This window comes from Capsicum annuum, chromosome 11 (assembly GCF_002878395.1).
Source record: "Capsicum annuum cultivar UCD-10X-F1 chromosome 11, UCD10Xv1.1, whole genome shotgun sequence".
Taxonomy (NCBI): domain Eukaryota; kingdom Viridiplantae; phylum Streptophyta; class Magnoliopsida; order Solanales; family Solanaceae; genus Capsicum; species Capsicum annuum.
The window spans coordinates 235,277,991-235,350,079 of NC_061121.1; the positions used below are offsets into that span (position 1 = coordinate 235,277,991).

Below are 72,089 nucleotides of genomic sequence, written 5' to 3' on the forward strand. Positions count from 1 at the left end.
TCTCATTCTGGTTTACAGAATAATAGTTTGGCTGGTTGCACACTTGCACCAAAGAGTGTGACCTAGTGGTCAATGAAGTAGATTGAGAACCATGAGGTCTCAGGTTTAATTTCCAACAGAGATAAAAATACTAGGTGATTTCTTACCGTCTATCCAATCCTTGATGGACAGAGTTACCCAGTATCTGTGCTGGTGGGAGGTTGCAGTACCTGGTGTAACTAGTCAAGGTGCAAGCGGGCCCAAACACGATGGTTATCAAAGAAAGTTTGGTTGGTTGTGAGGGACAAGTATTAAGGGACCAACAAATGGAGCTGTGAGGAAGTTTGAACATTTTTATTCTTTTCTTTCCGAGATAAACAGATTTTTTTTTCGGAGATATTACTTTGTATTCGTCAGCGTTAAGGTTATGCTAGCAGTCCAAAAGAAATGAAAAATAATGAAAATAATGCGAGGAATCGAAGAGATCTACTACCTGTTATGCATCCTGTACACATTGGCCCTTAAACAAAAAACAAAAATCTACAATGCTATTCCATTTTACTTTCTGAATGGAATTATATTTATCTTCAAAATACCTTCAACTTTTCTCGCTCCATACAGTCCACCAAAATACAAGGAAGGATTGTTCTCCCCCACTTCTTCTAACTCTTGCCAATCCCCTTTAATCCAATAGCTCAATAGATTGTTGTGTGTCCTTTGATAGTCCACTTTACTTCCACTCAATAGATCTGGTATGTGTTCTGGTATGGTCCACTTTACTTCTATTAAACTAAAGGTATCAAAAGGGCGGGGTTGGCTGGATTTGGGTGGATCAAAGAGGTCCGAGTTAATAAATGGGCGGGTTATTAACCCGCCCTAAAGCTACTTGGGCTGAAATGGGTTGGGTTGAAATGCTCTAAAATGCGGGTCATAACCCAACCCACCCAATTTGAACTCAGATTTAATTGCTTTATTTGTTATTTTATAAACTTTTAGTACTTGAAAAATTATTTTCTTTTTTTTTAACTTGGTAACTTTGTATTATATCACACAGTACATGGGTTGTACTGAAACCTTTATATGCAAGAGTACTCCTAAATCGACCGTTCTATATCTGAATTTAGTCTAGAACATCAATTATCGAGGCAGTATCATTAGAGTATAGTTGATTACACCAAAAACATAAAAGCAAAATACAGTTGAGTTTAACCTTCTGCACACTATTCTCTATGCTTTCAAAACATCTAGAATTCCTTTCTTTCCATATAGCCTACCATATAGCACCAGGGATAATTCTCCATCCACCTATGTCCTTCGCATGTACATCTGCTTCTACTAGCACATTAAAGTCTCGGATACTTTCCTAGGCATTGTCCTGGAAATTTCTTTTAGTCTTAAGATGATTCTCCAAAGTTGTTGGGTGTACTTACAATGTAGAAATACATGGTTAACCGTCTCTAAAGTTTATCCACAGAGTAAACATCTGGAGTACAAGGTTTTCCCTTTCTTCATGACATTATCTTGTGTAAGAACTACTTCCTTAGTCAGTAACCAGACAAAGACAGAGCACAACACTGTGTGAGGTATCCTACTTTTCCATATTTTCTTCCGTGGCCATCTTGGATCCGGGTGATTTATTTGGTTCATCATCTTGTAGGATGTTTTGACACTAAACATTCCTTTTTCATTTCCCATCTACCATAGTACGTCATTCACTATTTGCAGTCCATTGAATAAGTCCACGGTATTAAAAAATTCAACTACTTTTATTACCTCCCGGTCATTAAGTTGCCTTCTGAAATTGAAGTTCCACTCATGTGGTATCCAAAATTCTGCTATAGTCCTCTATTGAAACAATACCAAGTTGTAGATATCTGGAAAAATCACTTCCATATCCCCATCGTCATGTCAATTATCCTTCTAGAACCCAGTCTTGTTTCCATCCATCACTTTAACCTTTGAGTTGCTTTTAACTTCATTCCACTTGTGTCTAATAGATCTCTAGAGGCTAACCCCGTATGGTTGTGTCACTTCTTTAGTCATCCATCTATCTTCTTTAGGATATTTAGCTCCAATCACTTTCCTCCATAGCAGCTGGTAATTGTTTGCATATTTCCACAACCATTTCATCACGAGGGCCTTACTTTGAATCTTTAGGTTCTTTATCCCCAACCCTCTAGTCTTCTTGTCAATTGTCCACTATAGATAGCACTACCACTTTTTCTCACATATCTTTGTTCCTTATTCTATCTCTTCTAGTATGCCCGTACAACAATCTCAATATTCTCATTTCTGCTATATTTATCTTTTGAACATGCAAGCTCTTGACCAGCCAAACACTCTGCCCCATGCAAGATAGCTAAGTATAACAACCACATTATAAATTTACCTTTAAGTTTATTTTAACAAAATTCTTATACATGGCATGCTAGTTACTAGCTCTTTTGCAAGAGCTAATTGGGACAAAAAACATATGTTCAGAAATTGATTCATCAAAAAAAGCATAACTGTAGTTTATGAGTTTCAAACGTGTCCAAATGGAAAAAAAATTATGGGGGGGCTGTGTTGAGTATGGAACTTAGAACCTCAGTGCAGGATTTGAACACCCTTACTGTCACACTCAATCTTGTTTTTTGTGGGAAGGGTGTTCATTAAAAAATACTCAGAAACCACAGAATTTGACCTATATATATATATATACAAAATGCGATTATCAGGCGAATGTTGTTTAGTTGATCACCCTTGGATAGCTGTAGCTCGGCTGCAGCTTGGCAATGTTTCCACCCTGCTTGTAGTTATATTCTACACAGTACATTCTAGTCCTTTTCCATATGGGACATTATATCATTCATATTCTAACATTTCCATCCAGTATTGTACTGCTGGAAGTTACTGATTTCTACTCTCAGGGTACTGTTTACGTTCTATTTTTTCACTTTACCTTCTTTTATGCTATTTTCATTGGGACAGAGGGCAGATGCATCAACTAGCTAGAGAGAATTTACAATTCTTGAGGGAAGAAAGTGTGTAACTTATATATTTTCTTGGCCTCTTTCCAATTATTCTTCTACAGTGGGTACTTTTGTGTGTTACTTGTGCATAATGCTGATTGCTTTGTTTATTTTCTGTAGGTATTACTACAACAAGGTTACTAGAAAGCCCAAATGGAGAATGCCTGATGAAGTCAAGGTGATGTTAGATTTAAATCCAATATGGGTTTGTTTCGTGCTATAAATAGCATGATAAGAAGGGATTGTTCTGTGCTTTAAATAGCATGATAAGAAGGGACAATATTCTATTTTCTTGGATGCTCTAGTTCTCATAAAGTCTTTATTCATTCACAGTTGCTAGCATGATAAGAAGGGGCAATATTCTATTTTCTTGGATACTTTATTCTCATAAAGTTCAATTATTTATAAATTCACAGTTGGCTCGTGAAAAGGACACCATTTTGCACGCTTTTGATTTTGGATCCATTTCTGTTATGAAAACATCATCCCCAGGTACAGATGGTTCATTAGTATTGGCACACGGTGCTAAATCAAGCCTAATTGCTGTGTCACCAGCTGCTAACTTACCAACTATTGTGGCTTCAGAATCATCAAGTTTATCTGGTAAGGTTTCTTCTCCGATGATTGAAACAGTCAAAATGAAGAATTCTTTAGAACCTACTTCGCTAGCTGTTGCTAATTCTTTGAAAATTGGAATAGCAGTAACCTTGAGAAATTCTGTCGTGCCACCGGTGTATGTTTTCAGATTTATATGTTATAAATTTGCCTCTGGTTTGTGTTGTTTCTTATTTGGAATGCAATTTTTCTATAGTTCTGAGACTACTACAACTCAAGATGCAGTAGTGTATGGTGATGGATTTTCTTCGGAGAATAGAGAGGTACTTTGTCCTTCTAAAATACTTATGCGATTAGTTAATTATTACTGGTTACTGGTTAAAACACCAAGAAAGCTTTTCGTAGCTGTTATGCTGGATGTTGATCCAACAATTTTGTAGTGCTGTTTTTAGTCAACTGCTAACAGGTAAACAATATGCTCCAAATTCCAATGAGGTTTGCTTTTGTCCTTTGTGCTTGATGTCGTGTCTAAAATGCAGAATGTCAAGAAAGATGCTGCATAACTGAAATTGGAGGTGCTACTCCATCAGATGAGAAAACATTCGAGCTGGGACCATTAGTTTATGAGAGCAAAGCAGTATAGTTGACTATTGATTTTTGTCCCGTCTAATGTATGTTCTCGAAATTTCTCTTATTTCTATTTTAAGTATCTGATTTTATTTAGGAGGCAAAGAGTGCATTCAAAACTCTTTTGGAATCTGCAAATATTGGGTCTGATTGCATGTGGGATCAGGTTTATTACTTGACTATTTTGTGAGTACCAAACAATTGAGGGAGATCATTTGACATGAATTGTATTTGTTAGGCCATGAGAGCAGTAATTAATGACCGGAGATATAGTGCTCTAAAACCCCTTTATGAGTAGAAGCAAGATTTTAATGAGGTATCTCTCCAAGTCGGCATTGGAATAGGTTAATTGCTGCTTCAATGTTTTAGCATACCATATTGCAAAAATATTGTGTTTGATATCCAATTGTTTCATGTTTGGTTGACTTAAATATTTTGGGAAATGTTTTCCAAATCAACTTATTTTCCTTAAATTTAAGGAAAATGAATTCCCTTCAAAAAGTAGGAAAAACATTTTCCAAAACTCTCTTTCAATCTCACTCTTAAGTTGAAATGTTTATACAACTCTCAAATGTATTTTCTAAGAAATATTTTTTTATTCACCAACCAAACACTAGAAAACATTTTCTGAAAAATGTTTTCCTTTCATCAACCAAACATAAGAAAACAAGTAAGAAACCAACTTGTTTTCTAGGAAAACATTTTCCTTCATACCAAAAACACCCAAGGTCTATAGTGATCATTTTGAAGTTGTGTGTCTGTTCCAGTATCTGAGCCAAAAAAAAATTGGAAGCTGAAGAGAGGCGTGTTAATTAGAAAAAAGCTCGGGAAGATTTCAGGATAATGTTAGAAGTAAGTGAAATTTTCTTTTGTGGTCATTATTTGTATGTGTTTTGGTACCTTGAAGTTGATCCATTACTTGTGTAAGTTCAATTTGATCCACTAACTATTTGCTATTGATTATTCAGTAAGGCAATCTCCATATTCGAACATGATGAACGTTTTAAAGCTGTTGAGCGAGCTAAAGATCGTGAGGACCTTTTTGAAGATTATGTGGAAGAACTTGAGAAAAAGGTGAAGCTCCTTTTGTAGAACTTTCTTGTAAGCTTCTATATGTTAAAAACTAAGTGTGCGGACTGTAGTTTCCTTATATGGTCTTTGGCTCCTCACAAATTGAGTTAGCCTTTCAGTTGAGATAGAAACAAGGTCCAATTTCTTAAACATTGTATTAGAGGCAGATCTATCTTGATGTTAGAATATTAGATGTTATCCAAACTAGGTTAACTGATGGTACAAATATCTAGTCTTGGTGTGCGATTAATGTATGAGAATCCCACACTAGTAAGGTGTATGTGCTGTAGTTTTCTTCTATGGTCTTGGACAATCTTCACCACCTGACATAGTTTTCAAAGTTGATTTAGGCACTGGTCCACTTGATTAACAACAGTCATTCCATTCCTTTCCTTTGCAGGATGTCTTTTAGTTTCTTCCCTTTTTTCGTTTTGCTTAAAGAGTCGAAAGAAGGAATGTTGTAGATATTCAACTTAAAATCTTGTGTTCTTTGAATACATTTTTAATGTCTTATCAAGGGTACAACATTTAAATTTGTTCACCATTGAATTCCAATTTAAACAGACTTCCATGTATTGTATGTAATTTTTCTTGAAACTTGAAACTATGATATGCATCTTCCTCTCCCCCCTCCATCGTAAAATAGGAAAAGTTTTTCAATACTTTCTTGCAAGTGTAGTTAAAGTCTCTTTGTAAATATTGTCTTCTTTATAGAGAAATTTTATTTTTTGTACTTTGTACTAGATTTTATTAGGAGCATGCGAAGGCATTGAACGAGCAGAAGCGCAATAGAGTGGAGTACTTAGAATTTAATCTTGTGACTTTATTAAGGTATTTGTTCTAGTGGAATTAGCATCAGTTCCTAGATTATGTTTTTGTATTTCCAGGAGATAGAACTTCCATAGTTCCATTGTTGCTGACTTCTTTTGTTCAGGTCAGTAGCTAGTAGCGAAAAATTTAGGATCGCTTGGAAACTGATGAAAGATGCTCCCGCCTTGAGAAAATCAATCGCTTGGAGATTTTCTAGGTACTACTCATTTTTCTAGTACATCATAAATAACTTTTTCCAAACATCTCATTTGTAAGCCTCAGTTTTAAAGTTATGTTGCAACCTTTTCTGTTTTAGGAATATATACGTGATTTAGAGAGCAAAGAGGAGGAGCAAGGGAAACTGTGGATGGTATATTGCTTATTAGACTCAGGGGTTAAAATTAAATTTATGTTTGGAGACTTTGATTTATCTCTTTCTCACTGGGCATACACCATTGATTCAAATAGGAAGAATTGAGGAAAGCTGAACGTAAAAATCGTGATGAGTTCCAAAAACTAATGGAAGAGCATGTTGTTGCAGTAATACTTAATGCAAAAACTAACTGGCGTGATTATTGCATCAAAGTTAGTTTTTCTTCTTATGTTCAGTGAGTGATTACCTTCATGAGTTCCCTTTCTGTCTTTTTGATTTTTTCATCCAATAATTTCCTTCTTTATTTTGTGCTTGCAGATTAAAGATTTTGCTGCATATCTAGCTGTCTCATCAAATACGTCAGGATCAATAGCAAAAGGCTTATTTACAGATGTTATGGATGAGCTGGAGAAATAGGTGAAATAGGTTACTAATAGGAGTACTGAATTGTGTCAACTACATTTGTTACACTAAGCCATATTTATAGAATTTACACTACAATCCCTTTTCATTTTCTTTCACTTAATGAAGGTCTGAATCTGAATAAAATATCAGCCCATTAAGTGCTTTTTTTTTAAAAAAAAAGATTCAACCAGTTAATACATCTTAATGAATCAATGTTAAACAAAGTCTGAAAATCATTTAGATCCTCACTAAAAAGTTCAATTCATTAGGTAAAAAATAAAGTTAGTGTATTACTATGTGGGAATATACTGGGTTTGTTGTTGTTGTCGTTGTTGTAGTGCATTAAAGAATAGAACATACTTGGTTGGATAAAAGCATGAGATTGAGATTTGAGAGTTACCTTTCTGCTTGATTTTTTTTTAAATAACACATATTTTGTTGAGATAAGAACAATGACCGGTTGTTCCTATTAAACATCTGTGTTGTTTCTCTTTATGCCAATTAGTTTCCTCTTTTTGTTACTAGATAGTAGGTATTTAGGCTGATAGGAATGATATTGTCGTAAAATTTTAAGTTAGGGGTTCCATGCTTTTAATGTAGTATAGATATAGATGATTCTTTCAATCTAGCCAAGCTGTATTAAATGCTACTTAACGGACAATCGTAATTGACTTCTCCTCTATTGAATGTTGTTAACGGTTTTATTACCTTAATTGTTATAGTTTCTCGAGCAGAACAAATCTGAGAAGTGATCATCAAACTTTCATGTTTTAACGTAGTTTCTTTGACTTTCGAGGACTCCTTTAAAGTATCACACAACCACACCATTGTGTTTCAACTAAGACTGCATTTGTTTTTATTAATATTCAGATATTTGAATCATTTTGAATGCACATCTGAATGGTTAAGATATTGTCTCTAGACCTGAAAACTAAATGATTAACGTTGGATGTTTCTCAATATCTGAATGTATAAAATTTATTTATTTCTAAATATAATATAATTATATATTAGAAATTTTTTAATTTAATGCAATTAAATTATTATTTGATTAAAAAAAGAAACATTTGTGTTTGTTAGTGATAGTGGAGATGGTTTGTAATGGTGGTGGTGGTTGTAATAAATTAATTGATGTTAGTGATTAGCAATGTTGGTGATAATAGTTGTGATAGTAGAGATAGCTGGCATTGTAGTAACTGTCATGATATTGGTGATTGGTAGTGGTGGTGGTGGTTGTGATGCGAAGTTGGTTAATGTTAGTAGTTGGAGGTGTTGATCGTGGTGACGGAAAACTGTATGCATGATGATTAACAATGTGTTGGTGGTCGTTGGAGATGCTGTTAGCTGTGATGGTGGAATGGCTGTTAGTACAGATACTGTAGCGAGTGTAGCGGATGATGGTGGTAAAGGTGGTGATGCCGGTGACAGTGGGGTGATGGTGTCCAAAGAATGTGTGGAAGTTGATGATGTGTTGGTAGTTATTAGTGGTAGTGCTAATTCTGATAGATGACTTGGTTGGTAGTAGGGATCGACTGGTAGCAGTTGATGGTGGGGGCGTTGGCAGTAGGGGTGTTCATGGGTCGATATAGGTCGGCTATTGGTCAAAACCATAACCAAACCAACTTAATCGGTTTTTAAATTTCTAAAACCAAACCAAACCAAACAAAAAAATAACCATCGGTTTGGTTCTTGTTAGTTTAGATCGGTTTGATTAGGGTATTTTGGTTTATAACTTTAGTTAATGATAAAAGTTGAAAATTTTAAAAAACAAATCCAATCTAACACATGAGATGTCAACCGAGTGTTGTATCTCAATCTTGAAACTATGATGTCAACTGAGTGTTATACGTTGGCAAAACCATGATAACACCATATGAACGCTTTTAAAAAAATATTTAAAAACTATATTTAATAGAATGATATGATAAACCCCCAAAACGTGAACACATAAACTTCTTGCTCAACAAGGTGCAAAAGAAAGTTAAAATTAGTGATTGTGTATAGTCCAATGAATTTCAGTTGTAAATTTCAATATATAATAAGATATTATTTCCACAATTAGTATCATTTGTCATTCAAGATATGAAATTCATTTAGAATCTCATAATGTATTGTCAACTAGATGAAGACATATGACTGAATGTGTTACGACTAAAGTTAAATCATGATTAAAATATAAAATGTAACAAATATTTAGATTACATTTATGAAAAACATATAAATAATTATAATATATATGTATATCGATTCGATTTGGTTATTTTGTTGGTTATTTTAGAGTAAAACCAAACCAAACCAAATTAGTATCGGTTTTTTAAAATTCAAATCCAAACCAAACCTAACCAAATATAGGTTTTTTTAATCGGTTTGGTTTGGATCGCGGTTTAATTTGGTTAAAAACCAAACCGTGAACACCCCTAGTTGGCGGTGGATATAATTAGAATAATAGAAGTGGTAGGTGTGGTAGCGGCTGGCAGTGTAGTTGGTAGTGATGTTGGTTGTGATGGTGGAAGTGGTTGGTGGTGGTGACAGGTGATTGTGGATAGAGTGGTGGTGAATTTTATCCTACACAAGAATATCTGTAAATGATATTTAGACTTGGTTCCACATATGAATGATTAAGACCTACTCAGACCTATTAAGAGCTAAAATCCTAATAAAAACAAATGCACTTAATGGTTTTAGGTCTGAACAAGTTCATAAATCCAATAAGTGCAAACAAATGAGACCTGAAAATAGTTTGTTTGGTCAAGTTTCGACCATGTTTTGTCCATTTGTACCACACCCCAGTTTTGATTTCACTTTGGATGATATCATGCAACTTAAAACCCAATTCAAAATATATTGTGTTGTCAACCATATAAATTGGACTAAATAAACTTAGTGCCAGAATTCGCCTCTGAAGAGGTAGTTGAGATGTAATGAAAGTAAAGGCTTATAAAAGATTAGCCTCGGAAAAAGTGCCTGAGAGCATCTTTGTTTCTCTAAATAAAGTTGCATCTCCCTCACTATGATTTTTTTGACCGTAATACACACTTGCGACTAACTAAATGATATATTGTTTCATCCTCTACCCTTTCTGAAAAGAATTGAAGTTGAATGATCAAATGTTATTAGCATTTATCTCCTTGCTTGATGAAAGAGGGAGTTTACCTGGTATCCTAGCATGGTAATGATCCTTTTCGTACTCTTATTCAATGATTGAATTTGGTAATGTTTTCTTGAGTTAGGCTCTTGATATGGGATGGTGAGAGTTATACATAAACTCAGATGCTGAAAATCTTTTCTTTTATTTATTCACTTTTTTTCTATTATCCAAACAGGGGTGCTTGATTTTTCCTTCAATTTAACCTGATCAGTGCAGTTAAGTTTATGTGTCAAGTGTCTTGTGATATTGTAGATGGCTTTTAACAAGTGGAGAAATGTTGGTATTCATGAAAGAAATTTCATCCCCATCACCCTACTCGTAATTTATAGAATTTATGGTAACTCAAATGCATGGACAAGGCTGCATTTGGTATCCTATTTTTGTTACTGCTAAGCATTTTGAATTTTTGTTACTTGTACGTTGCTTCAGTATCTTGATGAAAAGTCAAAAATTAAAGATGCAGTTAGGATGGCCGAGGTAATCACAAATTCTATTGTGCTTCGGTTAGTACCTAATATTTTGGCTGAGCCGTCTTTTCTTTCAGATTGGATTGACATCAACCTGGACGCTTGATGATTTTAAGGTTGCAATCGCCAAGTATATTAGCTCTCCACAAATGTCAGATACTAACTTAAAGGTCTAATTATGGATAAGCATTGTTTACTGTTTCACATCGACCCATGTTGAATTGAATGTTGTGAAAATTGAAGTACCCCATTCACTAAATGGATTTCTATGTATTTGTCCCTTTTTTTTCCTTGGGACAGGTCCTGCATAAGATAAGTGGATTGAGTGCAAAAGCATTAGTATTACTTCCATGTTATATTTCACTGGAAGTTGGTTAGTTTTTGATTGCTAAATTGGCAACTCGTAGGTAGTCAACTGTGGTTAGTGGCATTTTAATTTAGTATCAACCATAACCTGTCCCACATTAAATTTGGATCTTCTTGTAATGGAGTTAATAGAAGAGTAGTGTGTCAGTTAGCAAGTAAGCTTGAAACCTTCAAAAATAAAGACGAGGACCACACTGATCAAATATTTGGTGTTAGTTTTTGCTTCCAATTCTTCAGTTTTGGTACCATTTTCCTTAGTTTTTATTTCCTGGATGACGGTATTTAATATTACACCTACCGCACATATCTTAAGTTTCTTAAGTCAAAGCAATTTGCCTTGTAGTTTTCTGTTTTTACGGTTAGTGGATAAGAGTTTTACTCTACAAAACTGGTTAAACAGCATAACTGGATGATATCAACGATCATTTGCTATTTTTGTAATTAGGATATTCTTCATATATCATTTGGATTTTGGAGGTTATTTATGGTCATGGCGTATAATCTATGTATGTGGGAAGAGGGAATTCCAAGGGGTATCTTGTCGAAGAATTATTCTTAGATGGTTGGGTTTCTTAAGGCTTTTAGTTTACTTTCAATAGCTCAAAAATTATGTAAACCATTTTATCAAAGATTATAATGTGAGGAGTTACTCCAAAAGATGGTAATAATACTTCTACATTATATCCCCCTTGTCTTAAAACGAAGGAATAAGAGGACATACATGGATTATACTGAATCTTATTTCATACTTCCTTTCTAAACTTTATGTTCTATGCGTTTGGGCTTCCCAGGTCATTGAGTATTGAATGTTCATATTTCATCTGCATAGTTTGTCTTTGAGGAGTTACTGGAAAGGGCTAGGGAGAAAGAAGAAAAAGAAGCTAAAAAGCGTAAACGTCTAGCAGATGAGTTCTATGAACTTCTTCATGCTTCAAAGGTATAGTAAACAATTTACAATCTCTCACATTGCAATGGATGGGATCCCATGATATCTCCTTTAAACAATAATCTATTTCTTTGCTGTGGTTGCAGGAAATTACTGCATCATTGAAATGGGAGGACTGTAAATCCCTCTTCAGAGATAGGCAAGTAGCTTCTTTTGCTTTTATTGATCTAGAATTAGTAACACGATTGCAAGGACCATTGGAGAATGATAATTGATATTATTTTCAAGGACCAACTCCTTCAATATTCTAAACTAAGTAATTCACATAGTTGTAGAATGTACCTTAGAATAATAGTTATGTTGAATGATTTGTTGTTTTATATTCCTCAACATTTAGGTAGGCTATTTCTTTATAGTATTAGCATGAATTACCATTTTGCTAAGTGATTTTTAATGTTGAACTTATCTCTCTCGAAATTGGTTGATGTCAATTATTAGTCAACACTGGGCGTTTAATAGCTCAAGCAGTTAGTTTTTAAATTTCTGACATTTGTGATTGTTTTAGTTTTTTAATTTCTAGCATTTGTTATTGTTTCACGGTTCTGATGAAGTATGCTGCTAAATCTCTAGTTTCAATTTGTCTAGCCTTTTTCGCTATGAAATGAAATGCTCTGGATTTTTAATTTTTTATTCATAATCTCATGATTCTCATTATGTTGTAACATTGAATGTGAATTTCTTTGTTGTTATTATTTTACAAAATAATGGGTGATAAGGGCTTGCTGCTTGAAATATTTAACAAATTTGTTAAAGAACTAAAAGAGAAGGAGCGAAAGAGTCAAGAGGATAAGGTACTTGAATTACTACAAACCCTTATTCTTCTGCTACTTTCGGATGGGGGTAGTAGATGTATGGATGTGATTGTGGTTGATATTTTTTTTGCGGAAATTTAGACTTTTTGAGACTCACCACTTAATTTTGAAAAGGAATTAAGAAACCTTTAGAGAGTTACTGCAAACGATTCAAAATAGAAAAATCATTTTAAGTTAGAGATTCTAGATAAGTGGTTCCTATTAACGTTTTAGAAAGGTATTAGGCACCTAAAATGTCCGCTAACATGCGGTTATCCGGACTGTTTCAAAATCATCTTTTGATTAACTTTGAAAAAGTTTATTTTTTGAAAAGAAAAGCGATTTTAGGAATATTTTGTTGTTTATGCAAAACCAGTTTTTTAGCGACATGACTAAGGATTTTACTAGGTTCGCAAAACACACGTAAAACAAGTAAGCAAATAGAAAAAAGGGAAAGGGGAGAAGTAGTGATTTAGGATTTTAAGCCCAAACCGTCGACCCTGTCCTAATCTAGTTAGGTTTTTGACCCATCTTTCACCTGTCTTAATTTTATGTTTTCGAGCCCTTTTCGGCTCGAGTCTCGCTCCACCTGTTTTAAATTTACAACTTTGGCTTCGAGGCCCAAATGAATAAATAAATAAGTCACTAAATAAAAAATTATAAAAAAGTAAATAAATAAATAATGGAAACAATGGATAAATAAATCAATAAAGAAGAAATAACGAGATTTTCAAGTCCCCTTTGCCGCTTCAAAGATGGAACTTTAACCCATTCTTCTTTCAATTCCTCGTATCCATACGCCATGTGATGGATTCTTGGATTTTCTTTTGGGCTTAACTCGGAAGGATAGGCCTCATTGGCCCATTTATGAAATGCAAAGAGAGAAGGGGCCCATTTGAACTCCAAGAGGGGTGCATGCAAAGAAAGGAATGAAGAAATTAACATACGTCCAATATTTTAACAATTAATAAGCTATAGCATTCCTGTTTCATTCAAATACACTCATACACAGGTAAAAATGACACAGGAGAAAAAGTCTATAATGTTTGAAGAAAATGTTCATAATCAATTATAGAAATTTCAACTACAGGAGGAAATAAAGATTCAACAAGAAATTCTTATGGTCTTTAGCGAAATAAACAAAATAATTTATCATTTTAATGCCACAAGAGGACCCAATTAAGCATGTCACAAAAAAGAGTTACAACTCCTGGATCATACTACATAAACGATGGATCACAAGAAACGTTCAAATTCCAGAATGCCAAACATACAAAATTAAAGACTTAATCACTTTAGGCAAGGAATACGATAGCTGAAACTTCAAGAAAAGCAAGGCTGAAATCTTAATGCCTTCGTTACCACTGGGTTAATAAACAAATGAGATTCAAACACTACATAAACCCAATTTTAGGTAATCTAATCATGAGACAAGATTCCACAACTTATATGCGAACAAGAAAAGCAAGAAAGGAAAGAAACATTAGCCCGTCAAACTTTAATTTGTTCTCATGAGTCAATTATAGCTAATTGAATTAGCCATGAAGAAAACATAATTCAACCCTATGGTCCACTCTCATATTTTAAAATAAACTTTAGAATCAAATGAGACTATTGTACATTGAGAGTGGCAAGTCGGAAGAAAATAACATTCGAGTTCTTATTTATAACAATTTCTTGCGTTTGAGCGAAAAAGATATGCGAAAAGGCTGCCTAATATTTATTCTTTTAACATTTTTTTGAATTTCCAAAATACGTAAAGATTTTATTCCCCTACTCTGTGAACTACAAAGCAACATCGAATATGAGACCAGCAAAATAATTTCTAAAGTCGAAGCATTAAACCTAACTAGTAATATTCAGACAGAATAAAATGAGAGAGATCAAGCATGAACGATAGCCAATCAAACACGAGCAAGAATGATTTTTTTAGTAGAATAATATATCAAACACGAAAATCCTATGCCTTCCAGGCCTCTACAGCAGTCATTCCCAGCAAATAGAAGTGGAACCAAGAAGAAGAAAATGATAACCACAACAAAATTAAAAAGAAGGTGTATTTACCTCTTTCGGGGCAGCAAAATGGGATAACGAGATGACGATAGGATTTCGACCACCAAAAAACTCACAACTTCTTCGACAATTTAGACGCACCTCCTAAGAATGTATGTTTCTTAGGCGTAAAGAAAATATTGTTTCCCTCTGAGGGCCCCCCTTTCTAACCCTTTTTTTTGTGTATTTCTGAATTTTTGAAGATTTTCGCTAACCCTAAATTTTCAACCCAAAACTTTTGAACCCCTTTGCCTCTAAAATTTCGAAATCTAAAGAGAAATATGAGGATAACCCATAAAGGAAAGGAGAGGCTAGTGAAAAAAAATTCCAAAATACCCAAAAAAATCCCTTTTTCTTGCTCTAAAGAGAGCTACTTATAGAAGGAGATTGAGGGTTCATTTTTGAAATACAAAAGATCCGGACCCTAATGAACTGTACCTCTATTCTGATTTTCTTGAACAAAATTCCAAAAAGTGGCCAATAGAAATTGGTGGAAAGGGAATAATCTTCACAAGACAATGAAAATACTCCACCTATGTACGAATTCGTAAACCTCTATCCGAGAATTTTAGGACTTGAACATTGGATGAGACACCTAAGTGTGTTTCTAGAAGATTCTTGGCATCCTCTCATAGGGATTTGCGTGGAACGCGCATGATCATAAAGAGGAAAAAGAAAATGGGTTGGATTCGGGTGCTGTGTCCTATTTCAAGTCATCCGCACCTGTGGTTTTGATTTGAGATTTTCATCCTCTCGGATGCTCTCGACAATGCTTCAAGCAAAAAGTTTTAGTGCTAAACATAATTCACGAAAGAGGTATGTAGTCTTTTACCATATCTCCATGTGAGTTGTGGCCTGAAAAGCGGAGTCATCTCTTCATGTACCGGTTTGGAATAAAATAACTGGCAATACCAAACACAACAACCCTCTTGGTTGTTGATAATTATGACATTTATCGGTTGAATATGTCTTCAAAGTGGGTGGCCCTTTTGGACACCGGTGATACTTTATGCTGAACTGTCTTTCGTCTAATTTGTCTATCGGAGCAAAAAGCTATGGTCGATCTACGTCAGCCTATCAAAAGTGAATTTTTGGGTCAACTTTAAATGATCATAACTCCTCGTATACAATGATCTGGGTGAGATACTATACATCAACAAAAAAATATGAGAGTCGTCTTTCTAATGAAATTGTTTTCATCCAATTTGAATATCGGAGTAAAATGTTATGGTTGATCTAGTTTAGGCTATCAAAACAGTCCACCAAAGGATAGATTTGAGAATTTTTTTTATTTTTAGGGGTGTTTTGGTCATTCTCCCTTACCCAAAATCCATCCAAACCCTATATTAAAGCCTATTAGAAGCATTATATGTTATATTTTATCAAAATCCCTCAGAAAGAAAACCCTAAGCTCCTACATCCAACTTCAAGAACCTCCAAAGTTCACCATTAATTCTGCAAATTTGTTCAAGATTCCAAGTTCCTAGTTCAAGAACTCCAAGAACCATCATTCAAAGGCACGATTAACATCTCAAAAATGAGTATCAATCTAAAGTTCATCATTCAAGGTATGTGGGGTTTTTCAAAAAGAACTCTCTTTCGTTCTTGTGCCCAAAAGTAATTTTCTTTACAAAGGCATGATTTTTGTTTGATTTTTATGAATTTGAAGCATGAACTCATATCTTATGATGATTATTATGAAATCTTGATATTTATGATTTTGAAAGATGAATTTACATGTGTGGTGATATAAAGCATGAATCTTGAACGATATTTATCATGATTTTGATATTTGGGTTGTGAATGCCCATTGGAAATTGTATTTTTTTTTTTGAGAAAGTGTGTGTTATAAGCACGTTGATCTTGAATATTTGAGATATTTTGAATGATTTGACCTTTTGGTCTTAGTGGAGTTGTTTTGAACTCGAGTGTGAAAGAAATCCACAACGTGGTCGATTTTGATAGATAGGAAGCATGATGGCTCCCGATGTATATTTATATATTACTGAAATTATTTTGTTGTGGATTGTCTTTGAAATGATCTGAGCTAAGTCTGGGAGAAATTTTTAGCACCGAGTGGGAGGTATAAAGAGAGCTTACTTCCCTAGAACTACGTTCCCCCATAGGAGTGAGCTTAAGGCTGATTTATATAGTGATCACTAGTTTGTGTGGATTTGATATCGATAGTCCTACTCTGATGGAAAGGATAGGATGGCTCTCCCCAACATGGGTTGTACGTTGGACTCCATGTAGCTCACATGGTTTATGTCGGTTATAGGATCTCCTAGTGTGTGTGTGTTTCTTTGTTTCTATGGTGAATGGTGAAGTGATTTGAAAGTGGAATTGTGAAAGTTATTCTTTCGAAAGATTTAAATGATATTTACATTATGAGAATTGATATTCTTGATGAACTGAAAGTGATTGACAAATTATACGATGACTCACGTGTGTTATTGTACTTATTTCTTCCTCTCATGATTATGATGATTTTCTTCGGGCTATGTGAGTCTTTCATACATCCTGCATATTTCTTATAAATATTTATGATGATGATGTTTATACAACTGCATACACCCCTATATATTCGGTTTCTTTCTATGGTACTGACCCACATCTTTGGATATGGGCTACATTTTCTTGGAATGTAGGTTCAGGTGCTCAGTTTAAGGTTCGACAGTGATTCTTTGGGCACGCTATTCTACATCCTCTGTTGTGGTGATTCCTTATGCTCCGAGGACATGATGTCTGGTGTTGGTTTCACGAAATTATTTACATTTGATAACTGAGTATGAGTCAGTTGGGGCATGTCTCAATGGCTCGCTGGTTTTATTGATTTTCTTAGAGGCTTGTCAGACTAGTATAGATGTTGGGAGTTGACTAATAAGTCGTATTTTGTTATCTTTCTGAAATTCTTTTATTCTTGGATGATGATTACTCTGTTGATATTTGAGGGTTATTTATGGAAACCCCGTTGATTTGTGTTAAACTGAAGGAAAATGGCTCAAAGGGTGAGATTGGGGATACTAGTATCCTCAAGCACCGTGTGACGCTCTGGGACCCGTTTTTGGGGGCGTTACACAGAGTGCAGTGAGTGTACTTCAGTTTAGAGTCTAGTAAGGGATCTCCCAAACTTAATATGATGGCTTGAAGCTAAGGGCGGGATGATAAAGTGAATAAATAAGTCAGACTTTCAGATTCTAGTAGTGATGTCAGTATGACATAGAACATCAAAAGGGAAGAGTGAGAATCAACTCATTCTGGTCTCAGTATTTTTTAGTTACCCTAATACCTACTCATACCTCACGTTTCACTTCCATGATCATAGTTTTGCATTAACAAATGTGCTTCTTTACACACGAAGAAAAGATACTTAGGCCATCAGTAGCTGTTGAAACCAAGACATAAGGTAAAGATTCTTATCATTTTGTCCATGCTCGTGTAATTCTGTGATAGGTCATCTATTTCCTCTCTTTATTCTCGTTTCAAGCTTTCTATTTATTAGATGAAGAAAAGGGTTTCATGTTACTATATGGTTTGGCTTTAAAATTCTTGCCTTGTCCTTCAAATTAATTTAGGGAGTTACGCATGGATACAAGCTTTCAACATTGATTGGAAAATTAACTAAATATGATTGAAAAGTAGCTATATTCTAATTTCATCTGTTCTTCCTTGCATAGATACTGGTTGAGAAGCCTCTTATACCTCCTCTAGCTTATCCTGCTCATGGTGCTATTCCATCCATGTCACTGCAAGTAAAGTTATGGAGGCTTGGGGGAGGGATAAATGACTTTTGAATGTAGAGACATTAGGATAACTATTTTCCCCGCATCTTTAGCATTTCTAGCCTATGCTCCAGCCCAGCAGGCACAGCCTTATGGTTCTGGGTCATCTCAATAATTTCTGCCACTTGGACATGCAAATGTTCCGATGTCTCAACCTTTTCAAATCCAATTTCCTCAACCTATGCAATAGGTTACTGGTAGACCTGTAGTAGTAATGCATAGTATACCTTAGGGACCACCTATTCCCCATGATTTTCAGCAAAATATTTCGATGTCAAATAACCAGATGCCTGGTTCTGGTCGCCCAAATTTACCTCTTTCTTATTCATATAATGTAAGGCATTGGGAAGATCTTTCATGGTTATTATCAATCATTTTCTAATGTTCCATTCCTATATTGATGAAATACATTATGTTATCGTCTTTAACAGCAGGTAAATGCAGATTCTTCTGGCTCCGAGTATCAGACATAGATAAATGATCATAGGTTTCCATCAAGGGTACAACGCTGGATGCCAATAAGTAATCATAATGTGAATTCTACAACAACAATGCAGAAGACTAGCTCCCTTGGTTGTTCCAATGAGAATTCAATGTGTTTTATTGTACCCGTTCTGCATAAATATTGTCAACAAGTAACATGCCTAAGTTAATGGGTTAATGGGTGTGTATTGACTGAGAGAGTTAACATTTGAATTCTATGATAGTATTTTGTAAGCAAATTAAGATTCCAGTGAACAATAAAGGTGTAAAACTGTGGTTTACAAGAAAAGCAGCTCTACAAAAATATCATTTTCATTCAGATCCAATCTTTTTACCACTTTGTGTTCTCCAGACAGAAAAAAGAGCATGCCGATTTAGCTTTTCAGAATTCTTGCTTTTGGATTATACTTACATAGGTTACTCATATGAATATGTTAATGTCTGCATCATAAATACTTAATGTCTTTTCTATGAACAAGTGGTGGATATGTTGGCCCCCATCACTGCCAAGAAATCCCTCAAGTATCCACATCTAGTGCTTTGTACATCATTCTGCTTCCATTAGCATTGGAGATAATAGGCCCCTTTGTTTCAGTCCTCTTTGTCAATGTTATCATATGGGATGCCGTTCATCGCTACCAAATTACCTGACTGTTGATCAGCAGAACTTGATACACCTCTACCGATAAATTCATTGTGACCCCATTTCTCTATTATCATACATATTTTACATGTGGCTAAATGCTAGTAGGTATTGCTATTTTCAGCATCTTTTGATGATCAGTAGGACAATTATGGTTGCTAATGTTGTCATATTTTGCTATGGCTTTATTACTCCAACCAATTAATAACATTTTTACAATTCTTGAATTGATTTTTAGATACTATTGTAATAGAAGGACAAGAATCTCTACCTGGGAGAAACCTCGAGAGCTAATAATAGAAATGGAGGTGAGGTCTCGTGTCATCGAGATTTTTATGGGTAGTTTTATCCAGTTTCTTGTGCTTATCAATAAAAAAAGAAGTACACAATTCTTTTTATATGAAGCTTCGTAGAACCACTTTTTCTTTTCTAAGTATATGTGATTTCTATTGAAAGTTTGTTTAGCGAGCAGATTTCCTCGATCTTACTATACTATGTAGGCTTCATTTGGGATTTGCATTGACCTTTTATATCCAATATAGTTCTAAAAGATTTTATACTTGACACTATTGTTCTAAAAAATGTGTTTAAGCATACACGGCAGGATTATATTTAGTCTATTTTAAACAATTTTATTTACATTCTTATTAATGTAATGTTATTGTAACTCTATGGCAATATGGAGAGAGAAAACTTGATATAATATTGCGGTTCACACTTCTCATTCTGGTTTACAGAATAATAGTTTGGCTGGCTGCACACTTGCACCCAAGAGTGTGACCTAGTGGTCAATGTAGTAGATTGAGAACAATGAGGTCTCAGTTTTAATTTCCAACAGAGATATAAACACTAGGTGATTTCTTACCGTCTTTCCAAGCCTTGATGGCCATGGTTACCCTGTATCTATGTTGGTGGGAGGTAGCAGTACCTAGTGTAACTAGTCAAGGTGCAAGCTGGACCAAACACGACGGTTATCAAAGAAAGTTTGGTTGGTTGTGAGGGACAAGTATTAAGGGACCAACAACTGGAGCTGTAAGGAAGTTTGAACATTTTTATTCTTTTCTTCTTGATATAAACAATTTTTTTTCTAGAGATATTACTTTGTATTCGTCAGTGTTAAGGTTATGATAGTAGTCCAAAAGAAATGAAAAATAATGAAAATAATGCGAGGATTCGAAGAGATCTACTACATGTTATGCATCCTGTACACATTGGCCCTTAAACAAAAAACAAAAATCTACAATGCTATTCCATTTAACTTTCTGAATGGAATTATATTTATCTTCAAAATAACTTCAACTTTTATCGCTCCATACAGTCCACTAAATACATGGAAAGATTGTTCTCCCCTATTTTTTCTAACTCTTGCTAATCCCCTCTAATCCAACAGCTCAATAGATTATTGTGTGTCCTTTGATAGTCCACTTTACTTGATCTCAATAGATCTGGTATATGTTCTGGCATGGTCAACTTTACTTCTATTAAACTAAAGGTGTCAAATGGGTGGGGTTGGCCAGATTTGGGCGGATCAAAGAGGTCTAAGTTAATAAATGGGCGGGTTATAAACCCACCCTAAAGCTGCTTGGGCTGAAATGGGTTGGGTTGAAATGCTCTAAAATGTGGGTCATAACCCAACCCACCCAATTTAAAATCAGATTTAATTGCTTTATTTGTTAATTTATAAACTTTTAGTACTTGAAATTTTTTTTTTTGAACTTGGTAACTTTGTATTATATCACACAGTACATGGGTTGTACTGAAACCTTTATATACAAGAGTACTCCTAAATCGACTGTTCTATATCTAAATTTAGTCTAGAACATCAATTATCGAGGCAGTATCATTAGAGTATAGTTGATTACACCAAAAACATAAAAGCAAAATACAGTTGAGTTTAATCTTTTGTACACTATTCTCTATGCTCCCAAAACGTTTAGAATTCCTTTCTTTCCATATAGCCCACCATATAGAACCAGGGATAATTCTCCATCTATCTCTGTCCTTCACATGTTCACCTGCTTCTCCCAGCACATTAAAGTCTCGGGTACTTTCCTAGGCATTGTCCTTGAAATGTCTTTTAGTCTTAAGACGATTCTCCAAAGTTGTTGGGTGTATTTATAATGTAAAAATACACGGTTAACCATCTCTAAAGTTTCTCTACAGAGGAAACATATGGAGCACAAGATTTTCCCTTTATTCATGACATAATCTTGTGTTAGAACTACTTTCTTGGTCAGTAACCAGACAAAGACAAAGCATGACACTGTGTGAGGTATCCTATTTTTCCATATTTGCTTCCATGGCCATCTTGGATTTGGGTGATTTATTTGGTTCATCATCTTGTAGGCTCTTTTGACACTGAACATTCCTTTTTCATTTCCCATCCACCATAGTACGTCCTTCACTGTCTGCAGTCCATTGAATAAGTCCACGGTATTAAAAAATTCAACTACTCTCATTACCTCCCGGTCATTAAGTTGCCTTCTAAAATTGAAGTTCCACCCATGTGGTGTCCATAATTATGCTATAGTCCTCTATTTAAACAATACCAAGTTGTAGATATCTGGAAAAATCACTTCCATATTCCCATCCTCATGTCAATTATCCTTCCAGAACCTAGTCTTGTTTCCATCCATCACTTTAACCTTTGAGTTGCTTTTAACTTCATTCCACTATTGTCTAATAGATCACTAGAGGCTAACCCTGTATGGTGTGGTCACTTCTTTAGTCATCCATCTATCTTCTTCAGGATATTAGCCCCAATCACTTTCCTCCATAGCAGCTGGTTATTGTTTGCATATTTCCACAACCATTTCATCACGAGAGCCTTACTTTGAATTTTTAGGTTCTTTATCCCCAACCCTCTAGTCTTCATGTTAATTGTCCACCACAGAGAGAACTACCAGTTTTTCTCACATATCTTTGTTCCTTATTCTATCTCTCCTAGTATACCCACACACCAATCTGAACATCCTCATTTCTGCTATGTTTATCTTTTGAACATGCAAGCTCTTGACCAGCCAAACACTCTTTCCCATGCAAGATAGCTAGTATAACAACCACTTTATAAATTTACCTTTAAGTTTATTTTAACAAAATTCTTATACATGATATTCTAGTTACTAGCTCTTTTGCAAGAGCTAATTGGGACAAAAAACACATGTTCAGAAATTGATTCATCAAAAAAAAACATAACTGTAGTTTATGAGTTTCAAACGTGTCCAAATGGAAAAAAAAACTATGGGGGGGGGGGGGGGGGCTGTGTTGAGTATGGAACTTAGAACCTCAATGCAGGATTTGAACACCCTTACTGTCACACTGAGTCTTGTTTTTCGTGGCAAGGGTGTTCATTAAAAAATACTCAGAAACGATAGAATTTGACCTATATATATATATATATACAAAATGAGATTATCAGGCAAATGTTGTTCAGTTAATCACCCTTGGATAGCTGTAGCTCGGCCGCAGCTTGGCAATGTTTCTACCCTGCTTGTAGTTATATTCTACACAGTACATTCTAGTCCTTTTCCATGTGGGACATTATATCATTCATATTCTAACACTTCCATCCAGTATTGTACTGCTGGAAGTTACTGATTTCTCCTCTCAGGGTACTATTTATGTTCTGTTTTTTTTTAATTAACCTACTTTCATGTTATTTTCATTGGGACAGAGGGCAGACGCATCAACTAGCTGGAGAGAATTTACAAGTCCTGAGGGAAGAAAGTATGTAACTTATATATTTTCTTGGCCTCTTTCCAATTGTTCTTCTACAGTGGGTACTTTTGTGTGTTACTTGAGCATAATGTAGATTGCTTTGTTTGTTTTCTGTAGGTATTACTACAACAAGGTTACTAGAACGTCCAAATAAAGAATGCTTGATGAAGTCAAGGTGATGTTAGATTTAAATCCAATATGGGTTTGTTCCGTGCTTTAAATGGCATGATAAGAAGGGATTGTTCTGTGCTTTAAATAGAATGATAAGAAGGGACAGTATTCTATTTCTTAGATGCTCTAGTTCTCATAAAATCTTTATGCATTCACACTTGCTAGCATGATAAGAAGGGGCAATATTCTATTTTTTTGGTTACTCTATTCTCATAAAGTTTAATTATTTATAAATTCACAATTGGCTCATGAAAAGGACACCATTTCGCACGCTTATGATTTTGGATCCATTTCTGTTGTTAAAACATCATCCCTGGGTGCAGATGGTTCATTAGTCTCAGCACACTGTGCTAAATCAAGCCCAATTGTTGTGTCACCAACTGCTAACTTACCAACTATTGTGGCTTCAGAATCATCAAGTTTATCTGGTAAGGTTTCTTCTCCGATGATTAAAACAGTCGAAATGAAGAATTCTATAGAACCTGCTTCGCCAACTGTTGCTAATTCGGAGAAAATTGGAATAGCAGTAACCTTGGGAAATTATGTCGCGCCATCGGTGTATGTTTTCAGATTTATATGTTATAAATTTGCCTCTGGTTTGTGTTGCTTCTTATTTGGAATTCAATTTTTCTATAGTTCTGAGACTACTACAACTCAAGATGTAGTAGTTTATGGTGATGGATTTTCTTCGGAGAATAGAGAGGTACTTTGTCCTTCTGAAATACTTATGTGATTAGTTAATTACTACTAATTACTGGTTAAAACACCAAGAAAGCTTTTCATAGTTGTTATGATGTATGTTAATCCAACAATTTTGTAGTGCAGTTGTTAGTCAACTGCTAACAGGTGAAGAATATGCTCCAAATTCCAATGAGGTTTGCTTTAGTCCTTTATGCTTGATGTTGTGCCTAAAATTCAGAATGTCAAGAAAGATGCTACAATAACTGAAATCGAAGGTGCTACTCCATCAGATGAGAAAATAGTCCAGCTGGGACCATTAGTTTATGAGAGAAAAGCGGTATAGTTGATTATTGCTTTTTGTCCCGTTTAATGTATGTTCTCGAAATTTCTCTTATTTCTATTTTAAGTATCTGATTTTACTTAGGAGGCAAAGAGTACATTCAAAACTCTTTTGGAATCTGCAAATATTGGGTCTGATTGCACGTGGCATCAGGTTTATTACTTGACTGTTTTGTGCGTACCAAATAATTGATGGAGATCATTTGACATGAATTGTATTTGTCAGGCCATGATAGCAGTAATTAATGACCGGAGATATGGTGCTCTAAAATCCCTTTGTGAGTGGAAGCAAGTTTTTAATGAGGTATCTCTCCAACTCGGCATTGGAATAGGTTAATTGTTGCTTCAATGTTTCAGCATACCGTATTGCAAAAAGATAGATTGTGTTTGATATCCAATTGTTTCATGTTTGTTGACTTAAATATTTTGGAAAATGTTTTCCAAATCAACTTATTTTCCTTAAATTTAAGGAAAATGAATTCCCTTCAAAAAGTAGGAAAATTTTTTCCAAAACTCTCTTTCGATCTCACTCTTAAGTTGAAATGTTTATACAACTCTCAAATGTATTTTCTAAAAAATATTTTTTTATTCACCAACCAAACACTAGAAAATATTTTCTGAAAAATGTTTTCCTTTCATCAACCAAACATAAGAAAACAAGTAAGAAACCAACTTGTTTTCTAGGAAAACATTTTCCTTCATACCAAACACACCCAAGGTCTATAGTGATCATTTTGAAGTTGTGTGTCTGTTCCAGTATATGAGCCAAAAGAAAATACTAGAAGCTGAAGAGAGGCGTGTCAAACAGAAAAAAGCTCGGGAAGATTTCAGGATAATGTTAGAAGTAAGTGAAATTTTCTATTATGGGTGTCTTCCATTTGATATATCATGATATTCACATTACCAGTTTCAAAAATAAAAAGATATTATCATAATATTCATGATGTGTTAGAGACTGGTGTTTGACTTGTTCAAAAGAATAAGTGGTATTTTTCACAACAATGTCCGTTGTTCTCAATTTTACAGGATTGCAAGGAGCTGTCACCTTCGTCAAGATGGTGGTTTGTCTTTCACTTGTAATGTTAAGTTGTCTGCTGCTTATTTTCTAATCTTGGTCATTGTTTGTATGTGTTTTGGTACCTTGAAGTTGATCCATTACTTGTGTAAGTTCCATTTGATCCACTAACTATTTGCTATTGATTATTCAGTAAGACAATCTCTATATTCGAACATGATGAATGTTTTAAAGCTGTTGAGCAAGCTAAAGACCGTAAGGACCTTTTTAAAGATTATGTGGAGGAACTTAAGAAAAAGGTGAAGCTCCTTTTGCAGAACTTTCTTTTAAGCTTCTATATGTTAAAAACTAATTATGCGGACTATAGTTTTCTTATATGGTCTTTGGCTCCTCACAAATTAGGTTGGCCTTTCATTTAAGATAGAAAAAAGGTCCAATTTCTTAAACATTGTATTAAGGGCAGATCTATCTTGATGTTAGACCATTAGATGTTAGCCAACCTAGGTTAACTTATGCTACAAATGTCTAGTCTTGGTGTGCGATTAATGTTTGAGAATCCCACACTAGTAAGGTGTATGTGCTGTAGTTTCCTTATATGATCTTGGACAATCTTCACCACCTGACCTAGTTTTCAAAGTTGAGTTAGGCGCTGGTCTACTTGAGTAACAACAGTCATTCCATTTCTTTCCTTTGCAGGATGTCTTTTAGTTTGTTCCTTTTTTTTGTTTTGCTTCAAGAGTAGAAAGAAGAAATGTTGTAGATATTCAACTTAAAATCTTGTGTTCTTTGAATACATTTTAATGGCTTCTCAAGGGTACAACATTTAAATTTGTTCAGCATTGAATTCTAATTGAAACAGACTTCCATGTATTGTATGTAATTTTTCTTAAAACTTGAAACTATGATATGCTTCTTCCTCTCCCCCCTCCGTCGTAAAATAGAAAAAGTTTTTCAATACTTTCATGCAAGTGTATTTAAAGTCTCTTTGTAAATATTTCCTTCTTTATGGAGAAATTTTATTTTTTTTACTTTGTACTGGATCTTATTAGGAGCATGTGAAGGCATTGGAGTAGCAGAAGCGCAATAGAGTAGAGTAATTAGAATTTTTAAAATCCTGTGACTTTATTAAGGTATTTTTTCTAGTGGAATTAGCATCAGTTCCTAGATTATGTTTCTATTTCCAAGAGATAGAACCTCCATAGTTCCATTGTTGCTGACTTCTTTTGTTCAGGTTAGTAGCCAGTGGCGAAAAGTTCAGAATCGCTTGGAAACTGATGAAAGATACTCCCACCTTGAGAAAATCGATCGCTTGGAGATTTTCTAGTTACCACTCATTTTTCTAATACATCATAAATAACATTTTCCAAACATATCATTTGTACACCTCAGTTTTAAAGTTATGTTGAAACCTTTTCTCTTTTAGGAATACATACGTGATTTAGAGAGTGAAGAGGAGGAGCAAAGGAAACTGCGGATGGTATATTGCTTATTAGACTCGGGGGTTAAAATTAAATTATGTTTGGAGACATTGACTTATCTCTTTGTCACTGGGCATACACCGTTGATTCAAATAGGAAAAATTGAGGAAAGTTGCATGTAAAAATTGTGATGAGTTCCAAAAACTGATGGAAGAGCATGTTGCTGCGGGAAAACTTAATGCAAAAATTAACTAGCATGATTATTGCATCAAAGTTAGTTTTTCTTTCTTGTGTTCAGTGAGTGATTACCTTCATGAGTTCCCTTTTCATCTTTTTGAATTTTTCATCCAATAATTTCCTTCTTTATTTTGTGCTTGCAGATTAATGATTTTACTGCATATCTAGCTGTCTCATCAAATACTTCAGGATCAACGGCAAAAGACTTATTTACAGATGTTATGGATGAGCTGGAGAAACAGGTGAAATAGGTTGATACTAGGAGTATTGAATTGTGTCAACTACATTTGTTACACTAAGCCATATTTATAGACTTTACACTATAATCCCTTTTCATTTGCTTCCAATTAATGAAGGTCTGAATCTGAATGGTTAAGATATTAGCCTATTAAGTGCTTTTTTTAAAAAAAGATTCAACCTCTTAATAAATCTTAATGAATCAGATGTTAAAAAAAGTCTGGAAATCATTTAGATCCTCACTAAAAAGTTCAATTCATTAGGTAAAAAAGAAAGTTAGTGCATTACTATGTAGGAATATACTGGGTTTGTTGTTCTTGTTGTTGTAGTGCATGAAAGAATAAAACATACTTGGTAGGATAAAAGTATGCGATTGAGATTTGAGAGCTACCCCTCTGCTTGCTTTTTCTTAAAAAAAACACATATTTTGTTGAGATAAGAATAATGACCTGTTGTTCCTATTAAACATCTGTGTTGTTTCTCTTTATTCCAATTAGTTTCCTTTTTTTTTTCTTTACTAGATAGTAGGTATTTAGGCTGATAGGAATGGTATTGTCATAAACTTTTAAGTTAGGGGTTCCATGCTTTTAATGTAGTACAGATATAGATGATTCTTTCAATCTAGCCAAGCTGTATTAAATGCTACTTCACGGACAATGGTAATTGACTTATCCTCTATTGAATGTTGTTAACGATTTTATTACCTTAATTGTTATAGTTTCTCGAGCAGAACAACTCTGAGAAGTGATCATCAAACTTCCATGTTTTAACGTAGTTTCTTTGACTTTCGAGGACTCCTTTAAAGTATCACACAACCACACCATTGTGTTTCAGCTAAGACTGCATTTGTTTTTATTAATATTCAGACATTTGAATCATTTGTTTTTATTAATATTCTAACATTTGAATCATTTTGAATGCACATCTGAATGGTTAAGATATTGTCTCTAGATCTGAAAACTAAATGATTAACGTTGGGTATTTCTCAATATCTGAATGTGTAAAATTTATTTATAATTTTTTAATTTAATTCTATGAAATTATTAATTGATTAAAAAAAGAAACATTTATGTTTTTTAGTGATAGTGGAGATGGTTTGTAATGGTGGTGGTGGTTGTAATAAATTAATTGATATTAGTGATTAGCAATATTGGAAATAATAGTTGTGATAGTAGAGATAGTTGGCATTGTAGTAACTGTCATGATATTGGCGATTGGTAGTGGTGGTGGTGGTCGTGATGCGAAGTTGGTTAATGTTAGTAGTTGGAGGTGGTGATCGTGGTGACGGAAGACTGTATGCATGATGGTTGACGATGTGTTGGTGGTTGTTGGAGACGCTGTTACCTGTGATTGTGGAATGGTTGTTAGTACAGATACTGTGGCGAGTGTAGTGGATGGTAATGGTAGAGGTGGTGACACCAGTGACAGTGGTGGTGATGGTGTCAGAAGAATGTTTGGAAGTTGATGATGTGTTAGTGGTTGTTAGTGGTGTGTGGAAGTTGATGATGTGTTGGTGGTTATTAGTGGTAGTGCTAATTCTGATAGATGAGTTGGTTGGTAGTAGGGATCGACCGATAGCAGTTGATGGTGGCAGCGTTGGCGTTAGGGGTGTTCATGGGTCGATATGGGTCGGTTATTGGTCAAAACCATAACCAAACCAACTTAATCAGTTTTTAAATTTCTAAAACCAAGCCAAACCAAACAAAAAAATAACCATCGGTTTGGTTCTGGTCAGTTTAGTTCGGTTTGCTTCGGGTATTTTGGTTTATAACTTTAGTTAATGATAAAAGTTGAAAATTTTAAAAAACAAATCCAATCTAACACATGAGATGTCAACTGAGTGTTGTATCTCAATCTTGAAACTATGATGTCAATTGAGTGTTATACTTTGGCAAAGCCATGATAACACCATATGAATGCTTTTGAAAAAATATTTAAAAACTATATTTAATAGAATGATATGATAAACCCCCAAAAGGTGAACACATAAACTTCTTGCTCAACAAGATTCAAAAGAAAGTTAAAATTAGTGATTGTGTATAGTCTAATGAATTTCAGCTGTAAATTTCAATATGTAACAAGATATTATTTTCACAATTAGTATCATTTGTCATTCAAAATATGAAATTTGTTTAGAATCTCATAATGTATTGTCAACTAGATGAAGACATATGACTGAATGTCTTACGACTAAAGTTAAATCATGATTAAAATATAAAATGTAACAAATATTTAGATTACATTTATGAAAAACATATAAATAATGATAATATATATGTATATCAGTTCGGTTTGGTTATTTTGTCGGTTATTTTAGCATAAAACCAAACCAAACCAAATTAGTATTGGTTTTTTAAAATTCAAATACAAACCAAACCTAACCAAATATAGGCTTTTTTAATCAGTTTGGTTTGGATCGCGGTTCAGTTTGGTTAAAAACCAAACCGTGAACACCCCTAGTTGGCGGTGGATATAATTAGAATAATGGAAGTGGTAGGTGTGGTAGCGGCTAGCAGTGTAGTTGGTAGTGATGTTGGTTGTGATGGTGGAAGTGGTTGGTGGTGGTGATAGGTGATTATGGATAGAGTGGTGGTGAATTTTATCCTACACAAAAATATCTGTAAATGATATTTAGACTTGGTTTCACGTATGAATGTTTAGGACCTACTCAGACCTATTAAGAGCTAAAATCCTAATAAAAACAAATGCACTTAACGGTTTGAGGTCTGAATAGGTTCATAAATCCAATAAGTGCAAACAAATGAGACCTGAAAGGAATTTGTCTGGTCAAGTTTCGACCATGTTTTGTCCATTTGTACCACACCCCAGTTTTGATTTCACTTTGGATGATATCATGCAACTTAAAACCCAATTCAAAATATATTGTGTTGTCAACCATACAAATTGGACTAAATAAACTTAGTGCCAGAATTCACCTCTGAAGAGGTAGTTGAGATGTAATGAAAGTAAAGGCTTATAAAAGATTAGCCTTGGAAAAAGTGCCTGAGAGCATCTCTGTTTCTCTAAATAAAGTTGCATCTCCCTCACTATGATTTTTTTGGCCGTAATACACACTTCCGACTAACTAAATGATATATTGTTTCATCCTCTACCATTTCTGAAAAGAATTGAAGTTGAATGATCAAATGCTATTAGCATTTATCTCCTTTCTTGATGAAAGAGGGAGTTTACCTGGTATCCTAGCATGGTAATGATCCTTTTCGTACTCCTATTCAATGATTGAATTTGGTAATGTTTTCTTGAGTTAGGCTCTTGATATGGGATGGTGAGAGCTATACATAAACTCAGATGCTGAAAATCTTTTCTTTTTCCCTTATAAGATAAACATGTCAACTTCTATATTTAAAGTTTGTATTACTGTTTGTGTGCATAAATGATTCTTATTAAGTAAATATATCGAAAGCACTGTTAACAGAGATGCTATCCATTTTTATTTATTCACTTTTTTTTCTATTATCCAAACAGGGGTGCTTGATTTTTCCTTCAATTTAACCTGATCAGTGCAGTTAAGTTTATGTGTCAAGTGTCTTGTGATATTGTAGATGGCTTTTAACAAGTGGAGAAATGTTGGTATTCATGAAAGAAATTTCATCCCCATCACCATACTTGTAATTTATAGAATTTATGGTAACTCAAATGCATGGACAAGGCTGCATTTGGTATCCTATTTTTGTTACTGCTAAGCATTTTGAATTTTTGTTACTTGTACGTTGCTTCAGTATCTTGATGACAAGTCAAAAATTAAAGATGCAGTTAGGATGGCCAAGGTAATCACAAATTCTATTGTGCTTCGGTTATTACCTAATATTTTGGCTGAGCCGTCTTTTCTTTCAGATTGGATTGACATCAACCTGGATGCTTGATGATTTTAAGGTTGCAATCGCCAAGTATATTAGCTCTCCACAAATGTCAGATACAAACTTAAAGGTCTAATTATGGATAAGCATTGTTTACCGTTTCACATCGACCCATGTTGAATTGAATGTTGTGAAAATTGAAGTACCCCATTCACTAAATGGATTTCTATGTATTTGTCCCTTTTTTTTCCTTGGGACAGGTCCTGCATAAGATAAGTGGATTGAGTGCAAAAGCATTAGTAGTACTTCCATGTTATATTTCACTGCAAGTTGGTTAGTTTTTGATTGCTAAATTGGCAACTCGTAGGTAGTCAACTGTGGTTAGTGGCATTTTAATTTAGTATCAACCATAACCTGTCCCACATTAAATTTGGATCTTCTTGTAATGGAGTTAATAGAAGAGTAGTGTGTCAGTTAGCAAGTAAGCCTAAAACCTTCAAGAATAAAGACGAGGACCACATTGATGAAATATTTGGTGTTAGCTTTTGCTTCCAATTCTTCAATTTTGGTACCATTTTCCTTAGTTTTTATTTCCTGGACGGCGGTGTTTAATATTACACCTACCGCACATATCTTAAGTTGCTTAATTCAAAGCAATTTGCCTTGTAGTTTTCTGTTTTTACGGTTAGTGGATAAGAGTTTTACTCTACAAAACTGGTTAAACAGCATAACTGGATGATATATCATTTGGATTTTGGTTATTCCATACATGGATTATACTGAATCTTATTCCTTACTTCCTTTCTAAACTTTATGTTCTACACGTTTGGGCTTGCCGGGTCATTGAGTATTGAATGTGCATATTTCATCTGCATAGTTTATCTTTGAGGAGTTACTGGAAAGGGCTAGGGAGAAAGAAGAAAAAGAAGCTAAAAAGCATAAACGTCTAGCAGATGAGTTCTATGAACCTGTTCATGCATCAAAGGTATAGTAAACAGTTTACAATCTCTCACATTGCAATGGATGGGATCCCATGATATTTCCTTTAAACAATAATCTATTTGTTTGTTGTGGTTGAAGGAAATTACTGCATCATCGAAATGGGAGGACTGCAAATCCCTCTTCAGAGATAGGCAAGTATCTTCTTTTGCTTTTATTGATCTAGAATTAGTAACATGATTGCAAGGACCATTGGAGAATGATAATTGATATTATTTTCAAGGACCAACTCCTTCAATATTCTAAACTCAGTAATTCACATAGTTCTAGAATGTACCTTAGAATAATAGATGTGTTGAATGATTTGTTGTTTTATATTCCTCAACATTTAGGTGGGCTATTTCTTTATAGTATTAGCATGAATTACCATTTTGCGAAGTGATTTTTAATGTTGAACTTATCCCTCTCGAAATTGGTTGATGTCAATTATTAGTTGTTCCAACACTAGGCGTTTAATAGCTCTAGCAGTTAGTTTTTAAATTTCTAACATTTGTGATTGTTTTAGTTTTTTAATTTCTGGCATTTGTTATTGTTTCACGGTTCTGATGAAGTATGCTGCTAAATAACTAGTTTCAATTTGTCTAGCCTTTTTTGCTATAAAATGAAATGCTCTGGATTTTTACTTTTTTATTCATAATCTCATGATTCTCATTATGTCGTAACATTGAATGTGAATTTCTTTGCTGTTATTATTTTACAAAATAATGGGTGATAAGGGCTTGCTGCTTGAAATATTTAACAAATTTGTTAATAAACTAAAAGAGAAGGAGCGCAAGAGTCAAGAGGATAAGGTACTTGAATTACTACAAACCCTTATTCTTCTGCTACTTTCGGGTAGGGGTAGTAGATGTGTGGATGTGATTGTGGTTGATATTTTTCTTGCGGAAATTTAGACTTTTTGAGACTCACCACTTAATTTTGAAAAGGAATTAAGAAACCTTTAGAGAGTTACTATAAATGATTTAAAATAAAAAAATCATTTTAAGTTAGAGATTCTAGATAAGCGGTTCCTATTAACATTTTAGAAAGGTATTAGGCACCTAAAATGTCTGCTAACTTGTGGTTATCCGGACTGTTTGAAAATCATCTTTTGATTAACTTTGAAAAAGTTTATTTTTTGAAAAGAAAAGCGATTTTAGGAATATTTTGGTGTTTATGCAAAACCAATTTTTTTGCGACTTGACTAAGGATTTTACTAGGTCCGCAAAGCACATGTAAAACAAGTAAGCAAATAGAAAAAAGGGAAAGGGGAGAAGTAGTGATTTAGGCTTATAACCCCAAACCGTCGACCCTGTCCTAATCTAGTTAGGTTTTTGACCCATCTTTCACCTGTCTTAATTTTATGTTTTCTAGCCCTTTTCGGCTCGAGTCTCGCTCCACCTATTTTAAATATACAACTTTAGCTTCGAGGCCCAAATGAATAAATAAATAAGTCACTAAATAAAAAAAAATATAAATAAGTAAATAAATAAATAATGGAAAGAATGGATAAATAAATCAATAAAGAGGAAATAACAAGATTTTCAAGTCCCCTTTGCCGCTTCAAAGATGAAACTTTAACCCATTCTTCTTTCGATTCCTCGTATCCATACGCCATGTGATGGATTCTCGTATTTTCTTTTGGGCTTAACTCGGAAGGATAGGCCTCATTGGCCCATTTATGAAATGCAAAGAGAGAAGGGGCCCATTTGAACTCCAAGAGGGGTGCATGCAAAAAAAGGAATGAAGAAATTAACATACGTCCAAGATTTTAACAATTAATAAGCTATAGCATTCCTGCTTCATTCAAATACACTAATACACAGGTAAAAATGCCACAGGAGAAAAAGTCTATAATGTTTGAATAAATTGTTCATAATCAATTAAAGAAATTTCAACTACAGGAGGAAATAAATCTTTAACAAGAAATTCTTATGGTCTTTAGCGAAATAAAGAAAATAATTTATCACTTTAATACCACAAAAGGACCCAATTAAGAATGTCACAAAAAAGAGTTACTACTCCTGGATCATACTACATAAACGATGGATCACAAGCAACGTTCAAATTCCAGAATGCCAAACATACAAAATTAAAGACTTAATCACTTTAGGCAAGGAATACGATAGCTAAAACTTCATGAAAAGCAAGGCTGAAATGATAATGCCTTCACTACCACTGGGTTAACAAACAAATGAGATTCAAAAACTACATAAACCCAATTTTAGGTAACTTAATCATGAGACAAGATGCCACAACTTATATGCGAACAAGAAAAGCAAGAAAGGAAAGAAACATTATCCCGTTAAACTTTAATTTGTTCTTATGAGTCAATTACTGCAAATTGAATTAGCCATGAAGAAAACATAATTCAGCCCTATGGTCCACTCTCATATTTTAAAATAAACTTTAGAATCAAATGAGACTATTGTACATCGAGAGTGGCAAGTCGGAAGAAAATAACATTCAAGTTCTTATTTATAACAATTTCCTGCGTTTGAGCGAAAAAGATATGCGAACAAGCTACCTAATATTTATTCTTTGAACATTTTTTCGAATTTCAAAAGTACGTAAAGATTTTATTCTCCTACTCTATGAAATACAAAGCAACATCGAATATGAGACCAGCAAAATATTTTCTAAAGTCGAAGCTTTAAACCTAACTAGTAACATTCAGACAGAATAAAATGAGAGAGATCAAGCATGAACGACAGCAAATCAAACACGGGCAAGAATGAGTTTTTTAGTAGAACAATATAACAAAAACGAAAATCCTATTCCTTCTAGGCCTCTACAGCAGTCATTCCCAGCAAACAAAAGTGGAACCACGAAGAAGAATATGATAACCACAACAAAATTAAAAAGAAAGGTGTATTTACCTCTTTCGGGGCAGCAAAATGGGATAACGAGATGACGATAGGATTCCGACCACCGAAAAACTCATAACTGCTTCGACAGTTCAGACACACTTCCTAAGAATGTATGTTTCTTAGGCGTAAAGAGAATATTTTTTCCCTCAGAGAACCCCCCTTTCTAACCCCTTTTTTTGTGTATTACTGAATTTTTGAAGATTTTTGCTAACCCCAAATTTTCAACCCAAAACTTTTGAACACCTTTGCCTCTAAAATTTCGAAATCCAAAGAGAAAGATGAGGAGAACCCATAAAGGAAAGGAGAGGCCAGTGAAAAAAAATTTCAAAATCCCCAAAAAATCCCTTTTTCTTGCTTTAAAGAGAGATACTTATAGAAGGGGATTGAGGGTTCATTTTTGAAATACAAAAGATCCGGACCCTAATGAACTGTACCTCTATTTTGATTTTCTTGAACGGAATTCCAAAAAGTGGCCAATAGAAATTGGTGGAAAGGGAATAATCTTCACAAGCCAATAAAAATACTCCACTTATGTACGAATTCGTATACCTCTATCCAAGAATTTCGGGATTTGAACATTGGATGAGACACCTAAGTGTGTTTCTAGAAGATTCTTGGCATCTTCTTGTATGGATTCGCGTGGAACGCACATGGTCATAAAGAGGAAAAAGAAAATGGGTTGGATTCAGGTGCTACGTCCTATTTGAAGTCATCCGCACATGTGGTTTTGATTTGAGATTTTCATACTCTCGGATGCTCTCGACAATGCTTCAAGTAAAAAATGTTAGTGCTAAACATAATTCATGAAAGAGGTATGCAGTCTTTTACCATATCTCCATGTGAGTTGTGGCTTGAAAAACAGAGTCATATCTTCATGTACCTATTTTGAATGAAATAACTGGCAAAACCAAACACAACAACCCTCTTGGTTGTTGTATAATTATGACATTTATCGGTTGAATATGTATTTAAAGTGGGTGGCTCTTTCGGACACCGATGATACTATATGCAAAACAGTTTCTACAACCGTGTAATCTTGTGCTAGTGTGGCAACCCTTTGGGTACCTATATCATTTGTTGCATGTGGAATGATTACCTCTTCGATTATAGCCGATGATTGATTTATAAATTTTTTTAAATTATCAATCTTTGGATAATCTTACGTATTATTTGATGTTGGATACGAGGCGACTTACAGATTTCCTTTTGATTTCTAACTTTTAGGTAATCCTGCATATTATCCAACTTTGAATAAGAGATGACTTATAGATATCCCTCCAATCGCTAGCTTTCAGGTGTTCCTGCTCATCATCCGACCTTGGATACAATATGACTTACAGATAATCCTTCAAATTGTTAGTATTTGGGTAATCCTGCACATAATCAATCTTGGATATGACACGGCTTATAGAGAACCCTTGGACATATCAATTTGATAATCTTGCATATTCTCCGGTTAGGATTTAGTTGCGACTTATGGATAACCTTTGAACTATCAATTTTTGGGCGATCTTGCACACTATCCAGTTAGGATATTGTTGTGGCTTATGGATGACCTACAAGTTATCAACTCATAGGTGATCTTGCACACTATCCTATTTTAAATAATATGACTTATAGATGACCCTCAAATTGTCAATTTCTAGGAAATCTTATATATTATTCATCCTTAGATAGCGACTTAAAGGCGTCCCTTCAAATCGTGTGCTCTTGATGCATTCAGATGCTGATTCATAAAATGATAAGATACCCTCGACGCTAGCGTTTATTTCTTGCGTGTCAACAGATATAAAATGATGATGATATCCTCGACACCAGCGTTGTGTATTGCGTGTCAACAGATATATTGAATGCTCATTATATCCTCGATGCCAGCATTATGTCTTACGTGTCAGTAGATATATTGAATTATGATGATATCCTCAATGCTAGCTTTCTGTCTTATACGTCAATAGATATTGCATGATGATGATATCCTCGACGCCAATGTTGTGTCTTGCATGTCAATAGATATTGCATGATGATGATATCCTCAACGCCAGCATTGTGTCTTGTGTGTCAACAGATATATAATAATGATGATATCCTTGACGCCAGTGTTGTCTCTAGTGCATCAACAGATATTGAATGATGATGATATCCTCGACGCCAGCATTGTGTCTTGCATGTCAACAGATATATTGAATGCTGATGATATCCTCGATGCCATTGTTGTGTCTAGCGCACCAACAGATATTGAATGATGATGATATCCTCGACGCCAGCGTCAGGGTCTTGCTTTTTGCATGTACCTATACTCAAGGTAGACGATTAGTAGACACACAGTCTCTTTTGCTAGCGACTATTTTTTTTAGAAAAATTCTAAATACAATATTTGTAAAGAAGACAAGACACTTTTGTTTGTCCTCCATGATCTCAAGAAATGAGATGGACAATTCGAAAGGTCGTCAATGAATGGGTGTTGAGCTGGTTTTTGGGCTACCAAAAGTACCATTATTAAGCCTTATATGCTTTGTCATGGCTCCCGACTTGCTTGGGGATTTTTCGAAAGAAACGCTCATTTTGTGTATCGATCCCTGCATCCACAAAAAAATGATTAGTTTGAAAGAAACTACTCCGTATTGACCTCCTACGATCCTTGATTTTCCCTCACCATCTTTTAGGTATTTCATCATGTTTAGACTTCCACCCCTTACTCCCCGTCCTAATTGATGTCTAGGAAATCACTAAGTAAAAGATTTATACAGATTTTTTTCAAATACTTTTAATTTTTTAGAAAATAGTTTTGAGAACTCCTTCAAAACTTCAAAAAATCTCTGCCAGTCGTGTAGTACTATCCAAATACCTTATAATTTGCTACATACCTTCTCATAAGTAGTACTAGTTTACAACTACCAACGAAAAAAGTCAAGGGGTAAGGTCACATAATAGACATGATCAACCTTAATCTGATATTATAACCCCATACGATCTTATCTACTTATGCGGATTTCTCACCTCATACTTACTTACTCAAGCATACATTTAGACTGCCTTCAAATTCCTCAAACAACCATGAGTCTATATTCATAACTTACTCGCTAATATAGCCATTTTTCATATTCAAGCAGCCAACAAATCTCGCTGACTAACAACTCATTCTCTACCTTATACTAAACTAACTCACAAGGATGAATCACCACTTTACCAACTCCATCTCATGCAATCAGATTCAGCCATATATATATTAAACCAATAAAAAAACAACAAGTTGCTAGTGAATCGAAATAGGCCTCGCACGGCTTCACTAGACTTTGGTTTTGTATTTTAAACAAGAAAATGAGATGGACGACAAGGCAACTATGCTAGTGAATCGAAAGAGCCCCACACGGCTTCACTAGACTTTAATTTTTTCTTTCAAAAACACCATGATAACAAGATTACATATTACAAGAGATAGGAAATTGACACATAATATTTAATGGTCTATGAATACACATCTTACTCTGTATAAATAAAAATCTGAGTAAAATACTTCCCCTATGGACTACCATACCATCCACACGTGCTACTAGCTACCACATTAGTTTATCACTATAAAGGGGTAAATCATCCTCAAATATCGGTTATTCAACTGAAATATTCATTTACACCAAAAATCACCCTCACTCTGACTTCTAACTTTGTGAATTCACATCACTAACTTCTTGGTCTAATTTCATTACCGATAGGTCATGACAATAACACTTTAACTTATGCTACTATTTGGGTGGAAATACAACTCCAACATTCTGCTATACACCGTCCACATCTGTATCAAGATTTTTGGGAGGGACTAGATGCACTTAATACCTTAAGCTAGAAAGAACGATTCCATCAGGATCAATGTTTACATCAGAATCAACACATATTGAAGCACCAACAGACTCCTCTCGAGTCTTTGCATAATTTTTTTTCTTACATAACACAATCAGAAAAGACTATATCATGTAGATTCTAAACTTTTTGCACTTGAATCACCCCAATAATGGGATATGTCTAAGAACATCAGAGTAAGGAAAGAATTTGGGATGACTTTACCTTCATATGGGCGACACCATAGCACGAATGACAGTATGAAAGAGGAATATTTTGACGCTATTGCACGAACTGGAACATGAAAAAAGAGAAACCTTCCTAAACGCCTAGTAGCCTCCTACTTATAAGTGTGGCGCGCTACACACCCATAAATAAGACTCTACCCAATGTGATTTTGCAGACACCCTGGGACCATGAACCGTGCTCTGATACCTAGTTTTTCACGACCTGAACTAGGGCCCTGGCCGTGATGAGCATTTCGAACCATGAAGGCCCGAAACACCCCTATTTATCTGATAATCATGCACATAACTCATATGACAAAATAAATGCAGAAGATAAAAAAATTACAAAAACATGGTCAAGAATCATATGAAATCAGTAAAGGGGAATAATGTCCCGCAATCTCAACACAACATCTCTATAACGTCTGCGAAATCTCTAATATATGACTAAAATAAATATCTATCTGAAAAATGGGACAAGTCCCCCAATAGATCTAAACTAATAAATGAAAAATGAAATTGCCAGATATTAGGCCTTCCGAAATATAGAAGGCTCAACAAGTGACTCTGCAAATCTGTCTAAGGAATCTACTAATTTTCTGGACCCCTAGACTGTGCCTCTGAACCTGGGAGGGAAGGGGGTCAATACAAAAGTACGGGTACGCAGAAATATCAAAACAAAACATAATATTTTTACAAAATATAGTTGAGAGCCATTATAAAGCAGTTTCATATCAAATCATTTGAAAATACATGGGCGTAATGTAATTGTTTTCAACAACAATGTAATGCAGCTGAGCTAGGTGGAATACCCTACATATCACATTGACACCAACTGTAAAATCTCGGTTGCCATCGAGATTAGAGTATAAGTGAGGAGAAGACACACAAGATCACACAGCAGGGTGTCTCGACCCAATGGTAGTGCACAAGATCACAAAGTAGGGCTCCTAACCATATTTCCAACTTGGGAATGACATAAAATCTGGTTCGCAAGATCATAAAGCAGGGTACCAAATTCCCATGTCTGCAAACACAGTTTCCAGTGATGAGCCCTTACACTCAAACGCCTTTTTCGAGCATCCACCCATCTCATGTAAAATCAATGCATTCAAATTTCATATGATTTAATCATATATCATATTCTATAGGGTATCGTCATACCCAACTTTCAAGCCATTAATATCACATCATTCTTCTCATTCAACCATTGTATTTAATATGTTTCAAAACAAATAGCCCTCTCGTTTTCAAGTCAAAATTATATCAATTCTCAAAACATTTCATGTCATGCTTTTTAAGATGTCTTCAAACAATTTACATCATATGAACATTTAAAACAAATTCACATCAAGAGAGGGATTCTATATAATTCATGCTCTCAAATTAACACCTTTTTCAAAAACATGCATATACATATATAATATGTCAAATCACTTCGGAAATAGGCCTAAATACCAAATCAATATTATAGAAATATTCAAAACATGATTATATTTGTAGTTTCAAAACCCCCATTGTAAAACATGAAACCAAAGGCCCATGAGATTTGAAATTAAAGGCCCATGATATTTTAGGATAACCCTACATACCTCTATATGCGAAGATGATAGGTGTTTCTTGAAGCCTATGTTCTGGGGATTCCAAATATGCAATTAGTTTCAAAAACCCGCAGTTGAATCTTGAGTTGCTTGGCTTTTTAGTTTGAAACCTTAATGAGAGTTCATAAGCAATTTGGATGAATGAAGTTGTATTTTGGGGTATTTGGGGACTGAATTTCGTATTTATGGCTAAATAAGGGTTGGAAAAAGACCATTTTGCCCCAAAAATGGAGTGTTTAAGTCACTTGAGTAGTAATGTATGTGGCGCACACCTTATCGCATAATATAGGTTGTGCGGCGCACTCTTTATGGCACATATTAGGTTGTCCATCGCACACCTTATGCTGCATGACACACTCCATTTTGCAAAGCCATAACTTCTTTCTCGGGTGTCAGATTTTTGCAAAATTGGTATCGTTGGAAAGATAATTCAAAGGCCTTTCATTTGATATATAGTAGGAACTCTAATTAAATTTATATACAATGAGTAATGACCGATTGAAGTTGACCTAAGTTTTGATGCTTACTAAAACTCAATCGATGGAAAAGCTTTCAAGTCGTCCTTGAGTTAGGGGACCTCTATGATCTCAATTCATGCTCAAATAGATTTATACACCACATAGTTGATTAAAACACTATATTCACAATAGATTTATTGTTTTTGGAATGTGTACAAGTAGAAATGACAATTTATGTTCAAGTCTGAAAGTATGGGGTGTTACAAAAAATTATTGGGTTATTGGTTCAGTTCAATTTTTTTTATTGGGTTATTGGGTAAACCAATAACCCAATAAGAAAATATATATGACTTATTATATATTTATCTTTTATTTTTATAAATTAACAAATCTATTATTTCAATTATATAAACTCTTAATTTCTCTTAACAACATTTAGTTCAAACTTGAAGATTTTTGTAAATTTAAACACTTCATGTAGGATTTTTGTTGCAACTAAGATTCATTTTTTACATGTTAGTTACTACTATTTCTATTTTACGAGTATTTTCTTATTGGTTAAACCAAAAACTGAATCGTTAAAGACTAAAAACCAAAAAAAATATATTTTATGAGTTTGGTTATTGGTTTAGCATATTTAAAACCAAAAATCGATAAATCTAACGATAATATGTAAAACCCAACCGAACCGACTGATGCACTCCCCTAGACACAAACGCTTTAACTACTTGACAAATTGTATGAGATGCACACATTTTGCATGACAAATTGCGATACAAGACTCGCATATATATATTTATTTTAACTTTATATAATAGTCTAAGTATTTATTTGTGCAACACTCAAAATTAAAATATATAAATATTTGCTAATAACGTCAAGTTGAAAACACATTTATGTATTATGTCAAACGTATAATTCTTTTTTTGAACTACAGCTATAACATGTAGCATGAGTGAATGTACTCTAATTTTAAGTTGATGAATTCACCTAACATTACTACAATTAGTAGAGTAAGGAGCAAAATTAAATTCATTGCTATTTATTTATATTTTAAAAAAGCAAGGTGGAGTCAGAGAGCAATTATCATAATTAAAAAGGAGCTAAAGATATAATTAAATGAGAAGCATAGAGTCTTTTGATAGAGTTTATTAAAAAGTTAATAACAAAAACAATAATAAATTCAGTGTATTTCCACATAATGGGGTCTGGACAGGGTAAGATGTACGTAGTCCATATCACTACCTCTGGAGAAGTAGAAAGACTGTTTCTGATAGACTCCCAGCTTAAGACAAGGAATAATAATCAAATCTGTGATAAAGCATGGAATGTATTATGTAAAAAGTAATGCATCCATTAACTTAATGTGTATTAGTAGTCTCTTGTTTGATATATATCTTTTTATCTTATGTATAACTAATGCAAAAATTAGTTATATACTCTATTGTATATTAAGGTGTGTATTACTAATACCTCAAAATTTATGACATTAGTAATTCGTGCTATTTTTAATACATTAAATCAAATACTGTATAAGAAACAACAACAGCAACAACAACACCCAATGTATTCCCACATAGTGGGGTCTGAGGAGGTTAGTATATACAGATCATATCACTACTCAAGTGAAGTAGAGAGGATGTTTCCGATAAACTCCCAGCTTAGGATCATAATAATATACCAAACATAAAAGATAAATGCATATAAACTAATACGATACGCAAAATAAAACTAACAATATAACAAATATCAAAGAAAATGTATATAAATTAGTACCTTATGAAAAAATAGCCAATCTACCAAGAAGTGACAACTTTGTGCTTGGTGGTTGGTAGTCAAGAAAGTGTCAACTTTTCCAAAAAGAAAAACCCCAATAAAGAAAGAAGTCACTCCACTTTCAGCATTGATTCAATGTTATTTTTAATATGTAGAACCAAATACTGCGTAATAAAATACAAGCATAATTAATGCAAATATTATTGATGTACCATATTTTATATCATTTTTATAAAATAATATTTTATATTATTTTTATAAGAAAATACTCTAATTAATTTTGTTGAAATTATTTATCTATATAATAAAGGAGGATAATCTAGCCTAAAACTAAGGCAAGTGTCATATTGAGAACTACCTATTTGAATTTTTACAACAAAAAATATTTATTTCATAACAAAAACCTATTTTGTTGATTATTTAAATATTTAATATTATTTAATATTTCATATTTAATAAATTACATTTCATATGTTTTTAATAATAGTATTATAATAAAATAAATATGAATGATTTCATTACAATTGACTAAAAGAAATATTTCAAGAAAAAATTATTTAAGAGAATAACCAATTAATAAATAGTAACTGATCAATTTATATAGAAAATATTGTAATCATTCAGAATAAAAAATATCAAAAAAAGGTGTCATCCCTCAAATTAATTAAGTTTGTCCTATTTTTGTAAACAAATAAATGAATAAATATAAGAAAATCCATAAGCAGGAAAAAAATAATTGTTACCTTATTTGAGTTTTTAACAAATTATAAAGATAATAATAATCAATTGAATATATTTAAATTATTAATTTATAATAAATATTTGAAAAATAAATTAGTAATTAGGAAAATAAATAATTGTTGCCTTTTTAAAATTCTTTCCAAAATTAAAAAGGTAATTGATATCAAGATAATGTAATCAATCTATAAAAACATGAGAAATTCATGAGATTGAATTTCCAAAATTATAAAGGTAATTAGTATCAATTATTTTCATATTTGAGCCCTTTATACAATTGTAGATTAATTAAATATAATAAAGCTACAAAATTAGGACTGATTTATGGTAAATAAATGTATAATATTAATAATAATTTTATTGCAATCAAATTAATTAGATTAAATTGAACAAGAAATTAGTTAATATTGACAATTACTTTAATAAAACATATATAGAAAGATTCATAATTGATATGCATATATTGGTAAAAAAAATAACGAACTTTGACTACTGCTTTAGCTATAAATATATTTTAAAATTTACATACAACATTAAATTTAAGGAACTTGAGTCTATATATTTTATGATCATAAAATTGATTCTAATTAATTAAAATTAATTAGTTGATTTTATAGTTTTATTACAACAATTTCTTACATCATTTATTCAATAAAAATACATATAATTAATTGACTGATTTTGTGCAATCTACTATGATTTTATTAATTCAAATGAAATGATTTTTAAATGATAGGTTTGGATTATAAAAATAAAGGTGATTATTGTATGACTTTAGAATTTCTTATGTATGAAAAAAGATTTATAGTCAAAAACATGTCATCCCTCAAAACAATTAAATTTGACCTATTTTAGTGAAACAATGAAAGATTGAATATAAGAAAATTCATAATTAAAAAAAGAAATAATTGTCACCTTATTTGAGTTTTTAGCAAATTGTAAAGATAATTAAATAATCAAATTGTAAATTGATAAGAAATTTTTGAGAAATAAATCAGTAATTCAAAAAAGAAATAATCATTACCTTTTTAAAATTCTTCCCAAAAATATAAATGTAATTAATATAAATTTGATATAACAAAACTATAAGAATATGTGAAATTCATGGGATTAAATTTTTGAAATTATAAAAGTAATTAATATCAATTGTTTCCATATTTGAGTCCTTTATGTAATTGCAGATTAATTAAATATAATCAAGCTATAAAATTAGGATAGATTTATGGTAAATAAATATATAATATTAATAATAATTTTATTGTTATAAAATTAATTAGATCAAATTAAGATAGAAATTAGTTAATATTGACAATTATTTTAATGAAAAATATATGCAAAGTTTCGTAATTGATATACATATATTGGTAAAAAAAACAACAAACACTAACTACTACTTTAGCCATAAATATATTTTAAAATTTACAACATTAAATTTAAGGAACTTGAGTCTATATATTATAATCATAAAATTGATTCTAATTAATTGAAATTAATTAGTTGATTGTGTATTTTTATTACAATTATGTCGTACATCATTTATTATATAAAAATACATATAATTAATTGATTGATTTTGTGCAAGCTATTATGATCTTATTAATTCAAATGAAATAATTCGTAAATGATAAGTTTGGATTATAAAAAGAAAGGAGATTATGGTATGCCTTTAGCATTTCTTATGTATTAAAAAAGATTTAGATACAAAAAGTTGTCATCCCTCAAAACAATTAAATTTGAACTATTTTAGTAAAATAATAAAAGATTGAATATAAGAAAATCCGTAATTTAGAAAAAAATAATTGTTACCTTATTTGAGCTTTTAGCAAATTATAAAGATAATTAAATAATCAATTGACTATAATCAAATTATGAATTTATAAGAATTTTTTGAGAAATAAATCAGTAATTAGGAAAAAAAATTAATCATTACCTTTTTAAAATTCTTCACAAAATTAAAAAGGGAATTGATATTAATTTAATATAATCAATCAATAAAAAACATGAGAAATTCATGGGTTTGAATTGCCGAAATTATAAAGGTAATTAATATCAATTGTTTTCATATTTTAGCCCTTTATGTAATTGTAGATTAATTAACTACAATCATGCTATAAAATTAAGACAGATTTATGGTAAATAAATATATAATATTAATAATAATTTTATCGTTATCAAATTAATTAAATTAAATTGAGTTAGAAATCAGTTAATATTGACAATTATTTTAATAATAAATATATGCAGAGTTTCGTAACTGATATACATATATTGGTTACAAAAACAACGAACACTGACTTCTACTTTAGCCATAAATATATTTTAAAATTTACAACATTAAATTTAAGGAACTTGAGTCTATATATTATGATCATAAAAGTGATTCTAATTAATTGAAATTAATTAGTTGATTGTATAGTTTTATTACAACAATTTCATATATCATTTATTTAATAAAAATATATATAATTAATTGATTGATTTTGTGCAATCTACGATGATCTTATTAGTTTAAATGAACTGATTTTTAAATGGTAAGTTTGGATTATAAAAATAAAGGAGATTATTGTATGACTTTAGCATTTCTTATGTATTAAAAAAGATTTATAGACAAAAAGATGTCATGCCTCAAAACAATTAAATTTAAACTATTTTAGTAAAATAATAAAAGATTGAATTTAAGAAATCTGTAATTGAGAAAAAAATAATGGTTACCTTATTTGAGTTTTTAGCAAATTATAAAGATAATTAAATAATCAATTAGCTTAATCAAATTATAAATTTATATGGAATTTTTGAGAAATAAATAGCAATTAGGAAAAAAATAATCGTTACCATTGAAAAATTCTTCCCAAAATTATAAAGGTAATTAATATCAATTTGATATAATCAAACTATAACAATATGGGAAATTCATGGGATTAAATTTTTGAAATTATAAAGGTAATTAACATCAATTGTTTCCATATTTGAGTCCTTTATGTAATTTTAGATTAATTAAATATAATCAATCTATAAAATTAGGACAAATTTATGGTTAACAAATATATAATATTAATAATAATTGTATTGTTATCAAACTAATTAGATTAAATTGCGGTAAAAATTAGTTAATATTGATAATTGTTTTAATAAAGAATATATGCAAAGTTCCGTAATTCATATACATATATTGATTAAAAAAAACAATGAACATTGACTACTACTATAGCCGTAAATATATTTTGAAATTTACAACATTAAATTTAAGGAACTTTAGTCTATATATTATGATCATAAAATTTAATCTAATTAAGTGAAATTAAATTGTTGATTGTGTAGTCTTATTACAATTATATCATACTTTATTTATTTAATGGAAATATATATCATTTATTAACTGATTTGTACAATCTAATATAATCTTATTAATTCAAATGAAACAATTTTTAAATGGTAAGTTTAGACTATAAAAAGAAAGGAGATTATTGTATGACTTTGGTATTTCTTATGTATTAAAAATAGATCTAGAGATAAAAGAAATACAATATTATAATATTTTTGGGTTATTTAATTAATTTATCACGTTTCAAAATATTGTTTATATCAATTCAGTGATGTTTATATGGCAAAGTTAAATTTTGAAAAATTAAATATCTTAAATTTCATAATTTAAGTTAATTTGTGTGCTAATTTGAAAAAGTTAATTTATAGTTTTCATTTTATTTCTATTATATGGAAAATTTGACCTCATATGGCTATTTATAGCCATTGAATAACACAAATTATTTTTTACACTTTTCTTTTCTCTCTCTCTCTCTCATGGGTATTTCTCAAGTTTTTCATTATGAGTATGTAAATATTCACTTGCCATATTTCTGGATCCTTATAAATATTCACTTGCCATATACAGATCCTTGTTAGTTGTATATATGCATTGTACGATGATGAATGAAATACACAGAAAAAAAGTTTTCTCCATTCTAGTCTTTTGCTATTTTTACATTTCAAGAAAAAATGACAAGAATCCTACAGATTCTGACAACCTTTTGCCGGCTCTTACTCTTTCAACTCTTTGATTCAGTAATTTCTCTTTTTTTTATTAATTACCATGATTATTTGTTTTATCAGAAGGATTTGATACGTTCTTGTAATTGTTCTTGTGCTATTTGTTTGTGGGGTATTTTATTAATTTTCAGTAGAAGACTAGTAGTAAATAGTTTCACGTCATGTCTCTTTTCTTACTTTCTACTGTTGTTAACATCCTCGTGTTTTTGCTTTCCTTGCCGAGGATTTATGGGAAATAAATTTTCTACTTGCCAAGGTAGGGGTTACGTATGTTGTTGTTGAAGAAGAAGTATGTAGAAAGAGAGATGTTTTGCTTTGTCTCATAAGTATTTAGTTAGCTTGCAGTATTTTCATGAATGGATAATGATTTATGAGTGGCTGTTTATGAGTGTTTTGCTTTTTCTTTTGAAATCTCATGGACACTAGTTTGATTCATGTACAGTCTTTATACATAGATATGATGAAGAACAACTTCTTTTTCTTTCGATCATCAACTAATAATGCAAACAAGACCCCTTCACCACTATTAAAGTCCAAGGAAGTTTCTTCTTGGATGAGTGTTTCATTGTCATCTAGATCCTTCTACGACAATGGGTGAGGAAAAAGAATTTCATGGATCTGAGAAAATCTCCCCATGTTCATAGTAAGAATTCTCATCCTAAGAAATCTGGTCGTGATTTAAGCCGGTATGCATATCATTTTGCTGTAGCTTCCTTTTCCACACTTAAACTGATGTTTTAATTTGTATTTGCTTGTCCAAAGTAATGACAAATTTTTCTTCACGGCAGAGACCTTAGCGTTCCAGTGTTGATTCAGACTATTAGAAGATTGACAAAGAAGAAGGTACAAATGGCTTCTGAAGTTTCAAGCATGCTACGAAATCAAGTTGCTGAAAGGGCTTCTGCTAAGGAAGAAGCCAGCATATTACAGGCAGAACTAGATTCACGGACACAAAGATTGAAGACAGAAAAGAATGAGTTACAATCAGTATTGGAAAAGGAGTTGGATAGAAGATCCAGCGATTGGTCTATAAAACTTGAGAAATACCAAATTGAACAAGATAGACTCCATGAAAGGGCGAGGGAGCTTGTAGAGCAGAATGTCTCTCTACAAAGGGAAGTCTCTTCATTTAATGAGAAGAAAGTAGATAATAGAATCAAGATGTCATTTTTGGAGAAACACAGTTGAAGATTTGTCTAAGAGAATAGAGCAAGTGTCAGAGAAGAATCAAAATCTAAGGCAGCAGCTCGCTCAGTTACAAGTGAAATATCAGTAGCTCAAGACAATAGAGATTATGTCTGGGAAAACTACCAGGAAAAAAGTTAAAGAGCTTAAATTGGAGACTTTGCTGACAACTGTGCTAAGGGAGAAGCTCTATTATGAGAAGATGGACATAAAGCAACTTCAGGATGATCTAGCCGTAATAGTTAGAGGTAACGACATTCTCAAATGTGAAGTGCAAAATATGCTGGACACTCTTTCTTATGCCACACCCAAGTTGAAATATCTCGAGCTTCAGGTAAGCAGGCAACGTTAAGATCTCGTTACAACAGAATAGTTTTTATTTTTCAACTTTGGATACCTTGTCTTCATATATGATAGCCTGTTCGCATGTTACTCTCTCTGCATTAGCTTTCTACTTCTGTTTGATTTTAGGTTCATCTTTGTTCCATCTTAAGTTCACTGTTTTATTTATGAACTTGTATACATGGGTTGCCTGCATGTGGTAGTCTTCTGTGAAATGTCTGATCGCCTTAATGTGTAATCACTTGAACTAACCAAGAACATGATAAACTTTGTGATATCCTCAAACCCATTGATCTGATTGTGCTCTGGCGTGGTAAAGTGACCCAAAGGGGTTTCAGTAAGTTTGCTTGTTCATCTGACTTAATTCTTGGACAAGCTCAACAGTTATCTACTGTGAATTTTAACAGTTAAAAAGGATTTATGATTTGGTTGAACTTCTAGGCTACGAGTTTGTTTTGAATTTCTGATGAAATATTTTTTGTGATCTTTGTGTCTTTCTTATTTTTCATGGTTTTTGGTTGATTCTGGAAGGTGCTAAAAAAGGATGAAAATATCAACCAGCTCACTAATGATTTGCAAGAACGCGTGAAGGAACTTGGCGTTGTGAAGGCGATACTACCAAAAGTGTTTCAGGAGAGGGATTTCATGTGGGAGGAAGTTAAGAGCTATAGTGAGATGAACATACTATTGAATTATGAGATCAACATGTTGAAAAGAAAGGTAGATACCCTCGATGAAGAGTTTTTTATGAAAGAGGGTCAAATCATAATCTTGAAAGACTCGATAGGAAAACCCTTCGACCTTCTTGCAAGTCCTGATTCTCAATTGTAGTGATGGATGCCAAATGGCCAAACTACAATTCATATTTTGTTCATTGACTATAGTGTTCATACTTCTCGTATACTTACTGGTTTTACTCTTATTCTTTCCCCCCTTTGATACTTGTTAAATAGAACGTTTGCTTCTTTTCTTTACAACCTTTTTTAATCTCTAATTGTAAACATTTCTTTTACTTGCTGGTGATCAAGACAATGAACTTCTTTTGATTTATTTGGTTTTTTAAGTATTGGCTGTTTTTTGTCTTATAAAGTATTTAGTGAGGATTTGTGCTACCATTTTCTTCTCGTCTCTGAGGCAGAGGTATGGTTTGCATATATTCTGCCCGAATATACATTGGGTATGTTGCTGCTGTTGTATGGAGATTGTGTGTATAATAACAATCGTATATTTGATGTCGGTTCATCCACAATTTAATTCCTTGCAGGGGAAAGCTCATTAAGCTTACTGAGTTAACTTCTCATTGATGTATTCTTTCACTAAGGCTGTCACTGGGTAGCTATAAAAATCACTTGTCTAACTGGGCAGTCCATGTTCAGTTTGTACATATATTAAGTAACGTCCAAATTTTTAACCATATAACTTTACCTCAAAATGGTGCATGGGCCAGAGCTGCTCTTAAATCTGGTCGGTTGGTAGACTCTTCCATTTAATCTTCAATCAAAAGCCTGCTTTGTCTCAGTACATTTGATTCTGTTATGCTCATTCACACATGGTTTATGCCAAGTATGTGAGACACATACATAAGACTCTAGTTTTATCTTCTTTATATAGTTTTAAACTTTATTTGACTTGCTATGAGGGAGTTCCACCCTGCCCTCTAATCATTCTTTCAGATACCCTCTTTCATTTGCCTCCACCATGTTTTAAATTTTCCTTCCAGTACCTGATGCTTCACCTGCCACATTAAATGTTGTTTGCACATTTTTAAACTATGCACTGCGTTCAATTTCAAAAAACGAAAAAAACTATGCACTACATTGTAGAACATTTTGATATGTTTTTGGTATGTCAGTATGTTATTTATGTTTATGCTTACATCAAGCAGACACAGTTATTATGAAGATGGAATTGGTTTCTGTACCATTTTTCTTTTGCGTGTAGCTTCTGAAGTTATTTGGGATCCATTATTTATATGTCAATGAGAGTCTTTGATGTCTTTCCTGATAATTTTTATGCTTACATCAAGAAGACATAGTTATTATGAAGGTGGAATTGGTTTCTGTACCATTTTCCTTTTGTGTGTAACTTCTGAAGTTATTTGGGATCCATTATTTATATGTCAATGAGATTCTTTGATGTCTTTCCTGATAATTTTTATGCTTACATCAAGAAGACATAGTTATTATGAAGGTGGAATTGGTTCCTGTACCATTTTCCTTTTGTGTGTAACTTCTGAAGTTATTTGGGATCCATCATTTATATGTCAATGAGAGTTTTTTATGTCTTTCCTGATATTAAACCTGTCATTTTTTCTTTAACATGTCTAATCCCCTATTTACCTGGCTTTCTGATCTTCAATGATGCAAATAATTTCCCTTCAAGAACTTGCACTTACCTAATTCCTAGTAAGACAGCCTTAGAATCTTCTATGCTGAAAGATGCTAATTGGTGGTTACTTTTTTTGCTAGGAGGTTGCATTGGAAGGTATAAGCATACATGATATTGGTAAAACCAGCAAGCACAATATTTTTTTGAAAATAATAGCATATATACTATGTGGGCAGCATTTTTCTTACCAAAATGAGCCTCTCTGTGCTTTACAAAGCCTCCAAAGTTGCAAAATGGATTCAGCCACGCTCTACAATAAACTCTTAATGTCAAAATAATAAGTTGTCTGATCTTATCTGCAACAAGAATGACAAGCACTGTGTTCAGTTTGGAGCCTGTCCCTAAGCCCGTCTAGACTTATCCTTATCTTCATTGCCTTCTATTTGCTTGTTATCTTTGTTCTTGCTAGAACCTGCATTTGAGAAGCTTATGTTATTGTCTCAAGTTAATGTTTAAGTTTTATTTCCTTACTGCAGTGCATCAAAATTCAACTTGTAGTGCTGCTGAAAATGTTGGAACTGCTGCAAAACCTAATGGCATAGTGCATAAACCTGTACGTGCTGATAGACCTAATGTATTCAGTAACAACAGCTCATCAGTTCTCTCTTGCATACAAACAATAGTTGATATTCCTTCTCAAACAGAAGGTCCATCCATGTTTGAGCTCCCGAACCACGCTCTTTTTGGGCCTAGGCGTAAAGGGGGTGTTAGAGTGGTCGAAAGTCCCACATTGTTGGGGAGTTAGAGTAATAGTTTGGTTGGTTGCCCACTTGCACCAAAGAGTGTGACCTAGTGGTCAATGAAGTAGATTGAGAACCATGAGGTCTCAGGTTTAATTTCCAACAGAGATAAAAATACTAGGTGATTTCTTACCGTCTGTCCAATCCTTGATGGACAGAGTTACCCAGTATCTATGCTGGTGGGAGGTTGCAGTACCTGGTGTAACTAGTCAAGGTGCAAGCGGGCCCAAACATGACGGTTATCAAAGAAAGTTTGGCTGGTTGTGAGGGACAAGTATTAAGGGACCAACAACTGGAGCTGTAAGGAAGTTTGAACATTTTTATTCTTTTCTTTCCGAGATAAACAAATTTTTTTTCCGGAGATATTACTTTGTATTCGTCAGCGTTAAGGTTATGCTAGCAGTCCAAAAGAAATGAAAAATAATGAAAATAATACGAGGAATCGAAGATATCTACTACCTATTATGCATCCTGTACACATTGGCCCTTAAACAAAAAACAAAAATCTACAATGCTATTCCATTTTACTTTTTGAATGGAATTATATTTATCTTCAAAATACCTTCAACTTTTCTCGCTCCATACAGTCCACCAAATACAAGGAAGGATTGTTCTCCCCCACTTCTTCTAACTCTTGCCAATCCCCTTTAATCCAATAGCTCAACAGATTGTTGTGTGCCCTTTGATAGTCCACTTTACTTCAACTCAATAGATCTGGTATGTGTTCTGGCATGGTCCACTTTACTTCTATTAAACTAAAGGTGTCAAAAGGGCGGGTTTGGCTGGATTTGGGTGGATCAAAGAGGTCCGAGTTAATAAATGGGCGGGTTATTAACCCGCCCTAAAGCTACTTGGGCTGAAATGGGTTGGGTTGAAATGCTCTAAAATGCGGGTCATAACCCAACCCACCCAATTTGAACTCACATTTAATTGCTTTATTTTTTATTTTATAAAGTTTTAGTACTTGAAAAATTATTATATTTTTTTTTTAACTTGGTAACTTTGTATTATATCACACAGTACATAGGTTGTACTGAAACCTTTCTATACAAGAGTACTCCTAAATCGACCGTTCTATATCTAAATTTAGTCTAGAACATCAATTATCGAGGCAGTATCATTAGAGTATAGTTGATTACACCAAAAACATAAAAGCAAAATGCAGTTGAGTCTAACCTTCTGCACACTATTCTCTATGCTCTCAAAACATCTAGAATTCCTTTCTTTCCATATAGCCCACCATATAGCACCAGGGATAATTCTCAATCCATCTCTGTCCTTTGCATGTACATCTGCTTCTACCAGCACATTAAAGTCTCATATACTTTCCTAGGCATTGTCCTGGAAATTTCTTTTAGTCTTAAGACGATTCTCCAAAGTTGTTGGGTGTACTTACAATGTAGATATACATGGTTAACCATCTCTAAAGTTTATCCATAGAGTAAACATCTGGAGCACAAGGTTTTCCCTTACTTCATGACATTATCTTATGTAAGAACTACTTCCTTAGTCAGTAACAAGACAAAGACAGAGCACGACACTGTGTGAGGTATCCTACTTTTCCATATTTTCTTCTGTGGCCATCTTGGATCCAGGTGATTTATTTGGTTCATCATCTTGTAGGCTTTTTTGACACTGAACATTCCTTTTTCATTTCCCATCCACCATAGTACATCATTCACTATCTGCAGTCCATTGAATAAGTCCACGGTATTAAAAAATTCAACTACTCTTATTACCTCCCGGTCATTAAGTTGCCTTCTGAAATTGAAGTTCCACCCATGTGGTGTCCATAATTCTGCTATAGTTCTATATTGAAACAATACCAAGTTGTAGATATCTGGAAAAATCACTTCCATATTCCCATCGTCATGTCAATTATCCTTCCAGAACCCAGTCTTGTTTCCATCCATCACTTTAACCTTTGAGCTGCTTTTAACTTCATTCCACTTATGTCTAATAGATCTCTAGAGGCTAACCCCGTATGGTTGTGTCACTTCTTTATTCATCCATCTATCTTCTTTAGGATATTTAGCTCCAATCACTTTCCTCCATAGCAGCTGGTCATTGTTTGCATATTTCCACAACCATTTCATCACGAGAGCCTTACTTTGAATCTTTAGGTTCTTTATCCCCAACCCTCTAGTCTTCTTGTCAATTGTCCACTACAGATAGCACTACCATTTTTTCTCACATATCTTTGTTCCATAATCTATCTCTCCTAGTATGCCCATACACCAATCTCAACATTCTCATTTCTGCTATATTTATCTTTCGAACATGCAAGCTCTTGACCAGCCAAACACTCTGCCCCATGCAAGATAGCTAGTATAACAACCACATTATAAATTTACCTTTAAGTTTATTTTAACAAAATTCTTATACATGGCATGCTAGTTACTAGCTCTTTTGCAAGAGCTAATTGGGACAAAAAACACATGTTCAGAAATTGATTCATTGAAAAAAAGCATAACTGTAGTTTATGAGTTTCCAACGTGTCCAAATGGAAAAAAAATTATGGAGGGGCTGTGTTGAGTATGGAACTTAGAACCTCAGTGCAGGATTTGAACACCCTTACTGTCACACTCAATCTTGTTTTTGGTGGCAAGGGTGTTCATTAAAAAATACTCAGAAACCACAGAATTTGACCTATATATATATATACAAAATGCGATTATCAGGCAAATGTTCTTTAGTTGATCACCCTTGGATAGCTGTAGCTCGGAAGCAGCTTGGCAATGTTTCCACCCTGCTTGTAGTTATATTCTACACAGTACATTCTAGTCCTTTTCCATGTGGGACATTATATCATTCATATTCTAACATTTCCATCCAGTATTGTACTGCTGGAAGTTACTGATTTCTACTCTCAGGGTACTATTTACGTTCTATTTTTTCAGTTGACCTGCTTTTATGCTATTTTCATTGGGACAGAGGGCAGATGCATCAACTAACTGGAGAGAATTTACAAGTCCTAAGGGAATAAAGTGTGTAACTTATATATTTTCTTGGCCTCTTTCCAATCATTCTTCTACAGTGGGTACTTTTGTGTGTTACTTGTGCATAATGCTGATTGCTTTGTTTGTTTTCTGTAGGTATTACTACAACAAGGTTACTAGAAAGTCCAAATGGAGAATGCCTGATGAAGTCAAGGTGATGTTATATTTAAATCCAATATGGGTTTTTTTCGTGCTTTAAATAGCATGATAAGAAGGGATTGTTTTGTGCTTTAAATTGCATGATAAGAAGGGACAATATTCTATTTTCTTGGATGCTCTAGTTCTCATAAAATCTTTATTCATTCACAGTTGATAGCATGATAAGAAGGGGCAATATTCTATTTTCTTAGATACTCTATTCTCATAAAGTTCAATTATTTATAAATTCACAGTTGGCTCGTGAAAAGGACACCATTTTGCACGCTTCTGATTTTGGATCCATTTCTGTTGTTAAAACATCATCCCCAGGTACATATGGTTCATTAGTATTGGCACACGGTGCTAAATCAAGCCCAATTGCTGTGTCACCAGCTGCTAACTTACCAACTATTTTGGCTTCATAATCATCAAGTTTATCTGGTAAGGTTTCTTCTCCGATGATTGAAACAGTCGAAATGAAGAATTCTTTAGAACCTGCTTCGCCAACTGTTGCTAATTCTTTGAAAATTGGAATAGCAGTAACCTTGGGAAATTCTGTCGCGCCATCGATGTATATTTTCAGAGTTATATGTTATAAATTTGCCTCTGGTTTGGGTTGTTTCTTATTTGGAATGCAATTTTTCTATAGTTCTGAGACTACTACAACTCAAGATGCAGTAGTGTATGGTGATGGATTTTCTTCGGAGAATAGAGAGGTACTTTGTCCTTCTGAAATACTTATGCGATTAGTTAATTATTACTAGTTACTGGTTAAAACACCAAGAAAGCTTTTCGTAGCTGTTATGCTGGATGTTGATCCAACAATTTTGTACTGCAGTTTTTAGTCAACTGCTAATAGGTAAACAATATGCTCCAAATTCCAATGAGGTTTGCTTTAGTCCTTTATGCTTGATGTCGTGTCTAAAATGCAGAATGCCAAGAAAGATGCTGCATAACTGAAATCGGGGGTGCTACTCCATCAGATGAGAAAACATTCAAGCTGGGACCATTAGTTTATGAGAGCAAAGCGGTATAGTTGACTATTGATTTTTGTCCCGTCTAATGTATGTTCTTAAAATTTCTCTTATTTCTATTTTAAGTATCTGATTTTATTTAGGAGGCAAAGAGTGCATTCAAAACTCTTTTGGAATCTGCAAATATTGGGTCTGATTGCATGTGGGATCAGGTTTATTACTTGACTATTTTGTGAGTACCAAACAATTGAGGGAGATCATTTGACATGAATTGTATTTGTTAGGCCATGAGAGCAGTAATTAATGACCGGAGATATAGTGCTCTAAAACCCCTTTGTGAGTGGAAGCAAGAATATTGTGTTTGATATCCAATTGTTTCATGTTTGGTTGACTTAAATATTTTGGAAAATGTTTTCCAAATCAACTTATTTTCCTTAAATTTAAGGAAAATGAATTCCCTTCAAAAAGTAGGAAAAACATTTTCCAAAACTCTCTTTCAATCTCACTCTTAAGTTGAAATGTTTATACAACTCTCAAATGTATTTTCTAAGAAATATTTTTTTATTTACCAACCAAACACTAGAAAACATTTTCTGAAAAGTGTTTTCCTTTCATCAACCAAACATAAGAAAACAAGTAAGAAACCAACTTGTTTTCTAGGAAAACATTTTCCTTCATACCAAAAACACCCAAGGTCTATAGTGATCATTTTGAAGTTGTGTGTCTGTTCCAGTATCTGAGCCAAAAGAAAACACTGGAAGCTGAAGAGAGGCGTGTTAATTAGAAAAAAAGTTCGGGAAGATTTCAGGATAATGTTAGAAGTAAGTGAAATTTTCTTTTGTGGTTATTATTTGTATGTGTTTTGGTACCTTGAAGTTGATCCATTACTTGTGTAAGTTCAATTTGATCCACTAACTATTTGCTATTGATTATTCAGGAAGGCAATCTCCATATTAGAACATGATGAACGTTTTAAAGCTGTTGAGCGAGCTAAAGACTGTGAGGACCTTTTTGAAGATTATGTGGAAGAACTTGAGAAAAAGGTGAAGCTCCTTTTGTAGAACTTTCTTGTAAGCTTCTATATGTTAAAAACTAAGTGTGCGGACTGTAGTTTCCTTATATGGTCTTTGGCTCCTCACAAATTGAGTTAGCCTTTCAGTTGAGATAGAAACAAGGTCCAATTTCTTAAACATGGTATTAGAGGAAGATCTATCTTGATGTTAGACTATTAGGTGTTATCCAAACTAGGTTAACTGATGCTACAAATATCTAGTCTTGGTGTGTGATTAATGTATGAGAATCCCACACTAGTAAGGTGTATGTGCTGTAGTTTTCTTCTATGGTCTTGGACAATCTTCACCACCTGACATAGTTTTCGAAGTTGATTTAGGCGCTGGTCCACTTGATTAACAATAGTCATTCCATTCCTTTCCTTTGCAGGATGTCTTTTAGTTTGTTCCCTTTTTTTGTTTTGCTTAAAGAGTCGAAAGAAGGAATGTTGTAGATATTCAACTTAAAATCTTGTGTTCTTTGAATACATTTTTAATGGCTTATCAAGGGTACAACATTTAAATTTGTTCACCATTGAATTCCAATTTAAACCGACTTCCATGTATTGTATGTAATTTTGCTTGAAACTTGAAACTATGATATGCATCTTCCTCTCCCCCCTCCGTCGTAAAATAGGAAAAGTTTTTCAATACTTTTCTGCAAGTGTAGTTAAAGTCTCTTTGTAAATATTGTCTTCTTTATAGAGAAATTTTATTTTTTTTACTTTGTACTAGATTTTATTAGGAGCATGCAAAGGCATTGAACGAGCAGAAGCGCAATAGAGTGGAGTACTTAGAATTTTTAAAATCTTGTGACTTTATTAAGGTATTTGTTCTAGTGGAATTAGCATCAGTTCCTAGATTATGTCTTTGTATTTCCAGGAGATAGAACTTCCATAGTTCCATTGTTGCTGACTTCTTTTGTTCAGGTCAGTAGCTAGTAGCGAAAAGTTTAGGATCGCTTGGAAACTGATGAAAGATGCTCCCTCCTTGAGAAAATCAATCGCTTGGAGATTTTCTAGCTACTACTCATTTTTCTAGTACATCATAAATAACTTTTTCCAAACATCTCATTTGTACGCCTCAGTTTTAAAGTTATGTTGCAACCTTTTCTGTTTTAGGAATATATACGTGATTTAGAGAGCAAAGAGGAGGAGCAAGGGAAACTGTGGATGGTATATTGCTTATTAGACTCGGGGGTTAAAATTAAATTTATGTTTGGAGACTTTGATTTATCTCTTTCTCACTGGGCATACACCATTGATTCAAATAGGAAAAATTGAGGAAAGCTGAACGTAAAAATCGTGATGAGTTCCGAAAACTAATGGAAGAGCATGTTTCGGCGGTAATACTTAATGCAAAAACTAACTGGCGTGATTATTGCATCAAAGTTAGTTTTTCTTTCTTATGTTCAGTGAGTGATTACCTTCATGAGTTCCCTTTTTGTCTTTTTGATTTTTTCATTCAATAATTTCCTTCTTTATTTTGTGCTTGCAGATTAAAGATTTTGCTGCATATCTAGCTGTCTCATCAAATACGTCATGATCAACAGCAAAAGACTTATTTACAGATGTTATGGATGAGCTGGAGAAATAGGTGAAATAGGTTACTAATAGGAGTACTGAATTGTGTCAACTACATTTGTTACACTAAGCATATTTATAGAATTTACTCTACAATCCCTTTTCATTTGCTTTCACTTAATGAAGGTCTGAATCTGAATGGTTAAAATATCAGCCCATTAAGTGTTTTTTTTTTTAAAAAAGAAAATATTCAACCAGTTAATACATCTTAATTAATCAAATGTTAAACAAAGTCTGAAAATCATTTAATCCTCACTAAAAAGTTCAATTCATTAGGTAAAAAATGAAGTTAGTGCATTACTATGTGGGAATATACTGGGTTTGTTGTTGTTGTCGTTGTTGTAGTGCATTAAAGAATAGAACATACTTGGTTGGATAAAAGCATGAGATTGAGATTTGAGAGTTACCCTTCTGCATGATTTTTTTTTAAATAACACATATTTTGTTGAGATAAGAACAATGACCGGTTGTTCCTATTAAACATCTGTGTTGTTTCTCTTTATGCCAATTTGTTGTTTCTCTTTAAGTTAGGGGTTCCATGCTTTTAATGTAGTATAGATATAGATGATTCTTTCAATCTAGCCAAGCTGTATTAAATGCTACTTAACGGACAATTGTAATTGACTTCTCCTCTATTGAATGTTAACGGTTTTATTACCTTAATTGTTATAGTTTCTCGAGCAGAACAAATCTGAGAAGTGATCATCAAACTTTCATGTTTTAACGTAGTTTCTTTGACTTTCGAGGACTTCTTTAAAGTATCACACAACCACACCATTGAGTTTCAGCTAAGACTGCATTTGCTTTTATTAATATTCAGACATTTGAATTATTTTGAATGCACATCTGAATGGTTAAGATATTGTCTCTAGATCTGAAAACTAAATGATTAACGTTGGGTGTTTCTCAATATCTGAATGTGTAAAATTTATTTATTACTAAATATAATATAATTATATATTAGAAATTTTTTAATTTAATGCAATTAAATTATTATTTGATTAAAAAAAGAAACATTTATGTTTGTTAGTGATAGTGGAGATGGTTTGTAATGGTGGTGGTGGTTGTAATAAATTAATTGATGTTAGTGATTAGCAATGTTGGTGATAATAGTTGTGATAGTAGAGATAGTTGGCATTGTAGTAACTGTCATGATATTGGTGATTGGTAGTGGTGGTGGTGGTTGTGATGCGAAGTTGGTTAATGTTAGTAGTTGGAGGTGTTGATCGTGGTGACGGAAAACTGTATGCATGATGATTAACGATGTGTTGGTGGTCGTTGGAGATGTTGTTAGCTGTGATGGTGGAATGGTTGTTAGTACAGATACTGTATCGAGTGTAGCGGATGATGGTGGTAGAGGTGGTGACACCGGTGACAGTGGTGGTGATGGTGTCAGAAGAATGTTTGGAAGTTGATGATGTATTAGTGGTTGTTAGCGGTGTGTGGAAGTTGATGATGTGTTGGTGGTTATTAGTGGTAGTGCTAATTCTGATAGATGAGTTGGTTGGTAGTAGGGATCGACCGATAGCAGTTGATGGTGGCAGCGTTGGCGGTAGGGGTGTTCATGGGTCGATATGGGTCGGTTATTGGTCAAAACCATAACCAAACCATCTTAATCGGTTTTTAAATTTCTAAAACCAAGCCAAACCAAACAAAAAAATAACCATCGGTTTGGTTCTTGTTAGTTTAGTTCGGTTTGATCCGTGTATTTTGGTTTATAACTTTAGTTAATGATAAACGTTGAAAATTTTAAAAAACAAATCCAATCTAACACATGAGATGTCAACCGAGTGTTGTATCTCAATCTTGAAACTATGATGTCAACTGAGTGTTATACTTCGGCAAAGCCATGATAACACCATATGAACGCTTTTAAAAAAATATTTAAAAACTATATTTAATAGAATGATATGATAAACCCCCAAAAGGTGAACACATGAACTTCTTGCTCAACAAGGTTCAAAAGAAAGTTAAAATTAGTGATTGTGTATAGTCCAATGAATTTCAGCTGTAAATTTCAATATATAACAAGATATTATTTTCACAATTAGTATCATTTGTCATTCAAGATATGAAATTCATTTAGAATCTCATAATGTATTGTCAACTAGATGAAGATATATGACTGAATGTGTTACGACTAAAGTTAAATCATGATTAAAATATAAAATGTAACAAATATTTAGATTACATTTATGAAAAACATATAAATAATGATAATATATATGTATATCGATTCGATTTGGTTATTTTGTCGGTTATTTTAGAGTAAAACCAAACCAAACCAAATTAGTATCGGTTTTTTAAAATTCAAATCCAAACCAAACCTAACCAAATATAGGTTTTTTTAATCGGTTTGGTTTGGATCGCGGTTCAATTTGGTTAAAAGCCAAACCGTGAACAGCCCTAGTTGGCGGTGGATATAATTAGAATAATAGAAGTGGTAGGTGTGGTAGCGGCTGGCAGTGTAGTTGGTAGTGATGTTGGTTATGATGGTGGAAGTGGTTGGTGGTGGTGACAGGTGATTGTAGATAGAGTAGTGGTGAATTTTATCCTACACAAGAATATCTGTAAATGATATTTAGACTTGGTTCCACATATGAATGATTCAGACCTACTCAGACCTATTAAGAGCTAAAATCCTAATAAAAACAAATGCACTTAATGGTTTTAGGTCTGAACAGGTTCATAAATCCAATAAGTGCAAACAAATGAGACCTGAAAGTAGTTTGTCTGGTCAAGTTTCGACCATGTTTTGTCCATTTGTACCACACCCCAGTTTTGATTTCACTTTGGATGATATCGTGCAACTTAAAACCCAATTCAAAATATATTGTGTTGTCAACCATATAAATTGGACTAAATAAACTTAGTGCCAGAATTCGCCTCTGAAGAGGTAGTTGAGATGTAATGAAAGTAAAGGCTTATAAAAGATTAGCCTCGGAAAAAGTGCCTGAGAGCATCTCTGTTTCTCTAAATAAAGTTGCATCTCCCTCACTATGATTTTTTTGGCCGTAATACACACTTGCGACTAACTAAATGATATATTGTTTCATCCTCTACCCTTTCTGAAAAGAATTGAAGTTGAATGATCAAATGTTATTAGCATTTATCTCCTTGCTTGATGAAAGAGGGAGTTTACCTGGTATCCTAGCATGGTAATGATCCTGTTCGTACTCTTATTCAATGATTGAATTTGGTAATGTTTTCTTGAGTTAGGCTCTTGATATGGGATGGTGAGAGTTATACATAAACTCAGATGCTGAAAATCTTTTTTTTCCCTTGTAAGATAAAGATGTAAACTTCTATCTTTAAAGTTTGTATTACTATTTGTGTGCATAAATGATTCTTATTAAGTAAATATATCGAAAGCACTGTTAACAGAAATGCTATCCATTTTTATTTATTCACTTTTTTTTCTATTATCCAAACAGGGGTTCTTGATTTTTCCTTCAATTTAACCTGATCAGTGCAGTTAAGTTTATGTGTGAAGTGTCTTGTGCTATTGTAGATGGCTTTTAACAAGTGGAGAAATGTTGGTATTCATGAATGAAATTTCATTCCCATCACCCTCCTTGTAATTTATAGAATTTATGGTAACTCAAATGCATGGACAAGGCTGCATTTGGTATCCTATTTTTGTTACTGCTAAGCATTTTGAATTTGTGTTACTTGTACGTTGCTTCAGTATCTTGATGACAAGTCAAAAATAAAAGATGCAGTTAGGATGGCCGAGGTAATCACAAATTCTATTGTGCTTCGGTTAGTACCTAATATTTTGGTTGAGCCGTCTTTTCTTTCAGATTGGATTGACATCAACCTGGACGCTTGATGATTTTAAGGTTGCAATCGCCAAGTATATTAGCTCTCCACGAATGTCAGATACCAACTTAAAGGTCTAATTATGGCTAAGCATTGTTTACTGTTTCACATCGACCCATGTTGAATTGAATGTTGTGAAAAGTGAAGTACCCCATTCACTAAATGGATTTCTATGTATTTGTCCCTTTTTTTTCCTTGGGACAGGTCCTGCATAAGATAAGTGGATTGAGTGCAAAAGCATTAGTAGCACTTCCATGTTATGTTTCACTGGAAGTCGGTCAGTTTATGATTGCTAAATTGGCAACTCGTAGGTAGTCAACTGTGGTTAGTGGCCATTTTAATCAGTATTAAACATAACCTGCCCCACATTAAATTTGGATCTTCTTGTAATAGAGTTAATAGAAGAGTAGTGTGTCAATTAACAAGTAAGCCTAAAACCTTCAAGAATAAAGACGAGGACCACATTGACGAAATATTTGGTGTTAGCTTTTACTTCCAATTCTTCAATTTTGGTACCATTTTCCTTAGTTTTTATTTCCTGGACGGCGGTTTTTAATATTACACCTACCGCACATATCTTAAGTTGCTTAATTCAAAGCAATTTGCCTTGTAGTTTTCTGTTTTTGACGGTTAGTGGATAAGAGTTTAACTCTACAAAACTGGTTATACAGCATAACTGGATGATATCAACGATCATTTGCTATTTTTGTAATGAGGATATTCTTCATATATCATTTGGATTTTGGAGGTTATTTATGGTCATGACGTATAATCTATGTATGTGGGAAGAGGGAATTGCAAGGGGTATCTTGTCGAAGAATTATGCTTAGATGGTTGGGTTTCTTAAGGCTTTTAGTTTACTTTCAATAGCTCAAAACTTTTGTAAAGTATTTTATCAAAGATTATAATGTGAGGAGTTAGTCCAAAAGATGGTAATAATACTCTTACATTATATCCCCCTTGCCTTCCAAACGAAGGAATAAGAGGACATACATGGATTATACTGAATCTTATTCCATACTTCCTTTCTAAACTTTATGTTCTACACGTTTGGGCTTGCTGGGTCATTGAGTATTTCACCTGCATAGTTTGTCTTTGAGGAGTTACTGGAAAGGGCTAGGGAGAAAGAAGAAAAAGAAGCTAAAAATCGTAAACGTCTAGCAGATGAGTTCTATGAACTTCTTCATGCATCAAAGGTATAGTAAACAGTTTACAATCTCTCACATTACAATGGATGGGATCCCATGATATTTCCTTTAAACAATAATCTATTTGTTTGTTGTGGTTGTAGGAAATTACTGCATCATCGAAATGGGAGGACTGCAAATCCCTCTTCAGATATAGGCAAGTAGCTTCTTTTGCTTTTATTGATCTAGAATTAGTAACATGATTTCAAGGACCATTGGAGAATGATAATTGATATTATTTTCAAGGACCAAATCCTTCAATATTCTAAACTCAGTAATTCACATAGTTCTAGAATGTAGCTTAGAATAATAGATGTGTTGAATGATTTGTTGTTTTATATTCCTCAACATTTAGGTGGGCGATTTCTTTATAGTATTAGCATGAATTACCATTTTGCTAAGTGATTTTTAATGTTGAACTTATCCCTCTCGAAATTGGTTGATGTCAATTATTAGTTGTTCCAACACTGGGCGTTTAATAACTCTAGCAGTTAGTTTTTAAATTTCTAACATTTGTGATTGTTTTAGTTTTTTAATTTCTGGCATTTGTTATTGTTTCACGGTTCTGATGAAGTATGCTGCTAAATCTCTAGTTTCAATTTGTCTAGCCTTTTTTGCTATAAAATGAAATGCTCTGGATTTTTACTTTTTTATTCATAATCTCATGATTCTTATTATGTCGTAACATTGAATGTGAATTTCTTTGCTGTTATTATTTTACAAAATAATGGGTGATAAGGGCTTGCTGGTTGAAATATTTAACAAATTTGTTAATAAACTAAAAGAGAAGGAGCGCAAGAGTCAAGAGGATAAGGTACTTGAATTACTACAAACCCTTATTCTTCTGCTACTTTGGGGTAGGGGTAGTAGATGTGTGGATGTGATTCTGGTTGATATTTTTCTTGCGGAAATTTAGACTTTTTGAGACTCACCACTTAATTTTGAAAAGGAATTAAGAAACCTTTAGAGAGTCACTATAAATGATTTAAAATAAAAAAATCATTTTAAGTTAGAGATTTCAGATAAGCGGTTCCTATTAACATTTTAGAAAGGTATCAGGCACCTAAAATGTCTGCTAACTTGTGGTTATCCGGACTGTTTGAAAATCGTCTTTTGATTAACTTTGAAAAAGTTTATTTTTTGAAAAGAAAAGCGATTTTAGGAATATTTTGGTATTTATGCAAAACCAATTTTTTTGCGACTTGACTAAGGATTTTACTAGGTCCGCAAAACACACGTAAAACAAGTAAGCAAATAGAAAAAAGGGAAAGGGGAGAAGTAGTAATTTAGGCTTTTAACCCCAAACCGTCGACCCTGTCCTAATCTAGTTAGGTTTTTGACCCGTCTTTCACCTGTCTTAATTTTATGTTTTCGAGTCCTTTTCGGCTCGAGTCTCGCTCCACCTGTTTTAAATTTACAACTTTAGCTTCGAGGCCCAAATAAATAAATAAATAAGTCACTAAATAAAAAAAATATAAATAAGTAAATAAATAAATAATGGAAACAATGGATAAATAAATCAATAAAGAAGAAATAACGAGATTTTCAAGTCCCCTTTGCCGCTTCAAAGATGAAACTTTAACCCATTCTTCTTTCGATTCCTCGTATCGATACGCCATGTGATGGATTCTTGTATTTTCTTTTGGGCTTAACTTGGAAGGATAGGCCTCATTGGCCCATTTATGAAATGCAAAGAGAGAAAGGGCCCATTTGAACTTCAAGAGGGGTGCATGCAAAAAAAGGAATGAAGAAATTAACATACGTCCAAGATTTTAACAATTAATAAGCTATAGCATTCCTGCTTCATTCAAATACACTAATACACAGGTAAAAATGCCACAGGAGAAAAAGTCTATAATGTTTGAATAAAATGTTCATAATCAATTAAAGAAATTTTAACTACAGGAGGAAATAAAGCTTTAACAAGAAATTCTTATGGTCTTTAGCGAAATAAAGAAAATAATTTATCACTTTAATGCCACAAAAGGACCCAATTAATCATGTCACAAAAAAGATTTACAACTCCTGGATCATACTACATAAACGATGGATCACAAGCAACGCTCAAATTCCAGAATGCCAAACATACAAAATTAAAGACTTAATCACTTTAAGCAAGGAATACGATAGCTGAAACTTCATGAAAAGCAAGGCTGAAATGATAATGCCTTCATTACCACTGGGTTAACAAACAGATGAGATTCAAACACTGCATAAACCCAATTTTAGGTAACTTAATCATGAGACAAGATGCCATAACTTATATGCGAACAAGAAAAGCAAGAAAGGAAAGAAACATTAGCCCGTCAAACTTTAATTTGTTCTTATGAGTCAATTACTGCAAATTGAATTAGCCATGAAGAAAACATAATTCAGCCCTATGGTCCACTCTCATATTTTAAAATAAACTTTAGAATCAAATGAGACTATTGTACATCGAGAGTGGCAAGTCAGAAGAAAATAACATTCGAGTTCTTATTTATAACAATTTCCTGCGTTTGAGCGAAAAAGATATGCGAAAAAGCTGCCTAATATTTATTCTTTGAATATTTTTTCGAATTTCAAAAATATGTAAATATTTTACTCTCCTACTCTATGAAATACAAAGCAACATCGAATATGAGACCAGCAAAATAGTTTCTAAAGTCGGAGCATTAAACCTAACTAGTAACATTCAGAATAAAATGAGAGAGATCAAGCATGAACGACAGCAAATCAAACACGGGCAAGAATGAGTTTTTTAGTAGAACAATATATCAAACACCAAAATACTATTCCTTCCAGGCCTCTACAACAGTCATTCCCAGCAAACAAAAGTGGAACCACGAAGAAGAAAATGATAACCACAACAAAATTAAAAAGAAAGGTGTATTTACCTCTTTTGGGGCAGCAAAATGGGATAACGAGATGATGATAGGATTCCGACCACCGAAAAACTCATAAATGCTTCGACAGTTCAGACACACCTCCTAAGAATGTATGTTTCTCAGGCGTAAAGAGAATATTTTTTCCCTCTGAGAACCCCCCTTTCGAACCCCTTTTTTTTTTGTATTTCTGAATTTTTGAAGATTTTTGCTAACCCCAAATTTTCAACCCAAAACTTTTGAACACCTTTGCCTCTAAAATTTCGAAATCCAAAGAGAAAGATGAGGAGAACCCATAAAGGAAAGGAGAGGCCAGTGAAAAAAAATTCCAAAATCCCCAAAAAAATCCCTTTTTCTTTCTTTAAAGAGAGCTACTTATAGAAGGGGATTGAGGGTTCATTTTTGAAATACAAAAGATTCGGACCCTAATGAACTGTACCGCTATTTTGATTTTCTTGAACGGAATTCCAAAAAGTGGCCAATAGAAAATTGGTGGAAAGGGAATAATCTTCACAAGCCAATGAAAATACTCCACTTATGTACGAATTCGTATACCTCTATCCGAGAATTTTGGGATTTGAACATTGGATGAGACACCTAAGTGTGTTTTTAGAAGATTCTTGGAATCTTCTCGTATGGATTCGCGTGGAACGCACATGGTCATAAAGAGGAAAAAGAAAACGGGTTGGATTCAGGTGCTATGTCCTATTTGAAGTCATCCGCACATGTGGTTTTGATTTGAGATTTTCATACTCTCGGATGCTCTTGACAATACTTCAAGCAAAAAGTGTTAGTGCTAAACATAATTCATGAAAGAGGTATGCAGTCTTTTACCATATCTCCATGTGAGTTGTGGCCTAAAAAATAGAGTCATCTCTTCATATACCTGTTTCGAATGAAATAACTGGCAAAACCAAACACAACAACCCTCTTGGTTGTTGTATAATTATGACATTTATCAGTTGAACATGTATTTAAAGTGGGTGGCCCTTTCGGACACCGGTGATACTATATGCAAAACAGTTTCTACAATCGTGTAATCTTGTGCTGGAGTGGCAACCCTTTGGGTACCTATATCATTTGTTGCATGTGGAATGATAACCTCTTCGATTATAGCCGATGATTGATTTATAAATTTTTTTTTAAATTATCAATCTTTGGATAATCTTACGCATTATTTGATGTTGGATACGAGGCGACTTACAGATATCCTTTTGATTTATAAATTTTAGGTAATCCTGCACATTATCCAACTTTAAATAAGAAATGACTTACAGATATCCCTCAAATCGCTAGCTTTCAGGTGTTCCTGCTCATCATCCGACCTTGGATACAATATGACTTATAGATAATCCTTCAAATTGTTAGTCTTTGGGTAATCTTGCACATAATCGATCTTGGATATGACACGGCTTGTAGAGAACCCTTGGACATATCAATTTGATAATCTTGCATATTCTCCGGTTAGGATTTAGTTATGACTTATGGATAACCTTTGAACTATCAATTTTTGGGCGATCTTGCACACTATCCAGTTAGGATATTGTTGTGGCTTACGGATGACCTACAAGCTATCAACTCATAGGTGATCTTGTACACTATTCTATTTTAAATAATATGACTTATAGATGACCCTCAAATTGTCAATTTCTAGGAAATCTTATATATTATTCATTCTTAGATAGCGACTTAAAGGTGTCCCTTCAAATCGTGTGCTCTCGATGTATTCAGATGCTGATTCATAAAATGATAAGATACCCTCGACGCTAGCGTTTATGTCTTACGTGTCAACAGATATAAAATAATGATGATATCCTAGACACCAGCATTGTGTATTGAGTGTTAATAGATATATTGAATGCTCATGATATCCTCGATGCCAGCATTATGTCTTACGTGTCAGTAGATATATTGAATGATGAAGATATCCTCAATGCTAGCGTTCTGTCTTATGCGTCAATAGATATTGCATGATGATGATATCCTCGACACCAATGTTGTGTCTTGCATGTCAATAGATATTGCATGATGATGATATCCTCGACGCCAGCATTGTGTCTTGCGTGTTAACAGATATATAATAATGATGATATCCTCGACGCCAGTGTTGTCTCTAGTGCATCAATAGATATTGAATGATGATGATATCCTCGACGCCAGCATTGTGTCTTGCGTGTCAACAGATATATTGAATGCTGATGATATCCTCGACGCCAGCATTGTGTCTTGCGTGTCAACAGATATATTGAATGCTGATGATATCCTCGACGCCAGGGTTGTGTCTAGCGCGCCAACAGATATTGAATGATGATGATATCCTCGACGCCAGCGATTAGTAGACACATAGTCTCTTTTGCTAGCGACTATTTTTTTTAGAAAAATTCTAAATACAATATTTGTAAAGAAGACAAGACACTTTTGTTTGTCCTCCATGATCTCAAGAAATGAGATGGACAATTCGAATAGTCGTCAATGAATGGGTGTTGAGCTGGTTTTTGGGCTACCAAAAGTACCATTATTAAGCCTTATATGATTTGTCATGGCTCCCGACTTGCTTGGGGATTTTTCGAAAGAAACGCTCATTTTGTGTATCGATCCCTGCATCCACAAAAAAATGATTAGTTTGAAAGAAACTACTCCATATTGACCTCCTACGATCCTTGATTTTCCCTCACCATCTTTTAGGTATTTCATCATGTTTAGACTTCCACCCTTGACTCCCCGTCCTAATTGATGTCTAGGCAATCACTAAGTAAAAGATTTACACAGATTTTTTTCAAAGTACTCTTAATTTTTTAGAAAATAGTTTCAAGAACTCCTTCAAAACTTCAAAAAATCTCTACCAGTCATGTAGTACTATCCAAATACCTTATAATTTGCTACATACCTTCTCATAAGTAGTACTAGTTTACAACTACCAACGAAAAAAGTCAAGGGGTAAGGTCACATAATAGACATGATCAACCTTAATCTGATATTATAACCCCATACGATCTTATCTACTTATGCTGATTTCTCACCTCATACTTACTTACTCAAGCATACATTTAGACTGCCTTCAAATTCCTCAAACAACCATGAGTCTATATTCATAACTTACTCGCTAATATAGCCATTTTTCACATTCAAGCAACCAACAAATCTCCCTGACTAACAACTCATTCTCTACCTTATACTAAACTAACTCACAAGGATTAATCACCTCTTTACCAACTCCATCTCATGCAAACAGATTCAGCCATATATATATTAAACCAACAAAAAAACAACAAGTTGCTAGTGAATCGAAATAGGCCTCACATGGCTTCACTAGACTTTGGTTTTGTATTTTAAGCAAGAAAATGAGATGGACGACAAGGCAACTATGCTAGTGAATCGAAAGAGCCCCACACGGCTTCACTAGACTTTAATTTTTTTTTTCAAAAACACCATGATAACAAGATTACATATTACAAGAGATAGGAAATTGACACATAATATTTAATGGTTTAAGAATACACATCTTACTCTGTATAAATAAAAATCTGAGTAAAATACTTCCCCTATGGACTACCATAATATCCACACATGCTACTAGCTACCACATTAGTTTATCACTATAAAGGGGTAAATCATCCTCAAATATCGGTTATTCAACTGAAATATTCATTTACACCAAAAATCACCCTCACTCTGACTTCTAACTTTGTGACTTCACATCACTAACTTCTTGGTCTAATTTCATTACCGATAGATCATGACTACAGCACTTTAACTTATGCTACTATTTGGGTGGAAATACAGCTCCAACATTCTGCTATACACCGTCCACATCTGTATCAAGATTTTTGGGAGGGACTAGATGCACTTAATACCTTAAGCTAGAAAGAACGATTCCATCAGGATCAATGTTTACATCAGAATCAACACATATTGAAGCACCAACAGACTTCTCTCGAGTCTTTGCACAATTTTTTTTCTTACATAACACAATCGGAAAAGACTATATCATGTAGATTCTAAACTTTTTGCACTTGAATCACCCCAATAATGGGACATTTCTGAGAACATCAGAGTAAGGAAAGAATTTGGGATGACTTTACTTTCATATGGGCGACACCATACCACTAATGACAGTATGAAAGAGGAATATTTTAACGCTATTGCACGAACTGGAACATGAAAAAAAAGAGACATTTCTAAACGCCTAGTAGCCTCCTACTTATAAGTGTGGTGCGCTACACACCCATAAATAAGACTCTACCCAACGTGATTTTGCAGACACCCTGGGACCATGAACCATGCTTTGATACCTAGTTTTTCACGACCCGAACTCGGGCCCTAGCCATGATGAGCATTTTGAACCATGAAGGCCCGAAATACCCCTATTTATCTGATAATCATGCACATAACTCATATGACAAAATAAATGCAGAAGATAAAAAATATTACGAAAACATGGTCAAGAATCATATGAAATCAGTAAAGGGGAATAATGTCCCACAATCTCAACACAACATCTCTATAACGTCTGCGAAATCTCTAATATATGACTAAAATAAATATCTATCGTAAAAATGGGACAAGGCCCCCAGTAGATCCAAAACTAATAAATGATAAATGAATTTGCCAGATATCAGGCCTTCCGAAATATAGAAGGCTCACCAAGTGACTCTGCAAATATAGTTGAGAGCCATTATAAAGCAGTTTCATATCAAATCATTTGAAAACACATGGGCGTAATGTAATTGTTTTCAACAACAATGTAATGCAGTTGAGCTAGGTGGAATACCCTAACCAGAGTCCCAACTTGGGAATGACATAAAGTCAGGTACACAAGATCACAAAGCAGGGTACCAAATTCTCATGTCGGCAAACACGATTTCCAGCGATGATCCCTTACACTCAAACACCTTCTTCGGGCATCCACCTATCTCATGTAATATCAATGCAATCAAATTTTATTTGATTCAATCACATATCATATTCTGTAGGGTATCTTCATACCCGACTTGCAATCCATCAATATCACATCATTCTTCTCATTCAACCATTGTATTCAATATGTTTCAACATAAATAGCCCTCTCGTTTTCAAGGAAAAATCATATCAATTCTTAAAACATTTCATGTCATGCTTTTCAAGAGGTTTTCAAACAATTTACATCATAC

At 33.6% G+C, this 72,089-nt stretch overlaps 2 pseudogenes; both read left to right on the top strand.

Annotated features, from left to right (window-relative positions):
- The first annotated feature begins 4,392 nt into the window (after positions 1-4,392).
- Positions 4,393-6,843, top strand: LOC124889012 (annotated as a pseudogene).
- A 5,619-nt stretch (positions 6,844-12,462) lies between these two features.
- On the top strand, positions 12,463-48,856 carry LOC107850268 (annotated as a pseudogene).
- Positions 48,857-72,089: the final 23,233 nt, after the last annotated feature.